This window comes from Cricetulus griseus, chromosome 4 (assembly GCF_003668045.3).
Source record: "Cricetulus griseus strain 17A/GY chromosome 4, alternate assembly CriGri-PICRH-1.0, whole genome shotgun sequence".
Taxonomy (NCBI): Eukaryota; Metazoa; Chordata; class Mammalia; order Rodentia; family Cricetidae; genus Cricetulus; species Cricetulus griseus.
Genome location: NC_048597.1, coordinates 85353645 through 85408950, shown reverse-complemented (window position 1 = coordinate 85408950; position 55306 = coordinate 85353645). Strand labels below are relative to the sequence as shown.

Genomic DNA, 55306 nt, shown 5'->3' with positions numbered 1-55306 from the left:
TATTTCTTGGATCTGAGCTACAAAGATCACTGAATGTAGTTACCTGTAGTTACCGCAATCAACCCAACATTTTATGATCTAAGTTGTGCTTGAGAATTTTGGAGGCTTCCCATCTACCAGACCAAAGTGCTTAACCCGGGGGATAGCTTTAAGACAGAAATTAGCCAAGTGGATCACTTTAGAACCACTGGAGAACTAAATGTAGCCCACTGAAAAAGGCAGACATTGTGTAGAAAGCATTTGGCCACCTGACAGTTGAAGCTACCGGGGTGACCCGATTAGAGCCCTGTTTGTCCTTACTGGATGGTACATATCTAAGACCAAACGATTCTTGGGCTTAACAGCCACGAGAATAAAACCTACAGTGGCACCTCTCTTAGTGGTACATGAGTAGATGGCAAACATGCCCATTCTACATTCTTGAGTTGATGCATTTTGCACACCAGCTCTGTGTCCTGGCCATGTTTCTCACAAGTCCCTAGCTGTTTGGGATTTCTCTATGTAGGTTTGAGCCCAGGTCCTCAGGGAGGAGACAGCTTACTCTCTACTGGGCAGGCCACTGGCTGTTTCATGAAAGAGAACCCACTTGGTCCAAAGAGTGGGCCATAGGAAGAACGGTGGCCATGTAATTCAACGCAGCAGGACTCTGGGTGTGAAACTCAAGAGAGAAGTCCAAGCTGAAACAGATAAAGCAGGCAGTGGTCCAGGCAGCAGGATTGCTCAGATGGATTTGTTCCCCATGAGCACAAGAGGAACTTGGGTTATATGACCTCACTCTCGCAAGCAGAGGAGTGTGGCACAGCCTTCTTCGTTTTGGTAAAGTCATTATTTGTTGAATGACTAAGAGAGAGGCTGCATACAAAAACAAACAAAAACAAAAGAAAACCCTGCAGAACGCTAGTATTGAGAGTATCAGAAGCAACTAAAGGATTGGCCAGAAAACTAGATGGGAGACCAGGCCTATGAGGATGCACAGGACAGGAGCGCTACAGAATGTGTCCTGGTGATTTCTACAAACGATTGCAGTGTAAGGAACCACTCTCACTGCTGCATCCCCAAAACGTAGCGGGCAGTCAGAATTAGGAAAGCTAGTGGTCACCTGGGGGCAGTAAATGACTTCTAGAGTCCATGTGTATCCCTTGGAGCCTGAGGTGGAGGTGGAAGGCATGCACACACTAGGTCTGATGAAGTCAGATTTCTCTTCAATTTATCAAGGAATTGTACTTGCCTTTTGCTCATTGAATCAAGACCTGGAAATCAGAGTCGCTAACACTGCAAAATCCTCTCTGTCCATCTGGCTTCCTCCATACCTGTTTCCGGCTTGGGACCTTCTGGAAAGATCAGTGGCAGCCAACAGCTGACGTCATCCCTGATGTCCTTAACGACACGGTTGTCTCATCACAAAGCTTTTCGAACTCCATTCCTCAGAGAAACAATAAAATTGTGTGATTAAGACATAATGGCTTGGCCTGGAGAGGTGGCTCAGGGGTTAACTCTTCCAGAGGTCCTGAGTTCAATTCCCAGCACCCATATAGTGGCTCACAGCCATCTGTAGCGGGGTCTGTTGCCCTCTTTTGTCTAATACCCTCTTCCATCATGCCCACATGCAAGCACTCATACACATAAATAAATCTTAAAAAAAAAAAAAAAAAAAAAAAAAAAAAAAAAAAAAAAAAAAAAAAAAAAACCCCTAACTGAAGTCTCCATCTGCCCGGCCACCACTGTGATCCATGGCATTTTGGTTGCTTCCAGGACACAGGGAGGGCACAGCCAGAACTGGGGGCCTCCTGTGGCAGGTGAGAGCAGACCTGTGGGCCAAGGCCTGTCAGGTAATGAAGCCCAACTCTGGCCAGTGGCTTGCAGAATCATTCTCACTATGGCACCATTTTCTTCCCCAGCTAGTACCGCCACCGCCACTGCCACCCCCGCTGCCCTGATCTAAGAGAAGTGGCTGGGTGTTGCTGTCCTACAATTGGTTTGGAAAGATCAGGGCTGGCTGAAGAGGGTCCTAAAAATGGAGAAGTGGATGAGGAGGTATTAAAGCAGGGCTGGGACTTTGGTGAGAAGGGCCATAGTGCATCCTAAATTCTAATTCCTAGGTATAGTAGCCCTGCCTGTCCCCACTTGCCCACTACCGCAAATATACATACATATTCTCTCTCTCTCTCTCTCTCTCTCTCTCTCTCTCTCTCTCTCTCTCTCACACACACACACACACACACACACACACACACACACACTCACTCATGGATACACAGCTCCACACAAGGATGGCCCAGAAGTGATCAGCATTATGGGAAGACAATCCTTAACTGTTCATCATTTCCCTGCTCATGAGCCCCTTCACCGGGGATCTCCTGTGCCCTGCCCCCTCTTGTTCACAGTGCTACTTCATAGTGATATGCATCTCTATGCCACCAGGCTGTGTGCTCTTTGGGAAAAAAAAAATTAGATTAGATTCTTAGTTCTGGTTTGTGTCCCCAGAGCATAGCAGGAGCCTGACATATGCATGGAATGTGAACCGCATGAGAGTGAAGCAGCTAGCCGTCAGCACTGGCCATGCGCTGTGTGCCTCAGGGAACTCGGTCTTCCTTCTAGAAAGCATGGTATCTGGGTTAGGGTTCTGAGCCTGCCGCAGGTGCACAGCAACCATGGGCTGCAGTCAAACTCACAGCTGTGGAGACCAGAGGTGTGAAACCAAGGCGTGAGCTGAACTGTGCTGGGGGTAGGGAGGGTTATCTCAGTGCATCCTGTCTCTGCCTCTTCCAGCCTCGGGAGCCACCCTACCTTCCTCCTCTTCCCCCCCCCCCTCTCTCTTATAAAGACAGCAGAAAAATCCACAGCGCTCTATCTCAAGATCAGGAACATAATTTAGACTCCAGAACCCTTTCATTGGCAGCCCAGGTGCAGTCAGGGTTAAAAGAGGACAGAATAGCCACCAACGCCTTTGATCTGCCACCTGTAGTGGTCACAGAGGGACTGATCCCCACCCCCGACCCCCAGCTCCTAGAAGCTACACCTAGCCTCTCCTGAGTGCTGGGGTGGAGAAAAGGCCAAGCCCCATCTTGATAGATCTCTATCTCTTGCAGCAATTGACTTCTGGAAGCCTCCATTTCCTGATGGGTAAACTGGCTGCTGTCTACTCCCAGGGTATTGTTAGGAATTGATAGACTACATCTGTCAGAAAGCAGGCCTTCTGGCAAAAAGCACACTAGCAAAATGTCACCTGTGTTTCCCAGCAGCCTCTCTGCTCTGCCTTGCTCTCAGCCTACCCAGAGGCAGATAGATGCCCTAAGTGGTAGGTGGTAGGTGGTCCGTGGAGGAGCTGTTTGGGGGGCCACTGACTGTGGCCACCTGCTCTGGGTTTTCTTCACACAGTGAAACATTGACTTTGCAGAAAGAACACTGGGAATCCAACTTGTTCTCTGAAATTTCAGCTCTAATTGCTTTGGGATGAGCCCACCTGGGCTGAGATCATTTTTTATTTTGGTCTCCATTGCTCCCACAGGGCAAAACTTAATCTCAGTTAGACCTTTATTTACACAGGAAAGAATTGCCAAGCAAGGAAGTTGAGGTCCTTAGCACTCAGGCAAGAAACTGCTCCAGGGTGAGAGTTCCTTCCTTCCCAGAAGCTCCGCTGCTCTTTCCTGGCTGCATAAACTGATGTTGAACATATCAGAGCCAATGACAGACAGATCTGGCTTCTCCCAGAGAGCAGACACACAGGTGATCTCGTGGCACTGGAGGGCCTGGTAAATGCTGGGCCATTTGAGCTCGGGCGCCTTCCAGCGAGGCTTTCTTCGTGCTGGCAGCAGTCTGGGGAAGAGAAGAAGGGTGAGGATTCTTTGGGTGTCTAGAGACTGCCAGCTATGAGAGCCCCCAACTGAGCACCCCAGCAAGCCTTCCAAATCCATATGTCTGTGTGATCCTTTTCCCCTTGGCTGTCTGTCACAAACTCTTTCCTTCTGGTCATTTCTGGGTTCCTTGGAAAGACAACTGCTCCAACTGTTACAATTCTTTTCTTGTTCCAATCGCTCCCCACCACAACACCATTTCAATTACACTAATGAAGGGACCAGCTCCCCATTTCAGCAGCCATAACAGCCTAGCACGTGCTTGCCTGACCTTGCCTTGGTCACTAGGAGGTCAGATGCCTGCCTCGTGGCAAGGAACCAATCAGAAATTAGCTGGTGCTATGCTTTACAGCTCTGGGTGTGCTTTACAGACAAGTGCACAGCAATGATGTGCAGAGCATAGCAACCGCCCTGGGAGGGCCTATGGGCCATAACAACCAGTTGACCAATCAACACAGGGCAAGCCAGGAGGCACACCAATCCTGAGCCTGTGCGTACCCCTAGACACTCCCTTATGTTGCCCTATAAGATCTCTATGCAGTGGCTTCTCGCCGTCTTTCCTAGCCATCCGCCATGGTGGATGGATGAAAGGCCCAAGCTAACATGGGGTTAGCTCGTTAAACAACTGCAATAAAACGTCTTGCTGTTTGCATCAAGCTTTCTGATTCTGCCTGGTGATTGGGGTTGCCATAGTCCTGGGCCGAGAACCTAGGGGCCTGAGCCTCCGGGGGTCTTTCACTGACTTACCCAAGTCCAGAACTTACCCTCTTCTCTCCTCCTTTAGGCCTTTGCTCTTTCATATTCCTACCTCTTCTCTTTTTAATTGTTTTGAAAAATATTTTTGTTTTATGTGTATGGGTGTTTTGCTTGCATGTGTATCTGTATACCATGTTTGTGTGTGTAGTGCCTGTGGAGGCCAGAAGAGGGCGTCATAGCCCCAGAACTGGAGTTACAGATGGTTGTGAACTGCTGTGTGGGTGCTGGGAATTGAACCCGAATCCTCTGGAAGAGCAACAAGTGCTTTTAACTAGAGTCATCTTCCCAGCTCCCCCACTCCCCCCCCCCCGCCAATTCTTTATGTTTAATTGTGGTAGAACACACTGTATAAGTTGACCACCTAAACCAAATACATATTTGGTACATTCACACTGCTGTACAGCCACCATCACCATTCATTTCCAGAACTTTGTTTTTCTTTAAGTTTTCTGAGACAGGGTCCTATACAGCCTAAGGCTTTTTAAATTCCCTATATAGCTGAGGGTGACCTTGAACTCCAGATTTTCCTGCCTCCACCTCCCGAGTGCCAGGACTATATCTACATTCCACCATGTTCAGCACCCAGACTCTTCTAACTTACAAAACTGAACACACACACACACACACACACACACACACACACACACACACACACACATTAAACAACATCCCTTCATGCCCTTCTCCTCAGTCCCTAACAGCAGCCATTCTACTTTGACTGTAATGAGTCTGATTGTTCTGGGTACCTTGTGCCTTGGAATCATTTTCTGACTGCTTTGTTCACCTAGCACAATATCCTTAGGTTCATCTATGTGGTAACACCTCTGTCTCCTTTTAAACCCCTTTAAAGTGGCTACATCCTAGTATTCGCACTGATATCTCTCAAGTATCAGCATGAATTCCCACTGTCCAAACACCCTCTCTCCCAGCATCTCCTGTATCAGTGTTCCCACAGTGCTTTGCGCTCCTCCCATCAGTTTGTTTAAGGAGAGAGGCAACTGGAGGCAAAAGGGGGCCGGTAGATGTGTATGAAGATCATCCTGCAGCTCCCTGCTAACTCTATCGGCCGAGAGTGGAGATGTTAATGGTGTCAGTGGCCAAGGAAGGAGCCTCCCATGTCCAGTCTCCAATGCCAACACACCATCACGTCTGCCATCTTGGTGTACCTAACCCATGCTTTCTTAGGGGTCACTAAGTATACAAACAGGAAGTTGAAATGACTTTAGTCACATTAACTGCAACCCAAGTCTATGCTCTTTTCCCACAGGCTAGCTATTTGACCCAGTGAAACTTTCGATTTGTGGCTTCCAGATACTTCATTCTAGCATGATACATGTGGTGGGCAGAGCTTCCGTGTGACCAGCCCTCTAATTCTGACAGCACCCAAAACATTTTATATGTTTAGCATGTGGCGCCGAACTTGCTGTCTACCAAAAAACCCCTTCTTATCCTTCACTCCTTCCTTAGTCATGGCCTCTGTTGTGACCAGCTGTGGCTGTGTGACTAAGGACTAGATGTAAGCAGAAATAAGCAGAAACTCCTAGAATATTCCATAAAGGGTACTGATCCAGCTGGAAAGCGGATGCCCTGGACCCCCACTCCCTATGCCTCTGTGAGAGGACTTCGGAGGACACTGAAGAGCTGCTTCCTTGGGTCTGTTGGTGACTGAGATCTAGAACTTGAGAGGAACATTCATCCACTCTGTTTCTCTAGAACCTGCCATGTTCCAGCACATGGGGATCTGGAGTGCATACAGGGCTTTGAGGTAGCCTTGGATTTGCAACTTTGGGAGCCCTATGGCCTTCTTCCTCACCACATGTCCTCAGGAAGTCAGAAGGGTTATACAAGGCACCTGTGTGAGAGATGGTGAGACCACACTACCTCTTGTGTTGCTGAGGCCAGCAACACTAGCTACAGAGCTGGTGGCAAAGATGGATATATAGGCCTTGGTCATGTGTGTCAGCCAGATAAAATGGGGGGGCGTCAAATCATGTAGATAAGACACACAATAGGTAACACTTGGGTAGTGACCTTATTTATACTCACAGGCTGGGGGAGCTTAGGGACAAGTAACACATGTAGGACACAGAGAGGGCTAACAGGCCTCAGCCAAGAACAGCTTGAACCTGCCTGATTTTCCAGACTGACCTGCCATGGCAAAATGTAGACCATTGGCTTTCACCATCTTCTTTCACGTCAGCTTCAACAATGGGACCTTCTGGGGAAGGGAGGTGAGGGGTCTTTTCAGTCTGGAGGAAGAAGACAGAGATGTGAGAACAGGAACTGTGATTATGCTGGTCACTGGGACCAAGAGCCACCTGTGGGGTACATGGCTTTTCTGTGTTGGAGCAAGACTCAGGCTGGCTGAACTGGCCAGATGACAAGAGAATTTCGCTGGAGCTTTAGTGCCATGCCCCAGCACCAGCTGGTATGTAGCATTTTTCCTGTGAGCTCTTCTTAGCATCTAGTCAATTTACTTTGACTATGGTTGTGAGCTATCTCTTGGCATCTTGTGTGGGAGCCCACAGTATTGACTCCATTCCATCTTGAATTAAGGTCAGAGAATTCAAACCTATTCTTGCTCCTCAAGACCAAATAACAGGATGTTTGACTTAGGGTGTGGTTACTAGATATTTTGAATGTTAAGGAGGTAATTACATTTGTTTGTTCCTTGTCTCATGGTAAGGAAGTTTTCCACCTTCCCCTTTTGCTTGGGGTATATAAGGGTGATGAGTTATAAGGTTGGGGCAGATGCAGTATTCACCAAGAGCCCTCCCGGCTCTACCTTCTGTCTCTTGTCTCTTTTCTCAATCCTCACTCCCCTTTTCAGGCACATTTGAACAGGTCTGCTGGTCCTGACAATCTTGGAAGAGGCACTATCAACATTCCGAGTCCAATGAATACATCGGGTTTCTCTTTAATAGAAATTTAGACAAGCACACAATTTTTAAAGCTGGAAAGAAACTTCTAGATCATCTAAACACACCCTTCATTTTATAGCTCAGCAGAAGGGACAGCTGGAGATTATATGACTAATGAGTCAACTTGAGAGTGGAACTCAGGGTCCCTCTCTCAGGAACAGCAATGAAACACCTTATTCTGCAATTTTACCCTTCAGATTCCTGGTCTGAATATACTATATAAGGGCTCATGGGTTTGCTTTCTGTCCTTTTTATCTAAGTAGTAACTTTGCGGTGTTTTGAATGAGAAGTCCCCCATAGTCTTGGGCATTTGAATACTTCAACCTTGTCTTAATTATAGTTTATATTGCTTTGATGAAACACCATGACCAAAAAGCAAGCTGGGGAGGAAAGGGTTTATTTGGCTTACACTTCCATATCACTGTTCATCATTAAAGGAAGTCAGGACAGGAACTCAAACAGGACAGGAACTCAAGCAGGACAGGAACCTGGAGGCAGGAGCTGATGCAGAGGCTGTGGAGGGGAGTTGCTTACTGGCTTGCTCCTTATGGCTACTCAATCTATTTTCTTATAGAACCCAGGACCATCAGCCCAAGGATGATACCACCCACAATCAATCACTAATTAAGAAAATGGCCTACAGTTGGATCTTACAGAAGTATTTTCTCAATTGAGGGTCCCTCCTTTCAGATGACTTTAGCTTATGACAAATTCAAGTTGATATGAAACTAGCCAGGACAGTCCACCAGATGTTTGCAAGGCTTAGGAGCTGCAGCCTTGTTGAAGGAAGTATGTCATTGAAAGTGGGGTTTGAGTGTTTATAAAGGCTGGTGCCATTTCTAGTGTACTCTTTTGGCTTGGGGCTTGCAGAGCCTTGCAGCATTCCCAGAACTCACTCTTGGTGTCAGTCTTTAGGACGTGAGCTCTAAGTTCTGCTCCAGCTGTCACATCATTTGCTACCATGTCTCCATGGCATGATGGACACCAGCCCCCTCAGATCCCTACAGGGTCCAGCCAAGGCTCTACAGCCAGCGAGGGAAAACGTCTAAGGGTAAAAGAAACTAATCAGCTCACACACGACTTCTACTCAGTATGTCTCTTCATTGTTCTAACACAAGTTCTTGGGCGCACTGATATATATATATATATATATATATATATATATATATATATATGCGCAATGAAATGTGAGGCTTGAGTTTCTTAGGGTCACCAGAGCAGGTAAGATTTACACCTAGAGTGCTCCGAATTGGTGATGCACATCTTTAATCCCAGCATTCAGGAGCCAGAGGCAGGCGGATCTCTGTGAGTTCGAGACTAGCCTGGTCTGCAAGAGCTAGTTCCAGGACAGGCTCCAAAGCCATGGAGAAACCCTGTCTCGGGGAAAAAAAAATTTACACATAGAGCAATAATCATCAGCTATTATTTACAGCACTAGATAGGTGTGGTTATTGAGGACTCCTAGATGGTACCAACTAAGGATTAAATCAACAAGGGAATCTAAAAGGAAGAAATTGTGTGCTTATCTCCATTCTTTTAGTGTGGCTAAGTATTTAAGCTAAAATTCTACTCATCAGCAGATATTATGAATAAAGTAAAATTGCCTTTTCTCCATGTGCCCTTCAACACCTCTCACATGCCAGTTTTTCAACAAGTGGGGTAAGCTATGGGCAGTAACTAGGCAACCTGTATCAACAGCAGAGGAAATACACATGCAGCCCTCAGTCTGTTGCAGCACTTTTGCAGTGGTTTGCTGTTAAGAGAAGCTTTTGAGCATCAATTGCTTAGGGCCATAAGTCAAGGAAAGGACCTAAGTTTAATTTGCACAAGAAATGTAACCTGGTGCCTTCCAGTGCTCTGGCCTCAGTGGCACTGGCCTTCAGGAAAGTTTACTTTTTCCTGAGGATGAGCAGATGGGCTGATTACCTTTGTCCTTATCTTCTCAGGGAAAACACAGAGCTAAAATCTTTGGTTAGTGAACTGAGCTGAAGGTAAATGCAAGAAGCTTGAGAATCTTTTAGTGTAGGGTTTAGGTTTTTGCTTCTCTGTCCGTGAGGTAAAACCAAGGCCTGCTTACTTTTCATCTATCTAAACGGTTATGAATCACCAGTTTTAGGCATGTAGTAATTCTATGTCCTTGGATATCTGGGAACGTCTTAAATGAAATACTTTTACCTGGGCACTAAAGCTAACCAAATGCCTGCTAGTAAAGATAATTGCAGGAAGGCAGATGTCTGTTTACACTGGAGAAGGGAACAGAGACCTGGTGGTGGCAACAGGTTTCATACATAGCTAAGGAATGGTATCAGTATACTCCAATTGCAAAGAGAAACTGTGCCCAATAAATGATCAAATAGTGCTGAATTGTGGGGAATAAATCCCAAGTTTGTGACAGATGGGAGTAAGTGACGGCAAGAAATCTACAGCAAGAAACAGCCACTTTTATTCACAAGGCTATAACTCCAATGCATCCTACATTTTGGTTTAATTACTTCATGCAGAGCCCCTGGCTCTGATGGGTTGACCTGTGAAATGAGACTGTTTAATTGTAGCTTGCCTCTGGACCCATAAGCCAAACAAACCCTTCTTTCAGCAAGTTACCTTGGTCATGTGTTTTTATCACGGCAAAAGAAAAGTAATTAATATAAACTTTTGACTGGGTTTCCAAGTTCCTACTGTAGTCAGCTGACCAGAATGATGTTTTCTTAGACAAGGTCACTCAGGAAGACTTTGTTCACCCTTGGACAGCAAGCACACCATGAATTATTTTGTCACACTGAGCATCGTCTGCCTGCTTCCTACTCCATCCCTCTTCCTGCCTCCACCTTTCTCCTTTTCTTCTTTGTTTCCTCCTATTCCCACTTTGTATTCTCAGAACACCCCTCACTGACCCTGAGCCCCCACCCTTGACCCTGAACTTGGATTTCTCCCTAGGTCTGCCTCTGAACACAAGAACTGGCTGGAGCTTTGTCCCACCCCCCACCCCCCCACCCCCACCCCGCCCTTTCTCTCTTCCCACCTCCATCTGAGCTTTTGTTTTCTAAATTGCAGGCCTATCAGAACTAATGAATACATCAGCATTCTCCATGTTGAATGCTGGCTGAAATGACTGTTTCTAAATCAGCCAACAATTCGAGCCACATTCTGAGTGTCCCCAGACTGCAGCCGTGGTATCATTTGATAGCCTTGAGACTGGAGCGGCGAGTCAGGTGAGGCAGAGGCTGTCCCTCGAGTGTGCTGGCCTGGATCCTTTGTGTCTATTTTGAACACCTCAGTGGCTGGGTTATACTGGGGTGGGGTGGGGGTGGGGAGTCTGTATTCTGTAAGGCTGCCAAGGAAATGCTGAAGACATGATTCTACTGGCAGAGCAGTGTCCAGCTTTGCGTTGTGACATAGCTGACAAGCAATAGCTCATGAAATGACCTTCTTTTCAATTTATTAAGGGACAAGCATTTCTTGGAAAGCCATTATCTTTCATGGGAGCTCTAAATCAAGGCTGCATGGACCAGGGTCCTCTCCAAATCTCTTGCTCTGATGTTAACTTTCACAGAGTTGAGCATTAAGTGAACCATAGCCTCCTCTCAGTTATTAGGAGCCCCTGATTTTAAATGCATCGCAGAATAAAGTATGGGCTGGGTGGACAGGGTCTGCCCTTCTCAGATGTGACACTAGGGTTGAGCATGCTGCTGTTTCTCCTGGGTTCCAAGGCCAGGGACAGCTGCCTTTCTATAGCCCCAGATGGAGTGCATGTCCTCCTGGTCCATATCAGTGCCATTGCCCAGAATGGAGGAGACAGGCTCTCCTTCCCCTGTTGGCATGGTTCACCAGATCCTGCTTTGGTTCTCTTAGCCTATGTGTGCCCCCTGCTGATCAGCAGAGAACCCACGAAGGAAATACAAGTGGTTGGTTCAGGCACCAACCTCAAACAGGACCTTTTTCTCTGTCACATTGTCCTGCTCGGGCTGTCCTCCGGAGCACCCAGCAGGTGCATCTGTTTCCAGTACCAGGTGGGTGGGCATGCTCTGAGGGTCTGTCAGAATCTCAAAGGGGACTCTTGGGTGACTCCAGGAGGCAGGGGTGAAAACATCCCAGGGGTGATTCTGCCCAAAGGTCCCTGGAGGAATAAAGATAAATACCATGCAAATGACAATGGGGTAACCTGTCTTCTAATTGCTAACATGGGTAGGTCTTCTCAAGACTGGCAAGGCCACCTCAGTCTAGCTAAACTATGCCCTGGCAGTTTATGGGAAACAAACATAGGCCATCTAACCCTTGAAAGAGAATCCTAGAAAGCCTACTACCATGTAGGTGTGCAAGCTACTCAGTAATGTACTAAGAACAGTCACAAAAGCAAGCTATGGGTCAGGACACCACATTCAGACAGGCCACAGTCTCTCTGAGCAGTGGATTAGGCTAGTCTTGGTACTATGGTCAATATATGCCAGGCCTTTGTCTACCATACAGATGAATGTCTCTTCCTAGATACAATCCTTATGATAAAACAGTTCCTTCCCAAAGTGACTACCTTCAGCCCACTGATCTCAATGAGTTCAAAGGTTCAAAGGTCATTGGTTCTTACTTTTCTAATTTTGGAGACAGGAAGTTCATGTTAGGGTATAGACCAAATCACATCACCTAAAACAAATGTGTATGTTGAAGCCCCAAGGTGACTGCATTTGGAAACAGGGACCCTGGTGAGGTAATTAATTTTAAATAAACTCATGAGACTTAAGAACTTCAATGTTCTTGTTGTAAGAGACAACAGAGGGCTGTGTGCATTAAAAGGCCAGTGCTCTGAAACCTGAGAGGATTCCTCACCAGGACCTGGCCAATTAGAGACAAACATCCTGGACTTCCAAAGTCCAGAGTGAGATGAAATAATGAGCTACCCAGTCTATTTATGGCAGGTACTCTGTTTATGGCAGCCTGCACCCACTAACATACTTTACCACAGAGGACCTGTGACTCAGTGGAGCCATGGCACCTTTGTCCCCGAACCAAGCAGAGGCAGAACCTTACCAATGTACGCACCATCTTTGCTCCACAGGCTCACAGTGCAGTCAAGGGAGGATGACAGTAAGATGTCATCTCCTTCTATTAGCTGCAGACTAGCAAGATGAAAGGAGAGAAGAGGTTTGTCAAGGCTGCTCTGCAAGAAAGGGAGGGACACTAGATCCAATAGAATGCAATAGATTCATTTTTTAAAAGCCATTCTTTCTCCCACCTCCTCTCACACCATGCACCCTCCAAAATCCCAAGTCAGCTCCCAAGACACCAAGGGGGATGTATGGGACATGGCCTTGCAGGTGATCAGGTGGGTGGAAGAGCAAAAAGAATGGCTTAACAAGTTGGGTCTCTCTACCTTGGTATTGACTCCTTTCAAGCCTCATATAAACCCAAACCTACTAAGCTCATGAACTTGCAGTAGAATGCCAGTTCAATACAGGGAGCACTACCAATGAACAAGGAAAATGGTGACTGAATCTCTTTCTCTGGCTCCATGTGGACCACATCCATCTTGTCTCATCAGGAGCAGAATGGAAATGCAGTTTTCCTCCTTTGACAAGCTCACAGAGATCTTGAGAGGACTGATTTGATCAAAATTTGAACAACTACTTCCCTTCCTTTATAGATTACCAAACCCTTCAAGGGACGGTACTCACGATGTCACCATGCCGACGTGAGCCCTCCAGGATGTCACTGCTAAGTAAAAATAAAAAAGACATCTGAACAGATCCTGCAGGAAGGCATCCAGTGCAGATGTGTGTGTGCCCAGTTGGAAGTGGCACTGATGTGCTGTTGGGGTTCTTTCTGCTTTAATTCCCAAAGTCAGCACCAAGCACCTACTATGTGCAAGATCACCCCCTCCACACCAGCTCTGAAAGTGTATGAAATAGGACCAGTGTGACATACTTACAAAATCATTTCCCTCGGTGATCTTTATTTCATGTGTGTATGTACATGGTATGATTGCAAGTTTGCAAGTGTGTGGGTACAGGTGTGTGTGCGCATGTACACATAAAGATGTAAAGACCCCAGGTTGATATTGGGGGTCTTGTTCCATTTATCTTCACTTTATTTACTGAGGTGGGGTTAATTGATGAGTCTACCCTAGCTAGCCAGCTTGCCCTGGTGGTCCTCAGTCTCCAACTCCTGACAGCTGGGATTACAGGTAGGCCATCATGCCCACCATCCTCTCTTAGGAGAGAGGGGATGGGGGATGTTAGGGTGTGTGTACCTGGCTTTTACTTGAGTGTTGGAAATACAAACTATGGTCCTAATGTAAGTGCTTTCTCTCTCTGATAACTAATGTGTTGTTGCACAATCTTGCAAGTAAATCTCTGTGCACATTTGTCATTTCCTTCACCAAATATCTAGAAGTAGAACTGTCATTTGCAGCACTAGATACAGGTTGTCAACCTCAGTAGCCATCTAGCAATCAACTCCTGTTTCATGGTATCTGATGCCCCCTTTCCTACATCCCTGATGACATCTAATGTTTTCAGGAAGCCATATTTCTGCTTTCCGAGGGCTTTAAGAGTAATCCCTCCCTACTGGGACATCTTAATTTCCCCACAAGACCATCACATGAAAACCAAAGCAATCTTAACTACGGTTTAGCATGAAGAAATTTACTGCATACTGTTGGGAGCCTGCAGCTCTGGTCCCTGGAGACCATACTCCTGAATGTCATAGACATGGACAAAGCCTTGCTGGTCAGCTAGGTAGGTTAGTGTGTCTTCTGATGTCACCACGATGCTGCTCACCTGGGCTTTCCCTCTGGACTGAATGAAACACATTGAAGGCAAAGATAATAAGAAAGTAACCAACTCCAGTCAGGGAGAAATGTCAGGAAGATTATCAAAGGGAAGAATGGGAACCTGGCTGAGAATCCTAATACATAGTGTCAGGGAAGAAATAAGCAATGACAGCAGCAACAACAAAACTAACAACAGCAACAACAAAACAAACCCAGAGCCAGAAAGCTACCCAGTTTCCTCTGCAACTTACCGGAATGAAGTTTGCAATGAGGCCAGCCCCACTAAAGAGTTTCCAGAAAGTGACAGAACCTAAGTAGAAGGAAAGCAGTAAGGAACAGGCTGCCCAGCCAGCTGAGAGCTCTGAGCGTGTACTGGGCAGACCCCCCATTGTTGTGGGAATATTTGTTTAACTAGGCAAAAATGTTCTACATTTGTTCACGCTGCATTTGTTAACTATGGAAAGATGTGTTGCGTTTGTATTAATTAAATAAAACTAACCTGGGCTCAGAGAGGTGGGGTTAACAGGGAGGAGCTTAGCATGTTCATTTTTGGGGGGTGGGGAATGACTTTCAGGGACACCAGCAAAGACAGAAAGTTATCCAGTTGCTATTCCAACTCGAAGGTGTTCACTCCAGGAGTTTTATTAGAGGATAGAGACTTCATTAGAATACCTTTATCAGCAGCAACAGAGTCATTGTCTGGGGAAACAGAACCCCCCGCCCCAGGCTATGGCACCCCGTGGTCTGACACGGGGTGGGAGGGCAAACATCTCTTCTTTATTTGGTTTATTTTCTTCAGTTAGAACTGTAAGAGAATATTAGGGAAGGATTTTGATTTTGATGATTCGGTGGGCTCTCCTTCACTAATCAGGGTGGTCTTCTTGGCAGAGGAGGGTTCCATCTTTGGCTGCTAAGGACAGGACAGTATGTGCCAGGCTGGGAATTAATGTCTCCCAGTTGGGAGTGTGTGTGGGAGTGCCCACCATTTTAATTAAAAACTTGTCACAATGCACCTGGCCTAGCGACTTCAGTTCTTGCCTGTGCTTTACTTGTGGGTTCAGGTATCCAGGCTTTTGTGAAGTGGGTGGGTGGGGGTACAGATCATCTCCTCTTGGGGTAGCTGTAGAATCCAGCCCTCCTCTTAGGAGAGAGGGGGCTGGGCTCCCACCAGGTAAAACAGAAAGGGGAAAGGATGACTCAGGAAGGAGGCAGAGCCTCTCACCCCCACCCCCAATCCACAGCATCACTGATGCCAAAAGACCTGCAGTGTGGGGCTGTGACAAGGAGGCAGAGGTGGCCTCTCGATGGTGACAAACAACCAAGCACCCTGGAACCAAATATATATAGCCTAGCCTCCCCTTGCTACCAGGACAGCATGGCCACTGCCTTTAACTTGTAATTTTACTAAAAATCCTAGAGCATTTGGGGGCTGGATTTGGGCCCACTTGTTACAGTTGAAGCTTGAAGGACCTGCCCCTGGGTTAATGTCAGCTAGCCAGCTGATGGCCCCTGCTGAGCCCTCTCTTTCTTCTCTGTACACTGTGCCAGTTCAACTGCTGACCCCAACATCCTGCCGACTCTTCACTGTGTGACCCTTTGGCCTTTCTCTTTGGTTCCTCTGTGGGGCTACCTGTGGCTGCCTATGCCAGCTTCCTTTACCTTGCTGTGCTTTTCTGTTTAGCCTAATTTAATGTTGTCAGTACAGGCCTCACACTCTCCTTGACATGCCTGAGGCCACCCATGTAGGTGGCCAGGGGCCCAGCAGCAGGTGGAAGGAACTATAGGGCATGGAGTCTTGATTTGAAGGAAGGTGGGCTGAGAGCGTAGGGTCTGCTGAGGTTGACGAGGCTGTTAGCCTGGGATTTGTTAGTAAGGCCAGCGATGAGACAGCAAAGGAAGCCTGACAGAGGTGACAGTGCCGCTCAGGTGCCTAACTCACCCATCCTGGACCAGAGGTGGCCTTATCTTAGAAGTGAGAGGCTCACCTCCAGGCCCATTGCTTATGAGAGAAGCAGCTGTTGAGTCCAACTTTGTTGCCCGAGTCTTTAGGAAGGCAAGTTGGGAAACACTTCTGTCTTGGCCTGGAAATGAAAGCAGTTCTTTCTTTGGCTTGTTTTCATAATCTCTCTCTCTGCCTTAAACCTAACCCCCACCCCATCACAGCTCCCCCACTGAATGTGTGTGTGTGTGTGTGTGTGTGTGTGTGTGTGTGTAGGGGACAATGTAAACCACACCTGTAGAAGCCGGCTACAAGTGTGCCTAACGTGTTAGGGTGTAACCACACCCTAACAGGGCGTGGTTAAAGTGAGGTCAGGATGATGCATGATAGGGTTTTAAGGGGCTGCAAGGCACATGGGAGCCCCTTCTCTCTGGCAACCCTGCCTTGCTGCCCCTGGCACACTCTGGCTTGAGTTTGGCTGGTGTTTATCTAAATAAAGATATCTCAACCTTACAGACTACGAATCATCTCATATCATGTGTGTGTATCCTTCTCTCTCCCTCTCTCCCCCTCTCTGTCTCTTTCTTCCTCTCTCTCTTTCACTCACTTGCTTACTCTAGCTCTCTTTCTCTGACATATATATTCATCTCTCTTGCACATAGCTGCCCTGGCAACATTTGGAAAGCAAACAGAGAAAGATGGACTCCTTGGCTAAAAATCTAGCCGGGGACTGAAGGATAATGGCTCCAGCAGCTTGTGGGCACTCCAACCTTCCCTTTCCCCAACCCCAGGACTTCTAGAGAAAGAATAGGAATGTGGCATGAGCTATAAGGACAGGTTGAGAGATCTGAGAGGCCCAGGCTGTAGTTACAAAGGTCTGAGGATGGAAAGGTCTAATACGGTGGATAAATGCAAATTATGAAGGTCTGAGAATGGAAGGTATAACGGTCTGAAAATGGAAGGTCTAAGATGGTAATGTAAGGTGTATGAATTAAAGTTATGAAGGTCTGAGGATAAAAAGGCTTAAGTGATGATAAAGTGAGTTGAGACATTAAAAAGAATGAAATATGTTCCTGATTTCTCTATTTCTCATGCTACTGTTCATAGACAGTTCTACAATACCACTGTACGATCATAACTACAAGGTCAAGACTAAGATGCTTTTCATTGTCCAAAAAAAAATCTGTCAATTTTAAAATGGTAATGCTTTCAGCCAAGTTGCTTCTAACATGAATATGCTGCTAATGTGTCTAATACTTATGTTTCCACAAACTCTAAGGATTCTTCTAAGTTCCAGGGAGCTGAATTGGAATCAAACATATAGGTCAGATTCACTCCAGTTATTCAATCTTTCCCTGGTCCCAGGACTCCCTTCCCTCATCTTATAATCTTCCCCTCAAGTGACAGGACCTAAGAAAAAAAATTTTTTCTAAACTTAACCTTGTCCTCTGCTCTGCCAACATCTTGCCAGGTCTAAGAGGTGCCAAGGAGTTCCACACAGCCTGGACTGCAATGCAACAAACAGCTACCTCAGGATGTGGCAGCACCCCAACCTTCTCAGGTCCCCCAAAGATGGTCAGCACCCTCCACGTCAGCAGGAAGCAGTCTTGAGAATTCGACACCCTTATTCTTCCATGTCTAACACCCCACCTTTTTAAATAATAAGTAGAGGCGGGGATGAAAGGTTCAGGCTTTAATGCTGATTGGCAATATCTCTTTAAGAGACAGACCCTGCCCCCTGACAACAGTCAGGGCACGCACAGGGACTTGCCATCACCACGTCACCTGCCACACATTACGGCCTGCGTGAGGACTCTGGACATGCGTGGAACTTCAGTGCGCATGCGCAGTCTTCCCTTTAAAAGTCCCAACTTCCCTGCTCACACTCTCTCTGCTTCAGCTCTTCTCTCTGTCTCCTCTCTCTGCTTCTTTACTCTGCTCTTCTCTCTCTCTCACCTGTGCACTCTCTCTGCCTCTCTATGGTGACTAGCCATGGCAGTCAGCCATTACCCCTGTTCCTCTTCTCTCTTAGTCTCCCTACTCTGCTGGGCCTATAATAAACTAGTCAATATGTCTCATCTTGCACCTTTCTCTTTTTCTTCAAAAACATAACACAGGCAGCATAAACAGCCAAACACTCTGGGGTCAGGATGGGCATTAGTCCAGGAAGTTCAGACTCCCCCAAAGCGCCCCTGACTGAGCACCTTTGAGGACACCTGTAGTTAAGCAGAGACCTTCACCACACAGTGGGCTGTGTCAGAAGAGTTGACTCATGGTTAAGCAAATGGGAAGATTTGTTCATGACCTTAAGATCCCCATCCCTTCCTGCTTATTTTTCAGCCACATCTAAGCAAGTCTTGCTAATAAAGCCTCATGCTGGCTGTAGGGGAAGCAGCAGCAGAGACCCAGAACAAAACCACCAAAAACTCCCAAGAAATGAACAAAACACTCTTGGTGCATGCAGGAGGGGACAGAGCTAGGGGAGGTGTCTCCAGTCAGCTATGATGGCTCTGACTCTTGGATAATGGCCTAGGCAGAGAAGACACTGTGGAGGAGACAGGTGTCAAACCAGGACTCAATGGACACTAGCAATTCCCACATGAATTAGCCCAGATCTACATTCCCAGAGCTCCTTCATCTGCCAGGGCTTAGGGTCCTTTAATATGTGAGACTCAAATATTTGCCATTGAATAAAAATCTTATGAACCTACCTAAATCCCTGCCTCCAAGAGACACAAAGAATATTGTGGAAAGGAAGCCTGGGCAAAGACAGTCCTCCCATGACTGTGCCTGAGCCAGACTAGAGATGGGGCTACAGAGAGGAAATGGGGAGCTACGAATTGTTCAGTTGAAAGCTCCGCCTCAGTCATGCCTCCCCATTCCAAACCTGCCCCTCTCAGAAAGACCACCAAAAGTCCAGGCTTCCCCACCCCCAAGCACAAGACCGTGCCCTTGGGGTATTTAAGCCCTGGTCTGTAGACTGGCCATGTGATCTCTCCTGCTTTCTTTCCTCAAGAGTCACCCAGAGTGCTTTGGTCAAATTAAACCTGGTCCTTTGCTTTTTAAAATTCAGATCGATTTGGCTTACTGTGTTGGTGGAGAAACCTAATATAGGCACAGAATGCTTACTGCCCCCAATATTAAATATAAGGGTATTAGGAAGTGGGTGTTTGGTAGGTCCAAAGGTGAAGTCCATTCACCTGCCCACATTCATCCCAGGGATGGTGGTACAAGTATGGTGAGGAATGCCAGCTTCTTTCTTACCCATGTGAAGTTTGGGAATGTGTTTCACCTCCCGGCACCTCAGCTGTGTCTATCTGTCACATGGAGATGACCTTCTCCTTCACAGGGTAGACCACTCAAGTCCCTTATATGACCTCACTGTGAAGGCTGAAGGTATTAATGACCCCAAAGTGCCTCTCTCAAAATTGCTCAGCCCATGGCAACTGTTAACAGTGATTACTGCTTAATTTTCATGTGTCAGGCTCCCTGTTGATGGGAGCAGGTAGACAGCACCTATCTCTCAGGGTCAGTGTGAACAGCAGATAAAATAAGCTGTGGGAAACTGGCTAATGACAGAGCTAACCAGTAAGTATTGATTACTTCCCTACATGAAACTCCTCCATAGATGGGACACTTTCCTAAACTTTGGCCTGGTTGGAATCCCCTGGTCTCTCTTACAATCAAATTCTTTTTGATTGGGAAGAAGAATTAACAGTTCCCATTATGCCGAAGAATTCAGCTAAAACATTAGTGTGTTAGCCAAATAATGACTTCATCTAGTCCAGCTTTGCCTTGATAGCAGAGCAAGCCCCTTCCCTGTGGAGAACAATAGCTTTCCATACAAGAGGGCATCTTCTTCAGCATCCTGTTTGCGCTTTGATGTGACTGTTAAGAAACTGCCAGGCTGCTCCTTCATGGAAGGGCATGCCACTCTGTGTGTGTGTGTGTGTGTGTGTGTGTGTGTGTGTGTGTGTGTGTGGAGAGAGAGAGAGAGAGAGAGAGAGAGAGAGAGAGAGAGAGAGAGTATGAGAGAGGGAGGAAGAGTGAATGTGTGTGTGCGCATGTGAGTGTATGTGTGTATGCATGTGTGTGAGAGAGAGTATGTGCATGTGTGTATGTAAGAGAGTGTATGTGTGTGTGCATGTGTGTGTGAGAGAGAGGAGGGAGACAGTGTGTGTGAGTGTGTGTGCATGTGAGTGTATGTGTGTATGCATGCGTGTGAGAGAGAAGGAGAAAGAGAGAGGGAGGAAGAGAGAGTGTGTGAGGGTATTGCATTGTGTGTGCGTGTGAGAGAGAGGGAATGTGTGTGCATGTGAGTGTGTGTGCATGTATGTGTGTGAGAGAGAACACATGTATTTGTGTGTGTGAGGGAGGAGGGAGAGAGAGAGAGAGTATGTGTGTGTGTGTGTGTGACAGAGAGAGAGAGAGAGAGAGAGAGAGAGAGAGAGAGAGAGAGAGAGTATATGACGGGGAATGTCCTTCTGTATATATATATTTCTCTTATTGGTTGATGAATAAAACTCTGATTGGCCAGTAACCAGGCAGGAAGTATAGGCGGGGCTACCAGATGAGGAGAATGCTGGGGAGAGGACATAGAGAGGGGTAACAGGTCAACAGGTCCGGGCATTCTCTGGTAAGTTTAGACCATGTAGAAATACATAGATTAGTAGTTATGGGTTAATAATTAAGAGAGAGCTAGCTAGTAAGAAGCCTGAGCCATTGGCCAAACAGTTTATAATTAATATAAGTCACTGTGTGATTATTTGGGGCTAAACAGCAACAGAACCAGGTGGGACAGAAATTCCGACTACATGTATGTGTGTGTGAGAGAGAGCATGTGTGAGTATGTGTGTCAGAGAATTTTGCCTTGCAGAAGTGTTACTGTGGTGAAGGCTGGATTTGTGTTTCTCTACCAGAAGGGCTTCTCAAAAAGAGACTGCTTAGAATTTGTGGTAACATGGAGCAGTAATTGTTACTGTGAACAGGCTTTTGCATCAGAGTTGCTTCCTGAAACATCATATCACATCCTTGGCCAGTGACTTTAATTTCATTTTAATGGCAAAGAAAATAATGGATGCCATTTCTTTCCTCCCACAACAAACAAACAAACAAATCCTTAAAAAGAAATTATTAGATGTTCTCAAAGAGAACTGCAGAGAATAATCTTTTTAGAGGGTGGTTTGGTACACAGTTTCAATAATCTTTTTAAACAAGTAGAGAAATAGAGATTAGGAAACGACTTTCTCTGCAGGTAAGAATGATGTCTAGGTTGCCCGAGGCTTTAGCATCTCTCTTCTCCAGGTGGTGATCAAGCCGACCACGTGACTTTTTTTTTTTTTTTTTAAACTCGCTGTGTACCCACAGCTTGTCTCTACATTTGGACCAGGAGCCCCTTGTAGATCTTATAGCTCTGACGTCACTCCTCAGAGTGTTATGCCTCTGTGAGCAGCTCAGAAGTATTTTCTGACTGAATGACTCAGATTTTTTAAAATTGCTACTGAGTTATCAGATACTTAAAGCAAGGATCTTATATTCACTCATGGTTCTCTAGGGCTTTGTGGGTCGGACCTCAGGAAATGAAAGGCTTTCCTTAATTCTATGTCCAAACAACTAACTTCCTGTATCTCCTCTTCTCCAGCCTGGGCTGTTAGGTGGGGAGGGTCAGGGAAGAAGCCTATTTGGCTATAGGCTATAGCCAGCTCCCAGCCCTGCACACCCAACAGTAAAGTTGATAGACATCCCTACTTGTGCCTTGTCCACCATGCATGATTATGAAGAGATTCAGGACTCAGGAGAGGGCTCTGATTGGACTCAACCCCCAACATTTAGCACTGGACCAGGTACATGGCAGGTGTGTGTCATCATTGCTTTGATGACTACAGAAATGAATGAAGCTATGCTCATTCGCAGACAGAGAGGGCCCTGAAGAAATGGAACTAGGCTACCTGAATGGTGGTGGCGCGTTAATTTAATCCCAGTACTCAGGAGGCAGAGGTAGCTGGATCTCTGTGAGTTTGAGGCTAGCCTGGTCTACAGAGTGAGTTTTAGGACAGCTAGGGCTACAAAGAGAAACCCTGTCTCAAAAAACAAAACAAAACAAAACAACAACAACAAAAAAAAAAAAAAACAAGAAAGAAAAGAAAAAAAGAAATGGAATCAGGTAAAGAAATTCATAGAGTGGGGGTAAAGTTTTACAACTGAATACTCAAGCAATAAGGTGGGATTGAGGCAGGAGATCTGTGGGTCCTGGGCTACCAGGGGAGGATGAGGCTGAGGACACCATGGAAGCCTGAAAACTGGATGAGATGTTGAGGGGACTGTGTCTGGGCTGGACCTGGGGACAGGCTTGCTTGCTGGGTGGAAGAAGCATGTGTCAGGTAGGTGGTATCAGAGGAGGAAAAGGAAGGATGGTGGCAGCAAAGCTAGGGGCTCAGTGGGGAAATCCTTCAGGTTGGGAGCAGATAAACTAAGACCTCAAAGAGACTGTGAGATAGACTTTGATGGACAGGCATCCAGAGATGTGGGCTGGACTTAGCTTTCTCCTAACTTTGGGAGGGAAACATGACACAAGGCCAATCCTTCCCAAGCAGGAAGTGGCCCAGAACGGAGACTCCTTCAGTTTGCCAAGTTCAAGTTGATGGGGGCGGGGCAGTCTGTGTACAAAGGTTACCGAGCCTTCCCCTTACCTACCTTCTCTATGGTCCTGGCCATCCACGGGGCTGGAAGGGTTCAGCTTGCAGTACACATGGCCTGAGATGACATTCCAAACTATTATTTCTCCATCATAACTGGAGGTGGCCAGAAGAAAAGGCGGGCACTGAGCCACACAGAGGATGTCCTCCTTGTGCCCATGGTTCTAAGAAAGAAAGACAGAGCTGAGAAATCAGGTCCCAAGTCACTTATGGCAACTTTGAAGATAACTTGATCCCTAAAATCAGATGCACAGGGCATCTCTGGGACCTCTACCTCTTCATGTGAGAATCTCTCTCTGTATGCCAATCATAGTGTTGCTGCATGTCCCTGCTTGGCCATCATCTCTAGGGCCCCAACTTTCTAGGGGAAGCAGTATGTCCTTACTCCATCATTTTGCTAGCAAGCAGGTTGTTGATAAGCTGTCCTCATTCTGGCCACATGTGGACAGCAGTGGGACAAGAGAACCAAGCCACTGGCTAAGGAGGTCTGGTTACAAACCTACATACTGGAGTAGAATGGACCCCGACACTCCGACCTGCCCTCCACTGAGGAGCAACTGTCAATGAGAATTGAAGCTATGTGCCTCTCTCCAAAGGAAGAGCTTGGCATAGGTGCCTCTGGTGAAGGTGAGAACCTGAAAGTGGTGTGGGGAGACCTGTGCCATAGATTTCAAGGGCCCTGGGCTACGAGTGCCTCACATTTCTCACAGTGAGCACTTACTATGTAATGGTGATTGGTGTCACTCAGGTGTATTAAACTGTCCCTCCACCCTTGTCCTCATGCCCTTGCCACAGGGTGTCCCTTGAGGACTTGGTTTGATCACCTAAGAGGCTCTGTTTAAACACAGATCATAATGCCAGAAGTGGGAAAGAGAGGGCTAATGGCTATCACTTTCCCATGATCCTCTACTGCCAGATTCCCACTCCTACCCTACTATTCCACAATGTGTGTTGAGCTTGGGTTTGGGCTTTTCCATGTCCTACCCCAACCATAGAATCAAGTTTTCTTTTCTATTCCTGGGCTGCATGTTTGTGTCCCACCCTCAATTCACATGTCAAAACCCTAACCCAAGGTGATGGTATTTAGAGAGGTTATTGACATCAGATGAGCTCGTGAGGATGTGGTCCCCATGTTGGGATTAGCATCCATCTAAGAACAGGAAGAGGCACACAGCTCATGCTCTCTCTGTTGTGTGAGGACATAGCAAGGAGATGCTGACAACAGTCAGCTATCTATCTGTAAACCAGAGAGGGAGCCCTCACCGGAACCTGTCCATGCTGGCACCCCAACCTCAGGACCAGAACCCAGGTAAATAGATTTCTGTTGTTATAAGCATTGTGGCATGCACATCCTGCTAGGGTAACTCATTAGCATATCTTCCCTCCCACTCCTAATGTGCCAGCCAGTCAGACTCCCCACAGTCCTTCCAGACAACACACTCTGTGCCTCCACACTGTGCTCAAGCATCTCCTCATGAAGATTATCTTTCTCTTCTGGAAAAAAACAAAACAAACAACCAAAAAAACCCTTGTGATCTTTCAATCTCTTAGATATGGTTACAGCAAAGCTAGTGGCTTTCAAATCATGATCATTTATTACTTATCGTCATTTCATTTGTTAGGTTCCATGCTTCCTATCTCCTCCATTGCTCACCTGTCTTGTGGGGGGTGGTGGGGGTCGGGGGGTCATCTCAAGAATCTATTTGTGTCTTCCATGCCTGCCTACTAAGTGCATGAGTATGCCAGTGCTCCAAAAATATGTGTGCATGATGAAGAACTAAGTAATATGCACATCACTGACCCAAAGGCCATGGCTACCCGGGGAACCTTGCATATAGCTTTATTACTTCCTTTGATGCTCATTAAACTGCAAGCTCTGTGAAGACAAGGCCATGTCAGGGCTTGCTCGCCATTGCAGCTCCCATAAACAATACTTGGTCCACAAGAGGCACTCAGTGGATGCTGCATGAATGAAAACTTAGTCACTGGGCAATTATTATAAGCTAGGCACTGGATAAAAGGACAGCTGAGGACTGACTTCATGGATGTACTGGCTAGTTTTATGTCAGTTTGACACAAGCTAGAGTCATCAGAGGGGAGGGAGCTTCAGTTGAAAAAAAAAAAAAAAACCCTCTGTAAGATCAGCTATAGGCAAGCCTGTGGGACATTTTCTCAATTAGTGATTGATGGGAGAGGGCCCAGTCCATTGTGGGTGGTGCCATGCCTGGGCTAGTGGTCCTAGGTTCTATAAGAAAGCAGGATGGGGCTGGCGAGATGGCTCAAAGGTTAAGAGCACTAGTCAGTGCTCTTCCAGAGGTCCTGAGTTCAATTCCCAGCAACCACATGGTAACCACATGGTGACTCACAACCATCTGTAATGAGATCTGGTGCCTTCTTCTGGTGTGCAGATATACAAGGAAGCAGAATGTTGTATACATAATAAATAAATAAAAATCTAAAAAAAAAAAAAGAAAAAAGAAAGAAAAGAAAGCAGGCTGAGTAAGCCATGAGGAGCAAGCCAGTAAGCAGCACCCCTCCATGGCCTCTGCATCAGCTCCTTCCTCCAGGTTCCTGCCCTGTCTGAGTTCCTATCCTGACTTCCTTCAATGATGGACAATGATGTGGAAGTACAAGCCAAATAAACCATTCTCTCCCCAAGTTTCGTTGGCCATATAATTTCATCACAGCAATAGTAACCCTAACAAGATAATAGAGTTTGTATTCTAATGACATGTGCACTCTGGAATATTTGTAGGTGGGGCAGTGGCAGTTGGGCAGGGTGGCTTTGTTTTCTACACATTTGTCTTATTTCCTTGGCACCCAGACAGTTTTGAAGGAAGTCATTCATCCCTGGGAAGCTGTAGAGAGCTGGAACGTTCTGACCCCTAACAAGCATTGCAAGCTGTTCCCCAGCTCTGAGCCTCTAACCAGCCACGGAGAGTCAGGAATGTTATGACACCATGAATGCAATTTGGCTCACCAAGAAGGAGGAGGAAATGAATGTTCTTTGGCAAAAACCCATACCCTCCCCACCTTGAGCTTCCCACACATGGGGACTCCCAGCTGGCCTCTTGGAGAGCAACTTGGAACTTTGCCCTTTGGCCTCACACCACAACTTGAACATTGGGGCCATCACCTTTCCCAGTGAGGAGGCAGCTGCCTGGACCTCAGTGCACCTTGTTCTACTCGGGCAGGACTCTTGCCATGCATAGCAGAGGTTTCTGGGAAACTGAGCATGTGTGGCAGGTCCAGGAAATGCAGGGTAGCCCCTTGAGTGAAGGAGATTTTCACTGTGTGCTACTGTGTGCATTCAGGGCCAGATAGTAGTTGGGGGCTCACCAGGTCGTCCTGCCAGTGGGGTTGAGGCTTCCAGAAATGATGAAAATCACAAGGTATGTCCTGTATCCAAAGCCAAACAGGGCACATTGTTTGAGCCATAAAATGAGCTGCCAACACACTCACAACTTCAGAGAGAAGGTGTTGGCACATTCCATAACCCTACCCCACACCCCACTAGTGATGCAGATTTTTGAAATGTCAAAGCAAATTCCCCAAGTGCCAGTGGGAAGAAAAAGCAATCCACTCCTGACGTCTGGGTGATTGCATTTCAGCAAATCGTATGTCAACTGACAAGCTCTTCTCCATCCACCGCATAACTTTGCCTTCATAATAAGACCCAGAGCCGTTTTCTGGGCTAAACCCAAAGCTATCAGCCTCGAAAGCTGTAATACCAAAGGACAAATTCAGTGCCAAAACTTCCCAGGTATTCATCTCTCAAATCACTCTCAAGATGCAAGGCTTAGGCTGTGAAATATAGTGAACTTTCAAATGAATAAAGAGCCCGGACAGCGTTTAAATGAATTTGGAAATCCAGGACCGCCCAGCATAGCAAGCAGGGTAATAAAATGTCACAGGTAGATTTAAAACTTAGTTTTGGGCAATGCTTTAAATTTCTGACTCTTAATCCCCACCATGAAGAGGGATTTGGGGTTTATAGAGACGCCTATGGGCGGCCTTTCATTTCCTCTTCCTGGTTGAAGAGACTCTAGGATGCTCTAAAAGACAGGCTGGGAGGAAGGAAGAAAGTAAAAGTCAGCCTTCCCCTAAGACAGGCATCTTTTTGCAAGCAGTCTGGGAAAACCCTCAGGCTGGAAGGAGGTTCCCCCACCCCCCAGTAGGAGATAAAGGTGGAGAAGCCAGAGAAAGTGTGAGCTATCAAGAGAACTCAATATTTGTGAAGGCACCCCTGGCTCCCAGGAACTCAGAGATCCTGGCTGTTTTCCTAGCTGGCACATCCTCTCAAGGGGACATCGGGAAGATACTGGGGGAAGAAGTGGGGCATCTTTCAAAAGAAACGAAGGGTGGAGGGAGGAAAGAACAAAGAAAAATAAAGAGAGGGAATCCTGTGCACATCGCTTGTCTTATGCCAGGCAGTAAAAGCACACTCAAATCTACTTTTTTTTTTTTTTTTTTTTTTTTTTTTTTTTTTTTTTGAGACGGGGGTTTCTCTGTGTAGCTTTGGAGCCTGTCCTAGAACTCACTCTGTAAACCAGGCTGGCCTTGAATTCACAGAGATCCACCTGCCTCTGCCTCCTGAGTGCTAGGGTTAAAGGTGTGTGCCACCACCACCTGGCTTCAAATGTACTCTTAAAGAAGAGGCAGAAAGGCAGGGTGGTGGAGGGATGGCTCAGAGGTTAACAGCATTAAAAGCACTGTCTGCTCTTCCACAGGACTTGAGTTCAGTTCTCAGCACTCAACTCTAACTCCAACTCTAGAGCATCCAATGTTTTCTGCCTGCGTAGACACCTACACTCACATGTGTATCCCCACATGCAGACACACCCACACACAATTAAAATAATAAAAACACACTAAAAATGAGAGACAAGGGAGGCAGGAAAGTCAACCTAAGAGGACAGTTTTTGAAATGTATTCATGTATTACATTTCACTTACAAAATACACATTTATTCTCCTGTCCCATCCAACAGCTATGACACACCTACAACAACAACAAAATGTTAATTATAACACTTCAACTTCCATTCATTTAAAAATTAACTTTGTGGTTTAGCCTTGCCCTATCCACATAATAAATGAAAATTGATAGGAGCTTTTCCAATGCAGCGGAGAAAAATGGGGAATGGAATTTGGTAAATCAGGGTCAATCGTTAAAGGATGAGGGGCCAGAAACAGCCCATTCCATCATTTCCAAGGTCTACAGATCCTCTGTGAGCAGCTGCCTTCCTGGGAATGACTTGATCTTTAGAGCTTGTCTGTACCCCCACCCCCAATCCAGGGGCTATTTACAGAAATGGCCCAAGGATTGTCTCACTCTCTTAGTGTCCAGGAAGGAATTGCCGTGTTTTTCTTCTTTGATTTATGGTGGTTGAAGTTACTTGCTCCACTCTGATTTGTTACTTTGGATTTTTAAAAAATCATTATTATTTTTTCTTATGAATATGGGGTGTTACACTTGCATCTATGTATGTATGTCATGTGTATCTCTGGTGCCCATGGAGCCCAGAACTGGGTCCTCTGCAGGTGTCTGTCTCACTTTTCTTCTGGGTTACCAACTTGCAAGCATCTTTCCTGTACCATTGCCCTTGTACCACGATGTTTCCACCATCAGACCTCAGCTGATGATGGACTGAGACCCAGAAACTATGAGCCGAAATACCATCCCCGCCCCTTTATCTCGGGTATTTTTTTCACAGTGGTGAAAAGCTAACTAACACAACTAATTTTTTTTCCAATAGGGTAGGGGAAAAAAAGATAGCTTCCGCTGAAGGAAACTCACCTATTTTGGTTCACCTCCATGTACGTACAATCGCATACTTCACTTTGATTTTCATCTAGAAATACATTATCATCTTATGTCAAACATTTTTCTCTATTAACTCTTGCTTAATTCAGCTGTCCTCATGTGTCTGATGATCAGAACAGACTTTGTCATTATTTTCTAGTGTTCAGCCCAGGGTCAAATGTCACCCAGATCAGTAAAGCATCATTAATGGCCGCCTTCCCTGAGTCTGCCTTTGATCGGCTACAGGAAGAGGCTTGGTTTCTCCTGAGAGGACCTGATAGCATGGGATTCATCAAGTGAGTGAATGGGCAGATAGTCACATGGAGCCTCGTGATTTTAGCTTCATGTCTCTTTCACCTTGACTTTATTCCCCTCTAGTAGTTGAAGAATGTGCATCTTATCTGCTCTGTTAGCATTTTACAGGCCAGAATCTGGGAACTTTTTTTCTTTTCTTTTTTAAATCATTATTTTATTTGAATTGGAAACAAGATTGTTTTACATGACAATCCCAGTTCCCTTCTCCCCCCCGTCCTCCCCTACCACCCCCCCAACTAAAACCCTACCTATCACATACCCTTTCTTCTATTCTTCCCTTGACTCAACCTTTCTGCTCCCTCATGACCTCTGCATCCTTCCTCTTCTTCCCTTCTCATTCTCATAGCTCCCTCCCCCCTCTTCCCATGCTCCCAACTTGCTCAGGGGACAGACATAGCAAATGAATGAATGACCTGCCTTGGGGCAGGTGAGGAGATTTATAAGAACCCTTCATTTAATTTCTGTGATTGTATCCCCATGAAACTCAAGCTCAGAAACATCGAATAAAGCAAAATACAGAGAAAGGGGAGGTGGAGATGTCACCCACACTGTAGGCTCTCTCCCACTTGGTTCCTTTTCCATTTATTAGTAAAGGGCCCAAATGTGCATCAATACCACATGGAGAGAGGGAGCATTGTGGGAGTAGCCCAGCCTCACTTGCCGTGTTGAAGGGTGTGGAGACAGTGTCCATTGTTGTAGCTCCATATTTTCAGACAGCCGTCTCTGCCCCCAGTGACGAGCCTAGGAAACAGATCGTCCCACTAGGATGACATGACCCAGATGGCCCTACTGACAGGTTCTTGACCCTAGAGGAAGGGGGTACCTTCTTCCACTGGAGTCAAAAGTCAGACAGGTGATACCAGCATTGCCATGAGTCCCAATAAATTCAGACACCTGTCTTCCTGTTTCAAAGTCCCATACTTTCACTACCTGTATGAAAAGTTGAAAGAAAGATGGCTTAGCAATAATGACTACCAATTCAAAAGAAATTTGCATTTAGAGGCCTGGTAACATAAATATTAAATATGGTGACATAAATTTTAAAGAGGACAGCTTATAGGAGCTGGAGAGATGGCTTACAGGATGAGGGTTTCAGTTCCTAGCACCCACATGGCAGTTCGCAACCATGTATAACTCCAGGTCCAGGGCATCCAGCACCCTCTTCTGGCCTCTGCAGATGGTACACACATGGTACATAGACACACATGCAGGCAAAACACCCACACATATTAAATAAAAATAAATAAATCTTAAAAATAAATGTTTACCTAGAAAGTGTCTGGACTCCCACACAAGTGCATTTGAATGTATTTAGCTGCTAGGACAGCCATAGCAAATTGCCATGACTAGAACATTTAAACAACAGAATATTTGGTTTCACAGTCTTCCTGTTTAATGTCCAGAGTCAAGGGGTTGGTGGGTGTTATGGTATTAACTGTCATCTTGACACAGTCTAGACTCACTGGGGAAGGGAGTCTCAGTGAAGGACTATCTAGATTTAGACTGGCCTGTGGGCATGCATGGCAGGGATTTTCTTAAGCTTGGATTAACTGAGGTAGGAAAGCCCATCCTAAACATGAAAGGCAGTTTTGTGCATTGGTCCTGAACTGAGTGAAGAGCTAGACTTATGCCTCTGGATTTGGATATGGTGTGACCTAAGTTCACACTTTGGGACTTTGGATACCGTGTGACAAAGGCTCACACTTCTGGACTGTGGATACAGTGTGACATAGGCTCACACTTTTGGACTGTGTATACTTGTGACAAAGGCTCACACTTCTGGACTGTGGATACAGTGTGACTTAGGCTCACACTTCTAGACTGTGGATACAGTGACTTAGGCTCATATTTCTGTACTGTGTATACAGTGTGACCTAAGTTCACACTTCTGGACTGTGGATGCAGTGTGACCTAAGGTCACACTTCTGGACTGTGGAGGCAGTGTAACCTAAGCTCACACTTCAGGACTGTGGAGGCAGTGTGACCTAAGCTCTGGACTGTGGAAACAGTGTGATCTGAGCTCACACTTCTGAACTGTGGATATGATGTGATGAGAACAATGGGAAATGGAATTTGATAAATCAGAGTCAGTCGCTAAAGCATCAAGAGCCAGAAATAGACCATCCCAGAGCTCACACTTCTGGATTTTGGATGCTGAACCAGCTGTCTGCAGCTTCTGCTGCCATGACTTACAGGCAACAATGGACTGTATCTTGGAATGTTAACTAAAATAACCCCCTGTCCCTGAAGTTGCATTTATCAGGATATTTTATTGAAGCCACTGGAAAAGAAACTGTGACAGTAGGGTTCGTTTCCTGTACCTTCTAAACTTCCAGTCCTCAGTTTTCCCTCAGTACGATTGTTTTCACCATTAGTCTCTTTGGGGTCTTCCCTGGAGCAAGCATTGAGTGAGAGTCCTCCCTTTGAATGAAAGTCCTCCTAAAGGGAGTCCAATATCCTCAGTCTTGATGGCTGAAGTTAGTCCCCACCCCAGGGAGGCTTCCTTTGAGGAAGGCTTAGAGCCCACTCTCAAAGTCCTCTGAGCAGACAGTGGAGTGGAGTTTCAACCAGTTCATGAGGAGTATTTGCTTTACAGCATACAAGATAATCACAAAAATATAATACTCTCAGGATGGATGTTCCTTCCTAATAACTCCCCCTGGGAGCTACCCGGGAGCCAGCAGGTTCTTCCACTTGACTCTAAACAGACTGTCCGAACAATATGGGATCATTAACAGAGCAGAACTGGATGCCCATCCCACTGTTGATTTCTAGGAATGGAATGTCAGCAGGACACACTGCTCAGCTGTAATGGGAAGATGGAAGGACCAGGTTACCTCACAAACATATTGTTGCTAAGACATCAGGAGTGGATGGTACTTACAGATGCTTCACAGCAGCTGACCACATGCCTGAAGGTTGGGTTGTATCTGCAGCATACCACAGGCTCTTGGTGGGAATGTACCAGGTGGGGCTCTGGGACAGATCTGGCTCATGAAAAAGAGAGACAATGGACAGCTGAGGTGACTTCATGCCAGGGATACCCAGGAAGGGGCTGATCTGATTCTCCATTACTCAGTGACCAGCAGGAGAAGCTTGGGGCTCAAACGATGCACCTTGGGAAATTGCCTAACTGCTCAAAATTCCACTCTTTAACCTGCAATATAGGGGTGGTAACACCTGCTTTAAGTGTTGTAAAGGTGTGCTGGCTGGTTTTATGTCAACTAGACACAGGCTGGAGTCATTAAAAAGGAGGGAGCCTCAAGTGAGAAATTGCCTCCATGAGATCCAGCTGTAGGCAAGCTTGTTGGGCATTTTCTTAATTAGTGATTGATATGGGAGGGCCCAGCCCATGTGGGTGGTTCCATCTCTGGACAAGTGGTCCTAGGTTCTATAAAAAAAAATAGGTTGAGCAAGCCATAAGCAGCACCCTTTCATGGCCTCTCCATCAGCTCCAGCCTCCAGGTTCCTGCCCTGCGTGAGTTCCTGTCCTGACTTCCTTTGATGATGAAAAGTGATATGGAAGTGTAATCCAAATAAACCCTTTCCTCCCCAAGCTGCTTTGGTCGTGGAGTTTCATCATAGTAATAGCAGCCCTAACTAGGACACAGGGACTAAGTAGGAAAAGATATGGGCATCTTCTTAGAACACCACACATATGATAAGGCACACTTAGAACACATGTGATTGACACATGATGGGTTATATTGACTGCTAAAGAAGAAAACAGAGAGCATGCACTTCCAACTAACTGACTGACTGACTGACTGACTGATTGATTGATTGGAACTGGTTCTCCTATAGTTCATGCTGTCCTCAAACTCAAGATCATTCTGATTCTGTCTCCTGAGCGATAATGGGATCATAGGTGTGTGCCACCACATGGGGCTATGTATCTCTTTTTAAGGGCAGGAGGAGTGTGACTTGATGACTTACAGATCTAGAGTGCTGAGCATTTAGATTTTCTCCCAAACAAACATAAACAAATTAGCACACTATGAATCCTGTGCGAGAAAGCGACACTTCTCAGTTACTGCAGGGCTGAGGCCAAGCAGGTAGCAGCAGGCCCTGTGACTCCATGTGTACCCAGATTCCGAAGGGCACAGCAGGGCAACCAAAGCCTGGTTCCATAGGCTGCCTCTTAGAAGCTAGCACTCAACAGCAATTCAATTCCCATGGCCTGATTTCCTCATCTGCAAAATACAATCTCTTATGGGAAAGTGAGGAAAAATTACGAGGAAATGGATATAAATGCTGGCATGCAGTGGACCTAATACCGAACATAGGTTCCATGTGTGGTCTCCCTGCCACCTCCCTCTTCATTGATCTTCTGCAGTGAATCCTCAAGCTTGGTCGCTGGAGAATGGCAAAGCCTCCCATGGATCTGAAGTCTCAGGCATGAAGCTCAGACTACTCTCTAAGGAAGAGCAGCCTGTCCCAGGGCTTTAGGAGAGGTGTGTGTGGGTTGGGGGTCTGGTCCAGGCAGGATGAAGCAGGAAGTTCACAGAGGGGAGGAACAAAGGGAAAACTCTGTGTCTAGCTGTTGGTCTGACCACTTTCCCAGGTACTGGGGGGAGGAGCTTAGGTAAATGAGGGTTAGGTAACTCTGGGTTGCACATCGGGGATGGGGTGGGCGAAGACAGGGGACATGATCTGGCAACTAAGTGTTAGCACTAGAGATTCAGATTGTGTTGCCCATGAAATAGTATTCCCATCATTGCATTGCATTCCAAAAGAAATCAATCAAGTAGGCTGTTTGTTCTACACAATTCTATCATGCAGAGCACACAGCGATTTGATTGGCTGAAGCTTCCTCTGTAAGCTGGCTGCATTGGCATCCTGAGTGAAACATTCCAGATCGCTCAGGAGCCTGGCTGCACCAATCATTTGGCTATGGCTCTATGTGAGTTTTCTGAGCCATTCTAGCCAGCCACATGGCTTCACTGAGGTTAGGAAGGGAGTGGATGGCCAAGACCAAGGCCACATGTGATTGCTTTTCCATGAAATTAATTTACTTTTTTTCAGTTGTGGGTATGTGTATATGTCTGTGTGTATCCATGTGTGGGCTTAAGTGCATGAGTACAGGTGCCTATAGGGGCCAGATCAGTCCCTCTAGAACTAAAGAGTTAGAGGCAGTTGTGAACCACCCAATGCAAGAGCAGTGTGTTATTTATTTATTTATTTATTTATTTATTTATTTATTTATTATGTATACAGTATTCTGCCTGACGTGTACCTGCACACCAGAAGAGGACACCAGATCTCATTATAGATGGTTGTGAGCCACCATGTGGTGCTGGGAATTGAACTCAGGACCTCTGGAAGAGCAGCCAGTGCTCTTAACCTCTGAGTCATCTCTCCAGCCCTCAATGTGTCTTCTTGACCACGGAGCTATCTCCAACCCCCTTGAAATGAACTCTTAACATGCATTTTGACCTTTGACCCTGACTTCCATGCCTATGTTTACAAATCAAGAGAAAACATGGGGAGGGCAAGAGTCTTGATTTGGGGCACAGGAAGCCTGTCACCATTGTGGCACAGTATCTGAAACACACAGGCTATGACAGTCACTGTAAGGCTTTTCTGCATCTTGATGTGGACTCATGTATTCTGGCTTTCGATTCTCAGAGCTGCTGAATGATGGTAAAACAAAACAAAACTGTAGTAGGGAGGAAGAATGTATGTTGTACAGCTAGGAGGAGTAACAGGGGATTAAGAATGGGCCACATGGGGCTGGAGAGATGCTCAGAGGTTAAAAAACACTGGCTGTTCTTCCAGAGGAGCTGGGTTTGATTCCCAGTATCCACATAAAAATAACAAATAAAAGGAGAATGGGCCACACTTGCCCTGGGCTGGCTGTGACAAGGTCCATGCTTTTGGATTACAGAGAGCTCTGTGGTTCTCAAAGCATATGCCAAGCACCCCATCATTCATGCTGGCAGGCAGGGAAGGGCTTCTTTCCACAGGAGGGTGTGGCTTATTCTATAGCCTCTGGGCTTCATAGGGCACAGAGGATGCTCCCTTGCAGGCTGTGGAAACGGGTATTAGGAAGTACATTTCCTTTTGTCTCAGGCTTTTAGGTTAATTCATTAGTTAAATGTGTATGAGTGTTTTGGCTGCATGTATGTATGTGTACTACACCAGTAACTCATTTTTGCAGAAGTCAGAATAGGATCCCCTGGAGCAGAAGTTATGGATAGCCAACTGATATCAGTGTGTAGTATCCTCTCTGAGTGTCTAAGACCAGACAGGTTCAGCCCAGGAGGGCAGAGGTGGAAGAAAATGCAAGTGGCCACTACATTCTTTGTCAAGGAGGCAATGGTGCTATAACTGGGGCTTGGGCTAGAGTGTGGGGATGTCAGGGAAACTACAATGAATACATGTGAAATTGAAGAGAGTCCACTCTCAAAGGCATTGCAGGCCCATTGCTGGGGAAGGAAATCTACTCAGAGGTCCCCATTCCAGTCCTGTCTTGTCACATTGGTATGTGCCCCTGAATGGCTGACTTGTTTATGGATGGGGGTGGGGGGTCTAGGACATTGGGGCATGGCAGAAGCAATAGCACTGTGAGAATACCAGACCCCTGTCTGTTCATCTTCTGCCTTTGGACCTGGCTTCTGTTCCCATATCATGAATCTTTATATACTATAGGCTTAAGGCTGGCGGGTGGGATAGGCCCAAGGGGAAGTTACCCCTGGATAGTGCAGATTACTCCAGTGTTGCTAGAGGGGATGCTAAAATGGCCCTATCAAATATAAGCTGACAGCTAGAGGCCCAGGGCTGCAGTTTCAGAGCCTGTGACCTGAAGGGTAGAGCATTGAGTAGACTTCTGACCATACTGCTGGAATTCTCTAGCACCCTCTAGAACATTCTACACACAAAGCTCAGAGGACACACAGCCCCGTACCCCACTTTCAGGTGAAGAAAAGCCAGGGCATCTGTGGCCACACACAGAGCTCTTGGTCCAGAGAGGTAGAGGCAGGCTGCAAGTTCTCCCTTGATGCCACTGGCCTTGGAAGAAGCTGTAAAGCAGCAGACATGGGTCTCCAGATCCCAGATCTGTGGAGGAAATAGGGGAAAGTAATAGGTTTTGTTGTTTGTTTAGATAGGATCTCCCTACATAGCCCAAGCTGGCCTCAGACTCTAAATCCTGTGTGTGCCACACACTCAGCTACTAATACATTTCGCACATTTGTGGTGCTTCCACAGCTGTTACCTGGGGTGGGGTCTGGCTTGACTTGATCAAGTTTAAATTCTACCTGTTGTCCACCTCTGCCAAAAGCCCAAATGCTGGAGGGAGGTCTTCTCCATTGTTGTTGTGAAAAAGACAGCAAAGCCTACACCCCTGGTCCCCTCAATCATGGGAGTGTGTAAGGTGATCAGAGAGAAGGGGGAATTGTGACAATGAGACTCTAGGCTCTATTCTTCCCACAAGGAAATGACTGGTCACCCCTTCCTCCATGCACCCAGCCTTTACAGAGAGCTGATGACATGGATCTGATTTGTGGTACCTTGATAATCAAACCTGTTCCAGGTCTTTTTAAAATTTATGTGCATTGGTGTTTTGCCTGCATGAGCATGTTGGGTACCCTGGAACTGGAGTCACAGACACCTGTGAACTGCCATGGGTGTGCTAGGAATTGAATCCGGGTCCTCTGAAAGAGTAGCCAGTGCTCTTAACCACTGAGCCATCTCTCCAGCCCCCTGTTCCCAGTTCTTAATACAAGAATACACGCCCAACCCGGTCACCAGGCAGATATTTGGAGGATGCACAGAACAAACTCCTGTTTGGCTGCTGTTTGAGGACATGACAGCCCAGAGTCCATCTACCTGTGCTGGAACCCAAGTGGGTCCACACCTAACACCTGGGTAGCCTCACACAGTTTCCCAAGAACTCTTTCCCTCAGTGTTGTCTGTAAAATAGAGAGACAATGCTGCCTATTGTATAGGGTTCCTTAGACAAGTTAGAATATGGATTAAAAGACGGCGAGTTTAGAGAAAGTAGATAAAATATAATAATGGTATAATGTGACTAGAATAATATTGCTGTCAATCATTGTTGGGCTTGTAAATCACGCTGTAGCTCTGGTCTTCTGTTAGCAGACTGAGATGGTGGGGGCTACGGTAGGTTAGAAGAGCAGCTGGGCCAACCACAAAACTAGGGAGAGCATGACCATCAGAGAGGCAGTGTCGACATGCACCCACTGTGTGTCAACTACTTTGAGTCCTGGTTTCCTTTACTTTTAGTTATGTGGGAATTGCTACTCTCCCTTCAAATGGCAAATAACCCCAGTCCCTCAGGATGGGGCACAATTTGGAAATGGGGTTGTTGAGATACAAGTAGTGAATGAAGATGAGTTCACCCTGGAGTAGGCTAGACTCCAATACAATGGTGACTTTGCCGGAAGAGGAGAGTTAGATACAATGGGAAGACAGCACATGAAGATGAGCCATCTCTACAGTCCCAACTAGTACTCTCTTAAGCCAGCTTTGGGAGGCAGATGCTATCCATTGACTCCAAATGAAGTTCTGAATTTACAGGCTAAGACACAGCCAAGCCAGGAAAATCTAACACAAGTGAGCTCATGAGCCTGGGCAAAGCTTTGTCTTCTTCTTGGCTCAGTTGCCAAATGCCAGCCATTTGAGGTCTTTGTCTCTTAAACTGCACTCTAATCCTTTGAATTTACACTCTGCTTATTTTCCATTTGTTCTCTGAGCTCTTAACAAACGGACCATCCCTGGATCTGTGTGGGTCTGTGCCTCAAGTGAAGCCAGCATGGGGCCCCAGCATTGACTCCCCGGTGGAAAGGGCAGTCCCAAGAGTGGCTTGCTTAAGGGACAGCCCCTCCCCTCTCTCTGCTAGCAGTCTGGTGGAACACTCTCGTTTTGCGGGAAGGAAAATTACCTGCACAGTCATTATCAATTCCCCTGCTGTGGGGAGACTTTACTCGTTGATTTCTTCCCACTTCCTGGCATGAGGTGCCATGATTTAAAAAAAAAAAAATGCTTTTGAAAGTCTGCATTGCAAGCTCAATCCCTAAGTTTATATGTTAGTGGTATCTAAAGGTGAGGCCATGAGAATAGGGCTCCCAGATGGAGTTAGTGGCTCCATAAGAAGAGAAAGACAGAGCTAGGGGTATAGCTTGGTGGTGCTGGTCTAGCATGTGCAAGACCATGGGCTCCCTGCTGGGCATCTAAAAATGAACTGAAAAGCAAAGAGGAAGAGAGACCTGAGCTAGCACATTTGCCCTGCCTGACCATGTGATGTTTCTCACTATACTGACAAAGCAAGAAGACCCAAGGTAGATAACAGTGTCATGCTCTTGTATTTCCTAGCCTTAGAACTGTGAACTAAACAAACCTGGGCTCTATTGTACATTGGTTGGTCTCAGGTATTTTGTTATAGACTAGGAAAGGGACTAGTACATATTGTTCCAGAGAGGAACACAGGAAATTCTGGAATCTGGGAAAAGCCATTTCAGGTAGGGTAAGTTGGTGCCTAAAGCCCCATGAAGGAAAGCAGGCGAGACACTTGTTACATAGAAGTTTAGACTGAGTCATCAAATTGGCATCAAAGTCCCTGTTATAAACACAGGCAACATGAAGGAGAACAGCTTTCTGCAATGGGGGCTCAGGAGGAGGCCAGCATCTACTGCTGTGTACCAGTTCACCCAGTGACTTTATTTCTGTGGTCACCAAGCCCTCCCTGGCACTTACCCTATTGAATTTCACCCGTGTCTCCTGGGCTGAAATCAGTCTCACTTAGTAAGAAAGTGAGCAAAGTCTATGTACTGCCTTCAAAAAGGACAATTACTCTACAAGGTCCTTCTCCCATCTTGGGGAGGAGTAAACCACTAAATAACAAAGCCCATTTAGGCAGATTGAGTGATTCAGCCAACTCACCTAGCTTCTTGTATGTTTCCCAAGCTTTCTGTCACCCTCTCCCAAATCCACACATCCTCACCCATTTGCAGAATTGTTGTTGGAAAGAAGGTACGTGCCACTTCCCATTCACCCACCATGGCCATGAACTTGGCACGGACTGTGAGAAGAGTTGGCTGGAGTAGACGGTAGCAGCAGCATCTTCTTTACCTGCCTCTTGGCATTGGATAAAGAGGGTGGGGCCCCTGACTGGAGAGATGCCAGCCCTTGAGTGGGAATAAGCACTCACTCCTAGAATCACTGGTGCTGGATTAAAATGGACAGGAACAAACCTGCTGTCTTAACCTGGAGAAAACCTGGGATGTGCTTAAAAGAAGTTCCCATGTTATGCTAGCTAGCACACCATGCTGCCTTCCTTAGAAAAAAAAATGACTTTCCCTGAATTCTAATTCTGGTCGACAAAACCAGCCCTGTCTCTGCATTTGTAGAGACTACCAAGTGAAAAAGGCAATCCGAGAATCTGTCACTTTATTCCCCGTTAGAGGATGCCAGAAGCCAGCAGCCTCCTGAGATGTTTGTATGTCCCCATGATTTGGAGGAGTAAAATATTTGGGCTGAAAAATAACTCAAAGAATGAAGACTATCTGCTCAGGCATGCTAGTCATTGAGCTGTTTGGCTCCTTGTTGATTAGCTGTTATTTGATAGGAATAGCGCAGTCTGAAATAACTTACACACCATATTTCCAAGATGGGATTTCAATATATTTTAAACACACATTGGGAAGCTATTCAATATGCCTGACTCATCACAGGCGAGATGCTAATCTTGTAATCATGAGTTGAGATTGGAAGAAAATGGAGAGGCGATGGGGAAAGAAAATAGGACGGAAGACATGTCCCCACATACAAAATTATGATTATCCGAGAGGCGCAGGATTCAAAGGGAGAAAAAAAAAAACTCATTAAAAACTCAGAGTCCTCCACACAGTGACTTTGGGTGAAGCCTTTAGATGAATTTGATTTTCAAAATAAATCAAACAGTGGAGTTCATAAATCTCATCCTTTTAATCAAGTTTGCTTGGAGGACTGAATGGCTTGCCTTTGGGCCCTAGCTACATCACTGGCTGTACTCTCCACACCTAGCTGTGGAGGACCACTTTCAGCCTCTCTGCTGGATTGACCATGCTCACTGTGCTGGAGCCGTCTCGGACCCACACAGAGAACTGTTAGCACATCCCAGGCCCGGCACACAGTCTTTGGTGGTCTTTCCCTTCCTCTGTCCACTCTTGCTCTTTTTGTCATCTTACCCAGTCCAGAGTGGAAGATTCTATGTAAATGCTAATAATGCCTGATTTTGTACCACCAACCCCAGCTACACCCCCTAAGCTCAGGTTGACCCTGTCCAACACATCCAAAGTCATGCTCCTGGTCTTAATGCCACTTGTTTGCCATATCCCCTGTCTCAGATTTTGGCTTAGATTCCAAGTCTTGGTGTCACTCTTGAGTCATCTCTGGCCTCACACTCTTAATAGCTTCCTTATTGAAATATAACTCACATATCACAAAATTCACATTTTTAACATGTTCAATCACAGGGGCTTCAGCATGGCCACAGAGTTACATAGCCGTGACCACTACCACTGCATCCCATCAGGCCCTCTGGGACACCCCCCCCCCATGCCCATTGTCAGCCATTCCATATTCTGTCCATATGTCAGTGCCTGGTTTCTTCTGGATGTTTCATACAAATGGAAGAAGCAAGACAATATGTGACTTTTTGTGACTTTCATCTAACACCATGGCTCTAAGCTTCACCTATGTCATAATGTAGATCGGGGATTCATTCTGTTGCTCACATACACTGCTTTCATTTTACCATTTAGTAGTTGCTGGACATCTGAGATGCACCTACCTTTTAACTATGATACATAATGCTGTTTTATGTATTGATAAGTACATTTTTGAGGAATGTGTGCTTTTAGTTCTCTTGGGCATGTCCCTGGGGGTGGAAGCTCTGGGTCGTGTGTTAACTATTTACCACTCAAGAATTGATAAGATGGTTTCTTTAAAAAATTGCATTTTTGATACCAATATATAGAGGTTTCAATTTATTCTCATTCTATCAGCATATCATATCAGCCTCTGCTACTTTTTAAATTTTAGCTGTCCTCAGGAGTGTGAAGTGGTATCTTACTGTGGTTTTGGTTTTCATTTCCCCAATGACTATGGTGATGAGCACCATGTGCCATGACTGGCCACTTTTAAAGAAATGTCTACTCAAATCTTCTGCCCGAGTTTCAATTGGCTATCAGTATTTTTATTACTAAGCACTAAAAGTTCTTTATATTCCTGATGCAAGTTCCTTATCAGACATATGGTTTGCAATATCCCCTCTGTTACATAAGCTATTTCTTGTATTAATGATGCCCTTGTATTATAAAGCACAGACGTTTTTAATTTTGACATAGTCTGATTTGTTTTCTTTTGTTTCTTGAACTTTGGATGCCATTTCTTAGAAACTAATGCCTAGCCAAGGTCTTGAAGCTCTCTCTCTCTCTCTCTCTCTCTCTCTCTCTCTCTCTCTCTCTCTCTCTTTCTCTCTCAGGATCCCCCACCTCCTGCTAGTTTTGTCCAAATTCCTACCCTGCTGCCACTGACAGCCCAGGCAAATGGATTGAAGCCTGGTTGTGTCCTCTGAAGAAGCAAGAGTAATAATGGAGGAGGGGAGCCAGTCAGACCGCCTTTTGAATATAAAACCAAACCAAACCAAAACATCCCAGCATACTACAGAAGTCATGGGAGAACCACGTGTTAGACGTAGACAGGATGTTCAGTATATGAAGGCAAACAAAGCCAAACCATGATGTCACTGCCTCCATCTAGATCAGAAATGTCACAGTCTGAGGCTCCTGGGTAACACTTCAGGAAGGCAATTGCCCAGGGTGTATTGCAAAACAAGTGCTAGCACTGATGGCAAGGGGCAGAATTCCCAGCTCCACTTCTCTATCTTTCAGACTCATAGGGAAATGACTGGGACAAGGACTATGTGGATGGTGTGCGGGCAGGGGCCCAGCTACATACCACCCCAAGCACCTCGTGGAGAGTGCCTTAGCAATCAACTGCTTGTGCACATGTATACAGATACAGACTCAGACACACATACACACGCGCGCACACACACACACACACACACACACACACACACACACACACACACACACACACACGCACGCACGCACGCACACGCACACACACACACACACACACACACACACACACACACACACACACCCTTCCTAAAGAAGATGCACCCATCTAAACTGTGCATGAGCCTTTGTCAAGGCCGAACCCCTCACATTGCCAAAGATGGAGGTGGGCAAATCGTTTGGGAGGCTAAGGCAGGAGACTTGTGGGGAAACTCCAGACCATTCTGGGCTATAGTGGGCAAATGTGTCACTAAATTAATTAATTAATTAATTAATTAGCAAACAAATAAACTAATGAACAGAACCTGCCTAAAGGATGCACACATCAAAACGGGGGAGGGACAGACCTTGACAGTGTTGTCAGCAGACACGGAAAATACTTTGTTTTCTTCAGAAGATATGTGTACATACACCACGGGCGCCATGTGGCCTCTCAGCACACCTGTTGGCTTTCTAGAAAGAAAAGAATAAATGAACACAAAGCCATTCTATCTCCTGTTTCTATTTTCTTTTTTTAAAATGCAAAGCTCAGCTTGGCAGTTCTATTCAGCCTGGAGGAGGCTTAGGCTTCCCTCTGATATTACACAAGTATATATTTCGTGTAATAAAAGGACTGAGGCAAAATAATAAGCAGTTTTAGCAACAGAACTCAGGGTGAGAGGAAGCCTGGGGCTCTGCTTCTCCAGCTGTTAACAATAGCTGTATAAAAGGAACAGGCAAGGAAGAGTCTAAGGTGGGGCTGCTATGGATTCTGAGACAGGAGGGCACTTTCTACAGACCTGAGTGAACAGAGATTAAATCTGGGCTTTACAATAGAGTGTGATTTTAAAGCGCCCTCATGGGACGTCATGGCTGGGTACTCTGTGAAGGTCAAGAGATGGAGAGAAGAGAAGCCTGGCTGAGGTTCAGGGAAAAAGCACATGCCTACTTTTAACCACAACAGAAACAGGCAGAAACTGCCTTTCGTTTTTATTATATTTTTGGTTATGAGCCTAGCCTTTAATGGCTGAGCCATCTCTCCAGCCCCTTTCGTTTTTATTATGTCTCTTACATTGTTCTGAGTCTTTTTGCTGTGTTTTTTTTTCTTTTTTTTTTTTTTTTTTTTTTTGTCTTTGTTTTCACCCTAGATGGTGAGACTCTTGTCCCCATTATACAAGGGAAAATTGGGTCTGCTGAGGGTGGTCAGGAGAACCTCCTGGCTGGGAAGTCATGGAGGCACAATCAGATTCAGGGTGCTTACCCACTGTGCCTCACAGTCCTGGTATTCACCTGTGCTATGGGTGGTCACAGGGCCACCTTGTGGGTCCCCACAGATGGCATAGAGAGTGACCCAGACAGGAACCTGAGCATAGCTTACATGGCTCATGCTCATCAGAACCAAAAGATGAAGTGGGCCCCCTGCTTCCTACTCTCCCCCCATCTTCAGCACTTCTTTGGGAAATGACAGACCTGCCTATGGGGCTCTGACTTTGCCATCGCTTCTCTGGGCTCCAGGGGTTTCATGGGTCAGTGGACTTGATGCAAGGACCAGGGATGACAGATGGATTACAGACATCATTACACAGTAGGTCTCAATATATAATCAAGAGGGTAGAATTGGGGAAAGGGCTCAGTGGATAAAGTGCTTTCTGTCCAAGCAGCAGGCATGAGGAATGGAGTTCAGATCCCCAGAACCCACAGAAATGTTGGCTGGGAGTGGCAGCCTGCTTGTAATTCCAGCACTCAGAAGGCCGAGACAGAGGAGTCCTGGCACAAGCTGGTTAGCTAGACCAATGCTAACAACAAACTCGGTTTGGCTGAGAGACTCTGCCATAATGAATAAGGTAGAGCATGACTAAAGACCCCTGTCTTTGCTTTCTGGTGCTGAGCTAAACATGACAACCAAAAGCAACTTGGGGAGGAAAGGGTTTATTTCAGTTTACAACTCCAAGGTCACACACCCTATCACTGATGGAGGCATTTTCTTGATTGAGGTTCCTTTCTCTAGTGACTCTAGTTTATGTCAGGTTGATAAAAATCTCAATCAGCACAACTCTCAGTGTCACCCTCAGGTGACACCCCCCCCACACACACTCATACACACCCCCCCCCACACACACACAGGTGCTCATGCCAACATGCTTACACATGAGTGTACAACACACACATATGAAGAGAATAAAGTGAATGAAAAACTGAAGTGTTTCTGGGGCTTTCTCAGAAGGACCTAACTGTGTGAAGTGCAGGCCTGGCCCAAAGCATATGACAATGTCCCACTGAGGGGGGTGATAGCCATGAACCTTCAGTGGCTTTTTGTTGGGTTCCCCAGGACCCCAATCATGTCATGGCTTTCTCGTGTCAATTATACCTGTTCTTTTATGTTAATTCTGTTAAAATGCAGGCATTGTAGAGTCATTAATTCTGATGGGGCTAAACTCCATGTCCTCAGGGGAATACTGGGGCCCCTGCTGTGAAGCCACTTGAAGCTCACACTCACTGTGTAAAAAAACTCCAGTCACTCTGCAGGTGGTCATGGTCCCCTTAAAGGCAAGAATGGCATCAGACAAGAGGGAGTCACACTGAGATCCGGGTGAATGACATCCCATAGTCTCTGTGTCATTGTAAAGTATTTACATTTGTTTTGTTTGGTTTGAGACATGGTCTCTCATGTAGCCCAGGCTGGCCTTAACCTTGAGGTCATGCTTCACCTTCCTAAGTGCTGGCATTACAGGAGTGCCCACTGCTTTCTGCTGGGATTTATATTCCACATCAGTCACAATGAAAAGACTCTAAATGTTTTCTGCATATGGATGCTTTGCCTGTATGTGTATCTGTGCACCATGCATGTGAAGGCCAGAAGACGAAATATGATCATATGGGATTGGAGTTATAGATGATTTTGAGCAATTATGTGGGTGCTAGGAATAGAACCCGGGTCCTTGCTCTTAACCACTGAGCCACCTCTCCAGAGGCCCCTATAGTCAACTTTTAGAGGCTAGAAACAGAAATGTCCCAGGGAATTCCTTAAGGAATCCTAGTCACTTTCTCCTTCACTTTCGTATATCAACAGTGCTCTTGGTAGGTAGGAGAAAGACAACTTACCCTGGCAGATAAGGATTCCAGACCCTGACGATTCGATCCACCCCACCTGTCACCAGCAGGTTTTTTGTCCTACAGAAGGAGAATGTCTTGACTCCTTTATGGATGCAGAACACAGTGTGACCACATTCTGCTCGCCTTTGGGGCAGGGCAAGCGATGCTGAGCTCTTCCCCATCTTAACAGTCTTCCCAACATTCCTTATTTCTTTTAGCTTTTCCTTGACATCTGTTGCTCCCACGGTGAACCCTAAAAATATTCACGGGAAAACAAGACAGGCTCTTAATGCGATCACTCAATTCTGACAGCTTGCTGTTTTTATTAAGGACTCAGATTTGTTCTTGGTAACAATGTGGGTATTTTCTTTCCTCCCTAGGGTTAAATTCCAGACAGCCTGAAAATAAAACTGATGTGAGTAAGAAAAGATTCTTCTCACCTTTCTAAAAAGGGACATCAAACACCTTGGAGGGCAGAGGTAGCGTGAAGACCATTTGCTTTTTAGGCTTTCATCGCCCAGTGGCCTAGCCTCACTGGCAATGCCTTTATGTGAGTCTTTCAGGAACTCAGTGGATGCAAGCACATCCATCCCCATCTTTAGTAAGAAACCTTCTCTAGCTGGGCGTTGGTGGCACACGCCTTTAATCCCAGCACTCCGGAGGCAGAGGCAGGCAGATCTCTGTGAGTTCGAGGCCAGCCGAGTCTCCAGAGCGAGTGCCAGGATAGGTTCCAAAGCTACACAGAGAAAAGAAAGAAAGAAAGAAAGAAAGAAAGAAAGAAAGAAAGAAAGAAAGAAAGAAAGAAAGCACAGAACATGCTGGGCATTGGTGGCACACACCTTTAATCCCAGCACTTGGGAGGCAGAGGCAGGTGGATCAGTTCGAGGACAGCCTGGTCTACAGAGTGAGTTCCAGGACAATACAGAGAAACCCTGTCTCAGAAAAACAAACAAGCAAACAAAAAACAAAAAACAAACAAACAAACAAACAAACAAAAAGCAAAGGACACTTGTCATCCGAAGACATCAAACTGTCCTGGAGCGATGGCTCAGCACATAACAGCACTGGCTGCTCTCCCAGAGGACCAGATATGATTCCCGGCACCCACATTGTCTTGGAGACCCCATCGTTGGAGATGACAGAGCTGTGGGACACCTGCCAAGGAGAGCTGCTAACATGTAGTGTAACCAGACCAAGAAAAGAAGTGTGTTGCAGTCAACAAAGCTGAAAGAAGTTGGAGATCTGAAGAGAGCTTTGAAATCAGACATGAAGATGCAGAGTTTGGAGTTGGCCCAGCTGGTTTTCGGTTTTGCTTTGGTCCAATATTTCCTTGCTATGCTCCCTTTCCTCATTTTGAAATGGTAATGTATATACTGCGCCTTATATATTAGAAGTATGTGATCTGCCTTTTTATTTTAATTTTACAGGGGATTACAGTTAAGAGATTGCATGAGTCTCAGAAGAGACTTTCAACTTTAGGCTTTTAAATATGTTTGAGACTGTTACAAATTATGGGGACTTTTGAAGTTGGACTGAATGCATTTCTGCATTATGATATGGCTACAAGCCTTGGGGGGCCAGGGAGTGGAATGCAGTTTGAAAGAAAATGCCCCTCTAAAGGAGTGGCACTATTAGGAGGTGTGGCCTTGTTAAAGTAGGTGTGGCCTTGATGGAGGAAGTGTGTCACTATGGGGGTGGGCTTTGAGCTATCTTTCGCTCAAGCTTCCCTCAGTGTGGCACTCAGTCTACTTTCTGTTGCCTGCATATCAATGTAGCAGATTCTTCCCAGTACCCTGTCTGCCTGTTCCCACCATGATGATAATGGACTAAACCTCTGAAATGTAAGCTGCCACCTCAAATAAATGTTTTCCTTTATAAGAGTTGCTGTGGCCATGGTGTCTCTTCACAGCAATAGAAACCCTAACTGAGACAGTGGCTCACAATCATCTCTAACTCCAGTTCCAGGAATCTGATGCCCTCTCTGGCCTCCACAGGACATGGCATGAACACGGTGCACATACGATTGGTAGACAAAACACCTGTATATGTAAAAACTAATTAAAAATCACAAAGAAAGGCCAGGCATTGGTGGCACATGCCTTTAATCCCAGCACTCAGGAGGCAGAGACAGGTGGATCTCTGAGTTCGAGGCCAGCCTGGTCTCCAGAGCAAGTGCCAGGATAGGCTCCAAAGCTACACAGAGAAACCCTGTCTCAAAAAACCAAAAAAAAAAAAAAAAAAATCACAAAGAAAATTGCAGAAGGTAGCACTGAGCCCAGGGTTGTTTGAAGCTACACTGAAGTACAGAGAGTGCACATCGGGTCCATCAAGTAACCGGGTAACTGTTTCCTCCATTGATTTGGACAGATTTGTTCAGCTGAATGGTTGATTTGTGAATCTCTTCAACAATAGGATCAAAACAGTGGCATCAATGTCTTCCTGTGGGATTCAACCTGGGTCTGACCTGAGGATGAATAAGGAGGGTCTTCAATACACTCAGCAGGGCCTTCCTGCTCCATGTCACCTGGTTTCCTTGGACACTCACCTCCACTGCGTTCCAAGTGACTTAGAAGAACTTTAGAGAAAGAAGGTTGAAGAAAAATGTTCAGCTTCCCACTTCGCACTCATTGCTTGTGACTCCACTGGGTTAGGGTTAGAATTGTCTGAGCATTGTGTCTGTTACTACACGTTACAAGGTCAACACTTTCCCAAGAATCAGGAAGAAGAATGTGCCATTCTGGAATGTTCCATGCAGTCTAAGGCAGGCTCCATCTTCAAGGGCACGTGCCGTGCCTCTCAGCAGACCATGTCAAGTAGGACTCTGTCATAGGCTTTCTGATTCCTCAGGAGAAATGAGAAGTCTCTTTGGCAGAAACCTGTAGTTTTCAATGTTGCCACTATTCTCTAATTGGCCTCTTGGCACCTCTAGTTTGGGGAAATATCTCGGCAGTAGAGTTCAGAGATGTGTCTAAGCGTATAGGGAGGGCATTCTCATTTCCCCCCTCATTTCTCTGGAGCTCTTACATTTTGCCTAGCCCAAAGCCTTGGAGATGAGAATGCCAGCCATCCATTCCACTAGTCCTGCTAGAGAACTTGGAGTAGTGCTGGACAACTTGTATATCATCTCCATATTATTCACAGCTGTCATCCAAGTCTGGGCCAGCTTTGGTGAATATATTGACAGAAAATATAATGACAGATGGTTATCCTGTTTGTCTCTCTACAATGGTGAAAGCTTGCATTGGGTAGAGAAGCTGGCTACCCCCGCCTCCACCCTGCCTTTACAAGATAGCAGAACCAACCAGAGGATCTGGATGAGCATTTTGAGTGTCAAAGTGACATGGTGCACCTGCCTCAAACAGCGGCTTGACACATTGCTCTTTCTCCTGGTTTTGAACAGAGTTCTGAAACTTCTGAGCAGGTGTGTCACTTTATTTGAAATTAATTTTATTTTCCAAGTAAAAAGAGTAATCCAAGTTCATTTGCATGGACTCTAGCGACTCTCTTCCAATAGAGCCAGGCAAGGATACGTGTTTAAGTGGTTGCCATGGAAACCAGAGAGCATAGCTCTTCTCCAAGGTCTGAAGAAAGGATGATGAAAAGTTTAAGTGGTCACCATGGAAACAGAGATTCATTGCTGGTTCAGATCCCCAGTGCATTAACTAACAGGCGAGTCTTTAGGGATGAGGGTGCTAGAGGAAGTGAGATGATTTTCCACTTCCATCTTAGCAACAGGCTGACCCAGATGCGGCTTCCACAGCCACAGGCTCACAGTACTCCGTGGGGTCAGAAGCCAGGTGACGGTACTCCCACTTCAGCCCTTGCCTCCTCTGACTCAAGCTGCATTTTGAGGCTTGTCTTACTTATCCTTCCAGTGTATTACCCTTTACTCTCCACTGCTCTCCTTACCACAGCAGGTGCCCCATGGATCTTGGGGGGAGGTGGTGTCACAAAATGGAGCCCTGGCTCTGTTTGTAGGAGACAAGAGACTCTTAAGCATCTAGCCCTGTTTTCCCTATGGCTTTAACCAAGATATATATGCTTCCCTTTTGCATATTCATTCACAACAAATATGAGACTAGGCATTCCTGTCTTAGACAAAGAGCAATATGGAAGGTGCTTCGAACAGCTTGACAGTGGATTGAGGTGCTTCACAGGCAACTGCTTTCTTCTGTTACAGTGTTCCCCTTTCATGAGGTACATCTACCTGGGAATACGTTAGCTGACCATAAGTTCAAAGCCCCTGAGTATATAAAGGAAGGGCTTTCCAGCTCTGTCAAAGGTCTCTTTGCCTAAAGGGGCAGCAGGGAGTCTTAGGAATGAAAGAATCTCCTCTCTGATGAGGCTGACTGTCTGCCTGCTACAGAGGGGTAAAGGCTGTTAACAGGCATGTGCATGGGTACACACACACACACACACACACACACACACACACACACACACACACACACAGTAGCAATTAGCAGGCGCTGTGAACTACATGAATAGCCTGGAGTTTGGGGAGGTGGGGGTGCTATAAAGACAATGACACTGACACGTGTTGCTTCAGTCCTCTGGCTGCCCTGATGTGTGACACTTCAGAGCACTGAATGAGAGATAGGCATGGTTTTGAATTGTGGCTTCACAAATGCATTCACTTGACAAATATTTACTGAGAACCTGTTAGATGCTAGATACTGTCCTAAGACCTTGGGTGCTAATGATGAACAAAACAGTCGAGAAATCCTGGCACGGAGGGGAGACAGACTATAAAGAACACAGACAACATATCAGAAAAGGGGTAGAACTATGAATTCAAACAAGAGAAGATGCTGTGGAACAATCCTGCCATACACTGTAAAGATTTGTCATCAGAATTGGTTTAATACAATGATGATTGGCGGATAGCCAGGCAGGAAGTATAGGTAGGGTGATCAAACTAAGGATGCTGGGATGAGAAAGGGGGGAGTCAGGGGAGTCGATGGGAGATGCAGGGAGAAGCATGCTGTACTGAAAAAAGGTACCAAGCCACGTGGCAAAGCATAGATAAGAAATATGGGTTAATTTAAATGCAAAAAGTTAGCTAGTAACAAGCCTGAGCTATCAGCCAAGCATTTATATGCACTATTAAGTCTCCGGGTTGGTTATTTGGGAAGCAACTGCTGAAACACAGAAAAACTCCACCTACAGGAAGACCAAGGCAAGTGTGGTAGTTTGAATGTAATTGGCCCCCATAAGCTCATAGGGAGCTGTGGCTTTGTTGAAATGAGTATGGCCTTGTTGGAGGAAGTGTGTCACTGTGGGGGTGGAGTTTGAGGTTTCCTATGTCCAAGATACCACCCAGTGTTTGAGTGCACTTCCTGTTGCCTTCTGGTCAAGATATAGCCAGCACCATGTCTTCTGGCATGCCACTATACTCCCAGTTGCCATGCTCCCTACCATGATGATAATGAGCTGAACTTCTGAAACACTCTGACTGGCATGTGGTGGGTGGAACTGTATGGTACTGGGGTACAAGTTAGAAGCAGGGAGACTAGCTGTGAGGCACTTAAAGGGATTCAGAGAAGCAAAGACAGTAATTTTAGTGGAAGCAAGAGATGACCCAGGTAGAAAGTGACCACATTCCTGGTGCCTCAGGCATGTAGATTGAACAGGTCAGATGTTGGATTCAAGATGGAAGACTCAAGGGTGACTATGTTTTTTGAGATGAACATCTCAAAAGTTGGACTTAGCCCTACCTGAGGTGGGAAAGATGGTGGAATGGGGTGAGGGAGAAGATCTGACTCAGCTTTGGACTTTATAATGATGTACATTACCTATCTGGATCGATATGGCCATTGTCGAGCCAGGAAAGTTAGAAATACCAGAAGGGGTTGGGCTAGAGGCATGAAGAGTTCACGTGTAGACCTTGTGCTGATGGGGCTGAGGGGATCATCAAGGAAAAGGTGCAGAAATGAGAAGGAAATGACCAAAGACTGAACTCTGGAGCCTCTAACATTTCGTCAAGGAGGTATGAAGAAAGAAACAAGAGAGGCAGAGAAAGACTAGCCCATGGAATGGAAAGAGAAGGAGAACAGGCAAGGGAGAGATGGGCAGGAAGGATGGGCAGGAAGGAGGGCAGGTGACTCAAATGCAAACATGGAAAATGAGATAGCTACTAGTTCATAGAATTAGAAACATGAAGGACATTGGTGACCCCCTGGTGTAATGTGGGGATCAAGGCCAGGTTGAAGGACAATGGGAAGAGATAATTGGAAAGGTCAAGTGTCTTAGTTAGGGTTTCTATTGCTGTTAAGAGACATCAATGACCACAGCAACTCTTATAAAGGAAAGCATGCAATTGTGTGCCTTACAGTTTCAGAGGTTCAGCCCATTGTCATCCTGGTGGGGAGCATGGCAGTGTGCAGACAGACATGGTGCTGGAGAAGGAGCTGGGAATTCTATATCCTGATCTGAAGGCAACAGGGAGTGAACTGAGACTCTGGGTGTGGCTTGAGCATGTATGAGACCTCAAAGTCCACTCCCACAGTGACACATTTCTTCCAACAAAGCCACACCCCTAATAGCATCACTCCCTCTGAGCTTATGGGGGCCAATAACATTCAATCTCCCATAGCAAGTGTGGCAACTCTCCCAGCAGCTTAATTTTACAGGCTCTGTAAGAGTTTCTTCATCTACTGTCATGCTCATCACACTATAAACACCAGCAAAAACCACTAGAATGATACTGATCTGGGCTAATCCTTCCCTCCTGGAGGCATCTAGCTCTCCAGGGAGATTTACTTGATAAAACTCACAGCAGTTTAGAGCCGTGAATGGTTTTTATGACCTCTCCCTCTGTGACAGAAGAAGGCAGAGGAGGTCAGGATACTTGCAACAGAATGAGGACTTGGGCTCTGAGCTGGTAAGCTCCTTAGGGAGCCTCTAACGAATTGTGAATTGTCGTAGTGTGAGTTTCATTCCTATGACAAAATGCCTGAAATCCAATGTTTAGAAAGAAAAGATGTATTTGCTTATTTGCAGGGTCTTACTATGCAACCCCAGCTGATCTTGACCTTGTGATCCTTTTGCCTCTGCATCTTGGATGCTGGGATTTCTGGGGCTTTGCACCATGCCTAGCCAGACCAAAAGAGGTTTATTTACATCACAGTTTTGGAGGCTTACCGTCTAGGATCAGGCAGCCCATCCATTCAGTCTCTGTTGAGGGTTCCCTTGGTGCTGTCCTGGTTATTATTATTATTTTTTTTAACTTGACACAAGCTAGAATCATGTGGGAAGAGAAAACCTCAACTAAAAAAAAAAAAAAAAAAAACACCTCTATCAGATAGGTCTGTAGGCTAAAGACTGTGAGGCATTTTCTTGGTTAACAATTGATGCTGAGGGCCCAGTGCACTGTGGACAGTGTCAGCCTTGGACAAGCAATCCTGGGTTGTATGAGAGAGGTAGCCGAATGTCTTAGTTTGGGTTTTTAATTGCTGTGAAGAGACACCATGACCACGGCAACTCTTTCTTAAAAAAAAAACAAACAAACAAAAAACATTTAATTGAAGTGGCTTGATTACAGTTTCAGAGTTTCAGTCCATTAGCATAATGAGGGGGAGCATGGCCACACCTCCTAACAGTGCCACTCCCTTTGGGGGCCATTTTCTTTCAAGCTACCACACTGAATCTGAACCTGAAGAACAAGCTGGTAAGCAAAGCTCCACCATGGTTCTGTGTCACTTGCTGCCTCTAGGTTCCTGCTTGAGTTCCTGTCCTATCACATGTCCTCTTGTGATGGACTGTAAGTCGTAAGGTGAAAGAAACCTTTTTGTCTTCAATTTGCTCTTGGTCACAGTGTTTCATTACAGCAATATAAATCTAGCTAAGGCAGGGACACTCCAATATGAGGGATGCCATGGTGGTGGTGGTGGTGGTGGTGGTGGTGGTGGTGGTGGTGGTGGTGGTGTGTGTGTGTGTGTGTGTGTGTGTGTGTGTGTGTGTGTGTGTGTAAGGGTGGGGTGGGGTTGGGTGGGTAGAGGGATAGGAACATGAGAGGATAACACAGAGCCAGAGTGGGAGGAAAGGATTCTCTCTCTCTCTCTCTCTCTCTCTCTCTCTCTCTCTCTCTCTCTCTCTCTCACACACACACACACACACACACACACACACACACACACACACACCCCATACTCTGGAACTATCCAAGGCCTCAGAAGGACTACATTAATCCCTTCCAAATATGATGCTCCTAATGACCCCACCACCTTCCATTAGGCCACACTTCAGAGAATCCAACATCTCTTACTGCTGCCACTTTGCTGCTCACCGTGTCTCCAGCATCGGAACCTTTGGGAGACATTCAAATGAAATCTGAAGCACACCGTTTATTTAACTAAAGAAAACCAAGGCCCAGCATCACAGCTGTACTCTTAGCAGAGCGTCAGCAAGGACTCACTGATCTTACTCTGGAACAACGGCTTTTGATCTTCCCAGACGAACACTGCATTCTGAGCTGCTGCAGCCTCCAGAGGTTAAGTCTGGGCTTCTTAGAATTCAGACCCACTAGCATTCTAGAAAACAAGCTTTTCCAGTTCCAAGAAAAACCAATGAAAGCTCCCAAGAAACTCAGTCACTGCACATGTCTTTCTAACACTCTGAGGATTTCAATGTCAGTGGATCAGAAATCTATAAAGGAGAAACTTCCTTGAGAGGATGTGAGCCCTTGGACTGTGAATCAGGGAGCTGGAAGAGGCATCTGATGGTTTCTATCAAGAAAGCAGCAAGACTGCATTCACAGGAGGCAGAGGCCCCCCTCCAAGTCATAGTGGTTTTCCAGGCTGCACCCTGGCAAGTGGAACTAGCTTTTGGAGAATAAAAGCGGGGATGTGGGGATATCCGCTTGTCCACTTTCCCAAGGTCTCAGAATGCTCAGGTCTACCTAGGCTGACATCATTTGTGTGGCTGGTCTGAGTTGCTACAAAGGTCTTAAATATTTTATGCATTACAAATGGGTTGCACAGTGAGTTCACACCAGGCGTTTAAAGTCAGGGGTGAGGTTTCAGGTGGAGTTAGGAGGGGGAGGGGAGAGAAAGAAGCATTCTGGGAACTTCTTCATCTGACCAATTAAGCCAAAATCTCTGAGAGTGAAGCACCGGTAACCTGATTTTATAAAGTCCCCCAGAGCACCCCAACTGCAACTGAGGACCATTGACAAGTGTAATATTTTTTGTAAACCTTGAAAGGAATCATGATCAGAATGCACATGAAAAATCAAACACTGAATTTTCCAGTATGGTGTCAAGAGCTTACAAAATGAAGGGAATGTGAAGGTCTGAGGATGTCTTCAAGGCATAAGCTGTTAAAACGTCAGCACATTGCTATGGCCGGAGAATGGATGCTTCCCATATTTGGACATGCATGCAAGTCATTCCTTGATTTGGTTGCAGATCTATTCCATAGCTCTAGGACCTCCATACTAGTCAGCTCCCCTTTCCTGGGACAAACAACTTTAGGGAGGAAGATGAATTTTGGCTTAGTTCCAGGGCTTTCAGTTGGCTGTGTGGCTCCTGGGCTGTGTGGAAGCAGTATGGTGGTAAACATGAAGGACTGAAGAGGTTCACCTCCTCCCGGTGCTGAAGAAGCAAAGGAAGAAAAGGATGGTGCCAGGGACAAAATACACCCTCTAATGAAGAACAAGGAACTGGCTGCTCCAAAGTACAATGAGGAAAAGGTTTATTGTAGGTATGAGGGAGAGTACAGTCAGAGGCTTCTGGAAGGGTCCAGACTGGACTGGGCCATAAGAGCAGAGAGAATGAGGGAGAGAGAGAAGGAAGGAAGAAGAGAGGAGGAGGTCAGGAAAGGAACTAGGTAGGAGCCAAGGGAACATAGCCAAAATGGCTGGATTGTATAAGATTTCAGAGAGAGAGAGAGAGAGAGAGAGAGAGAGAGAGAGAGAGAGAGGAATATATATATATATATATATATATATGCAGGAATATATATATATAATATATATATATATATATATATATATATACACAGAAACAGATGACCAGCCTTTAGGAGGGAGAGATTTAGGTATGGGCGGGGTGACAAGTACTGGGAGGAGCCACAGGAACTAAGTGAGACTTTCCCAGGCCT

General features: G+C 46.0%; 1 protein-coding gene across 1 annotated transcript; it reads right to left on the bottom strand.

Moving 5' to 3' along the window:
- Positions 1–3578: 3578 nt before the first annotated feature.
- LOC100760155 (WD repeat-containing protein 49) lies at positions 3579–51596 on the bottom strand. The gene is made up of 19 exons (XM_035444305.1): positions 51538–51596; positions 45215–45458; positions 42481–42586; positions 35953–36104; positions 31930–32032; positions 29869–29975; positions 29707–29786; positions 28725–28779; positions 27881–27926; positions 26265–26324; positions 22924–23089; positions 16277–16372; positions 14543–14601; positions 14175–14316; positions 13195–13234; positions 12551–12639; positions 11452–11645; positions 6759–6859; positions 3579–3816 (listed from the first exon to the last, which is right to left on the bottom strand). The coding sequence occupies exons 2-19, from the start codon at positions 45385–45387 to the stop codon at positions 3579–3581; spliced, it is 2007 nt and encodes a 668-aa protein (XP_035300196.1). The 5' UTR covers positions 45388–45458; positions 51538–51596.
- Between the last annotated feature and the right edge of the window lie 3710 nt (positions 51597–55306).

What these genes read in the sequence shown, in the direction of transcription:
- LOC100760155 (XM_035444305.1), bottom strand. Translation starts at nt 45,387, where the DNA reads ATGGGGAAGAGCTCAGCATCGCTTGCCCTGCCCCAAAGGCGAGCAGAA. An exon ending in TGGAATCCTTATCTGCCAGG is followed by an intron (nt 42,587 to 45,214) that starts GTAAGTTGTCTT and finishes TTTTCTTTCTAG; the next exon opens with AAAGCCAACAGGTGTGCTGA. An exon ending in CATAAGCAATGGGCCTGGAG is followed by an intron (nt 14,602 to 16,276) that starts GTGAGCCTCTCA and finishes CCTTCTACTTAG; the next exon opens with GTTCTGTCACTTTCTGGAAA.